Here is a 72,089-nt window from a genome sequence, read left to right as displayed (position 1 = left end):
GAATTTGAATGCACAATGCTAATGCCCATGTCTATCGCTGGTTAAAATGACTGTGTGTGTCAGTATAAAGGGTTAGAATAAATGTGTATGTGGGGGGTGTAACAGTTTAACTGTGTATGTGTCCCTGTACAGTATTAGACTGTGAGTGTCAGTGTTTGGTGTCTGAGTACATGAGGGGAGAATCAGTGCATAGTGTTACAATGAGTATGTATGTTAGTGTACAAAGCTAGACCTTGTGGGGTGTTAATATACCGTGTTAGAATGAGAGTGGGGAGTGTGGGGTGTGTGTCAGTGTACAGTTTATAAGTGTTTATGTTCTTGTTGGGTGCCTGTATACAGTGTTAGACTGGGTGTAGTGACCATGTATATGGTTAGCGTGTGTTAGTGTGCATTGTTTGAGCGTCAGTGTATAGTGTTAGAGTTAAAGTGTGCAGACAGGAAGGTTGTATGCAGAGTGTCATACAGGGAGCAGAGCACTGAACAGTGAAGTAGAGTAGGGGCCAGAGCAATTATTTCCTGTGCCTGGGTGTACCTGGCTAAGCTGCTATATAAAAAAGGGGGAAAGTTGTCCCAATGCGGAGCTTCCAAACAAATGAGGAAGAAGATGAAAAAATATTAAATGGAACAGAGGGAAATAATTTATACCTTCCATGCTTGTCACCTGATGCGTTTTGTCTAACCACTGGACTTAGTCATAGGTAAACTGCATACACCCATGATACCCAAAAACTGGAAATTCAAAAAAATACATAAAATTAAATATATGATAAGTTAAAAACAAACACATGATCAGGTTGATCAGTAAAAAAAATGTTGTATCCCCCCTCGACTAGATTTACTTATTAATTCAATGCCCTGACGTGAGAAGCCAAGACACCTTCTTTATGTGTCTGAAAATGTTTGCCCACTGGGAACAGTGTATGTGCATGACATATAGAGTTCAAGTATTCACTAATTCAATGGTTGACATGTGCATCCCACATATTGCTTCAAACAGCTGCGCCAGGTTATCAAATAAACACTAAAACTGTTACCGTTAATGTAATTATGAATATCATAAATCCTACAGGTAACATTAGATTAAAATTTTCAGCTACCATAACAGAGCAACACATATAGTATGACAACATTTATAGCTGCCTTTGATATTACCCATTAGGAATTTGTAGGTTTTGAGCCAAAATGACTAAGAGTTAACGTATTACTTAAATGTTTAGCTCTCCTGCTTGAAAATCTAATACCCTTTTCTACCAAAGGATTCAATATAGTATCTGAAAACAGGATAGGTAAACATTTACATACAACATTACAAATCCGTGAGAAATGATGACTATATGTACTGACAAAAGATACCTGATATGAAGACTGACACTTGACATGTGACTTTCGTGAAGCCATATTTTGTGCGGACGGAACTCCTCAGACAGGGCACACGTAGTCAGGCAGCCCTCAGGCAGGGCACACATAGTCAGGCAGGGCACACGTAGCCAGGCAAGCCGGGTCAATACCAGGAGATCACAGCAACAAAATCCAAATTGGAAGCCAAGAGCAGGGTCAAGACAAGCCAGGTCTAAACGAGTAGAATCCAACAGGGAACAGCATAGGACCAGGAAGCAGAGAAACAGCAGAACTGAATACACCACATTGCAAAGGCATCAACTGAGGTGCTGAGCAGGTATATAAAGGCAGGGCTTATGTCCAGATAACATGGCTCAGCTGTCCTTAATAATTAGAAAAGGGTGCTCCTGAGAGGGAAGGGAGGCTACTAGTGGCTGCAGGTTGGCAGGTGTATAATTATCACATAGTCCGGGCTGGCAGGGTGGAACCTGGAGAACTGTTTGCTCTCAGGTGAATAAGTTGTCTCATTGGTATACCTTTTTGTAAATGTTTGGAGTGACATGATGTAGTGTGTAATAAAGTGTTTCCTGAATTGGGCTTAATGTATCATCTTTTATGTTGTCTGTTAGCAGGAGATCCAAATAATGTTTAGTTGTCTTATAATAAGTAAATCTAAAGTTACAATTCATTACATTTTTTAAAAAAATCGAATTCAAAAATTAAATCTTCTTGTCCCTGCTAAATAATTATAAGTTCATCAATATAGGGATAATAAATAAAAATATTCTGGAAAGTTTACCACTAATTTAACTATAGGTTGGCATATGAGGTGCAAATTTAACCAGCATAGCTGTCCCACATTTTTGGAGATAAAACATTGAGTAACATGGAGATTTAAAATTTGAGTAACTAGAAAAATGTTTCAAAGTATACTTAAGTGACCACAAACTGAAATTGTGTGGAATGCATGAATGGAAAGGTACCACATCTATTATGAGCCAACAAAAATCTGATTTCTGAGAGAGTAATAAATAGTGTCTTTTAAGTACCCTGGCAAATTAACTGGAAATCAATGCATGTGGAAAGATTTTCCACTAACGACCCCACACTCAAGACAATTAGGCGACCCTGGGGATTGTGTAATAATATGTACTTAAGGCAAGCGATAAAAAGAGGAACCAGAGGATTGGCAGGGACAAGAGATTTACCATTGAAAAATCAAATATACCTAAATTCAAACCAGTGTCAACGAATTATCTTAATTGTTGGGTAAACGGTTCAGTGGGATTATAACACGATACCATGTGCTTCCAGCCGATAATTGTCTCTATTTTGAATCACCACCACACCCCCTTGCCTGATATTTAATAACTATGTCTGGATTATTTGAGAAAGAACGTAAGGTCTGTCTTCCTTTATTATTATTATTAATATTATTTTATTGTTTTATACAGCACCATAAAATTCTGTAGCACTGTACAATGGGTAGACAGGACATAACAAGTAACATAACAAACTGACTAACAGGTGAGGAGGGCCCTGCTGAAACGAGTTTACAATCTAGAGGGATTTAAGGTGTATTACACAATAGGTAAAAGGTAAAAGTGCCAGTGTAAGGGATGGACCAGCCAAACTAATAAAAGTATTGCAGGAGAGGGACTAGGACTGGGAGGGCATTAGTGTGCTATGTTGAAAGCGTCCTTAAAGAAGTGGGTCTTGAAGGATTTTTTGAAGGAATAAAGGCACGGAGAAAGACGGATAGAGCATTCCAGAGGATAGGGGCAGCCCTTGAGAAATGTTGTAAGCGTGCGTGAGAGCTAGAAATCAAAGGAGAGGATAGAAGGAGATCATTGGATGAGCGGAGAGACCGGTTTGGAGTGTATTAAGAGAAGAGTGAGGAGATGTAGGGAGGGGAACGGCTGTGAAGGGCTTTGAAAGTATTTGTTAAATTATCTTTAACCCCTTCGTGACAATGGCCAATTTTTTTTTTGTACCCTTCGTGACAATGGCTGTTTTAACATTTCTGAGGTGCTTGTGTTTAGTTGTAATTTTCTTCTTTCCCATTTGCCGAATCCACACTAGTTGTACCGTTTTGCTATTTCAAAACAATTTTTTCCAAATATGGTAATTCTGCCCCTATGTGCTAAACATCTTTGAAGCCAACCAATGCAATTTACCCAATCAAACCATATATTTTTGAAAACTAGACACCCCAGGGTATTTCATATGTTAGTATTTTAACTCTTTCCATGCACTAATTCTTCCACCAGTCTTTGTCAAAAATCCCAATATGTGTTCAGCAACATCTCCTGAGTACAGTGATACCACTCATACATAGGTTTGTCAGGAAGTTTGGGGGTAATAGGCCACCTTTGGGGCATGCGCAATTCCGTTTTTCAACTTGGAATTTCTGCCACATGTCCTATTTGGGGCATCTTTGAAGCTGGTCAATTCAATTTACCCCATTAAACCATATATGTTTGAAAACTAGACACCCCAGAGTATTTCAAATACTGGTATTTTAACAGTTTCCAGGCACTAATTACCAGAGTCAAAGTTTGTGGTAGTAGTTTTTTTGTGTTCCCCCACACATATTGTCAAACAAAATTCCAATATGGATTCAGCAACATCTCCTGAGAACAATGATAACCCTCATTTATCAGTTGTCAGTTTGAGTACTAAAAGGCCATATTTGTGAAGTGTGCATTTTTCAAATTTTGACATGTTGAAAATTCTGCCCACATATCCTATTTGAATATATACTTTGAAGCAGGTCAGTTCAATTTACCCCATCAAATCATATAGACACCCCAATGTATTTCAAATGCTGATATTGGGATGCGGATCCCACGCGCTGCTCCCTCACAGCGTCTCTTCTCTTGCTCTGCCCAGGAACACAGCGGAGTCACGTGATCTATGTAAAAGAATGGGGTGGGAATGCCAAAGAATATTCTTGCCTAATGTACCACCTAATCTAGGGCCAGTCCTGTTTATACGAATCTCCAAAAATGAGGTGGTACCCCAAGCAAAAAATAATGAGAAACCTCTGAATGTTCTTTATTGGAACCTGGCCCACATTTTGTTGGATGTCACCCAACGGTAAATTAATGCTTATTGTTATTTTTTATAGGCGTCATCTGGGAGTCAAAAATCTGGGCCAGGTTCCAATTGATTAAGTTAAGGAGAATAAATAAAATAATGCAGGTAAGGTCTAGAACTGGACCATAAAATTGCAAAGACAGAGATCACAAGTAGGACTAAACCTTCTGAAATTAAAGTACTGTAATGTTGCAGCTTTATTTCAATATGCTTTAGAGTGGGTCGCTTTTACTTCAATCCCCCAAAAAGATTGGTCTTTCCTGGTGGATGTGTCCCTTACTTCCATACCACACCTCCCATATACATAACTTCTTACGGAAGTTATTGATAACCCACTCCTACATTCTACTGTAAAGACATGGCTGCAGGTAAAGTGTTAGGATTGGGTTAGGAGCTGTAAGGCAGGAGGTGTAGACACACAATAGCAGTTAAAATCAATTACAATCAAACAAAAAAAAACAGGATGATCAAACCAGTGAATAAGCTGAAGAAAAAAGAGCTTATAAGCACTCAATGTGAAAATCATGTCTAAAACAACACTAGCAACTGAAAGAACATAATCTAAATATTCACCAAAGATTTCCAAGCACATAGTGTATAGACACTTCTATAACCCATAAACCCACATATAATGATCATGTGTGGAAGAGAAATAATACAAGTGAATATCAATGTGATTAATATAAAAATCTTACATATAAGTTCAGCAACATCTGAACAAATAAACTGAATGCAGACAAAAGTATTTGAACACCTGATGATTACACCAACATGGATTGTTATGACATTGCATACTAAATATGCTATTCCCTATTTTTTTCCTTTCTCTTTCCTCATATCAGACGCACTTTTCACATGACTTCCACTTTTTAATAGTCCTATATGACTATGATTATTGTTTTTTTACACTATTGTATTTTCCATTAAGCAGTAATTTTTTATATTTATATTACACAACAGTCTCACCTTTCTGAGAAACACATTATCTCACAGCTTTAATTTACAAGTGGAGACCAGTGGAACATTCTATAACATAAAATAATTTTAAATGACCTGCCAACTACCAAATCTCCTGGAGTGATAAGCGGTTACTAGACATGTGCAAATTTGCCAAACACTTGTTGTAAAAAAATTTTCCGGTCCGTTTTCGGTCAATTCATTTTTAGACAACAAATTCTGTTTCCTCCCTGTTTGTTTTGAGCGAAAAATTAGTGGCTTTTAGATTCAGGACCAACATTAGCTCTATCTCAGAATCTCGCTCTCTCATGCTCTCTGAATGTCCAACTGCCTTTTCTACCGACCACTTCCACTGTGTCACACGTCATCTTGTTTTGCATCTTCTTGTTCTCCTTTCTGCTCTCTTCTATCTTCTCTCTTCATCCACATCTCCACAGACGTAACACTCGACAAACTTCTGCCAAAACAGTGGAGCTTCAGGTGATGCCCTTTCCCCTGACCCTCAAAACTGGTGAGAGGATGTCACCAGAAGGTTCAGCATTTTGGTGGAAGTTTACACAAGGTTATCTTAGGGAAAAATGGCTTCCAGTGATGTCCTCTCACCCAACTCTCCTATTTGGTAGAGGGTGTTGTGACACCATGAGGTCCTGATGAAAGTCTGAAAATAAAAGACTAAAATGTTGACTTGTAACACAGAGTTTTGAGAGATTTATTGAAACCAAGTCCCAGGAGTGCTGGCAACTATTTTTTGGAATCTATATGCATTACTGCTTCAGTTACCAGGCACCGGGCAGAGTAATTAAGGTTGGTGTGCAATTGTGTACTTTGGATTAGATATATATATATATATATATATATATATGTATATATATATATATACTGTTACCGTCAGTGAGTATATTATATACACACACTATTTATATACACACACTACCATTTAAAGGTTGTGGGTAAAATAGCATTATAGACATTGTTAATGTTTTAAAATCCTATTATAGCTGGAAATGCATGATTTTTTCATAGGCGTACAGAGGCCCTTTATCAGCAACCATCACTTCTGTGTTCCAGTGGCACGTTCTGTTAATCCAAGTTAAAATTGAAAAAGGCTAATTGATCATTAAAAAAATCCCTTTTTTCAATCATGCTTGTTCAGCTACAAATGTACTTGTTTCAATGTATATATATATACATATATATATATATTACACCTGTGTATGGGCACAAAAAAAATCGGCGGTGCCCCCTGCAAGTCGAATGGTTGGGGCCCCAAAGCTCCTTCTAAACACACACAGTAACACACTTATACACACACTAACATCTTAACATATACACACAAAGTAACAATGTGTCCAAAGTAGGGGTGCAATGACATAGAGGTAAAGATAAAGGGGGTCCATGGTAATTATGGAACGTCTATATTATATCAATGAGGCACACCGTATTCTGGGGGATGGGGTAACTTACAAAAAATTAAAAACAGATCCAACAAAAATATTTCTATTAGAATTAAGATACCTCTTACAAAAAGGGAAGGAAAACAAAATACTTAATCTTAATGAGTTCAATTTTCTAAATAACAAATTCCCCAAGGTACCCATCTTCTATTTTCTACTAAAAATTCATTAGTGGTATTGACTCATTCACCAGGAACACTTCACTATATGTTGATTCCTTACTTCAGAAGTACGTTCCTCTAGCACCGTCATATGTAAGAGATACCAAGCTAATACATTTTAAAAGACATCAAGCGCTCTCCCCAATACATTTGGGCTACAATTGACGTAGCATCACTATATACTGTTATCCCTCATGATCAAGGAATTCATGCCATTCAAAAAGTCTTGCAGAAAGACAAATCTATGGACCCTCTACAAAATAAGTTTATTTTAACACACAATTATTTTTGGTTTAACAACATTTTTTATCTTCAACTGTGTGGTACCGCCATGGGGACTAGGTTTGCCCCCAGTTATGCCAATTTATATGTGGCAGTCTGGGAAGAAGAATCAATCTGGGCCAATAACACCTTCAGTGCAAACCTAGTCCTCTGGCGGAGATATATGGATGACGTTTTAAGTATCTGGGATGGAACCGTAGACAACCTGAATCATTTTATTTCCTATGTAAATCAGAATACACATAATTTACAGTTCACTTCATGTGTAGATCCGAAGGAAATCAACTTCTTGGATCTAACACTGTACACCCACGAAGAAAAAATATGCTCGAGAACTTTTTTTAAGCCAACAGATGGGAATGGCTTTATCGATTACTCGAGCTGTCACCATCCCAATTGGCTAAGAAACATTCCTAAAGGCCAAATAGCACGTATACGAAGGAACTGCACCTGAGAACAGGATTTTCTAAGTCAAATTTAAACCATATTATCCAAATTCACAGATAAAAATTATCCACAAGAACTATTACAAAATAGTTTAGAATCCATCCATAGTTTAGAAGTCCAAACAGGGAGATTTCCTGAAGAACAAAAAACCTCGAGAAAATAACAATTTTGATTTTTCTTTCTTAACTAAATATAACCACAGTGCCTTCGCAATCAAAAAAGCTATTAAGAAATGTTGGCCTATCCTCAAACAGGATAATATATTAAAACAGGGGCATACCTAGAGTATTTGGCACCCGGGGGGGATCCTGTATGTGGCACCCCCCCACACACACACACACTTTAAAACTACCTGGCCGAAACTGAATATGACCCCTCCCACACACCATAAAAAAATCTAACACTTTTATTTAAAGTAAGTAACACACCAAAATAGGACAAAACAATTAAATAACAATATATATATATATATATATATTTATATATATATAATTGTTAACAGCAATCACATTCCTATCATGCCCAGGCATACCCAGATTCCAGGAGGCACTCGCAGACTTGGCATGATAGGAGTATGATTGCCCTATCACCCCTTCTCGCTCCCTTCTGCCCTATCTACCCCTTCTCACTCCCTTCTCCCTATCTACCCCTCCTAACTATCTACCCTCTCCCTCTTTGAAGTTCACTTACCTTTCAGGAGTCCTGTGGTGGGGGTGCAAGGCCTCTGTCTCCCAGCTCTGCCACTGTATGGAACAGTATAGAGTGATGGGAGTTATGATGTACTTTAGAGCATAATTATATAATGAAAAATACATTGGAAATGATACAGCATAACACCCATCACTCTCACACACTTACCAATCCGCATTTACCAATCCACACTTACCAATCCACACACACATACCAATCCACACATACACCAATCCACACACATACCAATCCACATACATACCAATCCACACACACACCAATCCACACACATACACCAATCCACACACATACCAATCCACACACATACACCAATCCACACACATACACCAATCCACACACATACCAATCCACACACATACACCAATCCACACACATACACCAATCCACTCTCACTGTATGCTTTCCTACCTTTCCTCTTTTCTCCTTACAGCTCCTTTTCCTGCTCTTTGCTCCTCTTCTTCTTCAGTTCTTCTGTCTTCTTCCGAGGGCACGGGGTTCAGAGGGCACGGACAGCGGTGGGCGCGGCTTCAGTCTTGTGCGCCGGGATCTGACAACAAACAGCTGTTGCCGCGCGGATCGCAAGGGAGCGGTATCGGAGGTCTTTAACAGACCTCCGGCTCCCTTGAGTGATTTTAAGCCGGGTTCAAGGGAGATCCTTGAACCGGCTTAAAATCACGCAAGGGAGCCGGAGGTCTGTTAAAGACCTCCGATACCGCTCCCTTGCGAGCCTGCTCCTCCAGCGGCGGACATTACTGTCCGTCTCTAGAGGGGTGCCGGGTGCCGGCAAGTTGGCACCCCCCTGATGAGCGGCACCCCCCTGATGAGCGGCACCCGGTGCGGACCGCCCCCCCCCCCCCGCTAGGTACGCTACTGTATTAAAAGATCATCTACCCAGTCAACCCAAGATTATTTATAAGAAAATTGAAAACCTAAAATCCATTCTAGCTCCCAGTGCCCTCCCAAAAATTCAAAAAGAACAAGATCATCCTTTTTACCTGACAAAACCCCATGTAAATCATGTAGTTTATAGAAAAAGAAAATCACTAATTTCACATGCACAAATACTGGAAAGGTATATGAGATTAGGCACTTTATACATTGCAATACAACTAATGTTGTATATTTATTGGAATGTAAATGTGGAGCACAATATATAGGATGGACCTCCAGAAAATGTAAAGTTAGAGGTCTGGAACACTTGGGAGGTATAGGAAATAAAAATCCGAAACATAGCGTTCCCAAACACTGTAACAATTGTCCAACTTTCTCTTTCCCTGAATTCAAAATGATTGGAATAGATGTAATAAAACCACACTGGAGAGGAGGGAACATTCAACAACATCTAGCCCAAAAAGAAACAGAATGGATATACAAATTCAAAACACATAAAAAAGATGGTCTGAATACTGAGTTGGACATTCTAGCCTTTATGGACTAGACTAATAGTCATAACCATCCCATTCATCAGCATATATACAATACCGCTATCTACTGGCCAATTTAGGTTTTGCGCGAGAACACATTATATACAATTTGCTTTTTATTAATCCTTTTACTTGCCTTTTATTCACACCAGGATTTAAACATTTTTATAATCCCAGGGGTCACATTAGGCACCCTAGAATATCCTTCACAGACTTGGATAATAACTCATCTTCATAATGAGCTAATCTATAAGCACTCGTTTCCTTCTACACAAATAAAACACTTTTCACCATGATTTTTTCCATACATATTTAATGTAAAACAAATTGCATACATATCTATAATCAACATTTATTTATCTGCTTATTAATATACACAGACTTTTCTCCTGAGGAAGCCAAGCGGCAAAACGCGTTTTAAACTCCTTTTAATACTTACTTTTATACCGGACCAACAAGCGGACTCTGTGATGATCAAAAGTCTTTTGAATCTGTTCTACAGGGTTATTGCCTTTGTGCTTAACCAAAAATGTAAGTGCATTTCTTTATTGGGACTCCTATTGCAGAGGTACTATCACCATTGCGGTCTGTTTCACCATTTTTAGATTTTTCTGAAGAATAAAATAAGTTTTATAAAGAATCATCAGATGGGCCTGATATTTCTATCCAAAGTGTGAGTGGAACTTACACATTTTACACGTACAGTTACACATTTGACAATATCACACTATTTTGATTTTTCCCTTTTTCTATATGTCATTGCGCCCCTACTTTGGACACATTTTTACTATTACACTCTGAGAGTGGAATTCGGGAAGCAGCAGACTGTGGGAAGTATTATTAATATATTTTGCACTTTTATACACGAGTTGGTGGGGATTACACTTTTTTACATTACACACAATTTGGTGTGGTAACTGTAGTGAGCTCCTCCTTCATACCCTAACCATGGCCAACTCAGCTCTTTCAAGAGGAGCTCATTGCAGGGCTTTATAATTCATAATTAGGTTATGTCATTGAGTTGAAATACTTAGAGGCCAGAAACACATATAAAAGCTTGAGGTACAATTGAAGCGTTACATTTTTGTAACCTCTTCTAACACTGCTTCTCCTGCTGCTCTCTCCTATGGTGGCCTACACCTCACTCACACTCCCAGACCTGATGACAAGAAGGGTGGAGGGGTAGACTTCCTACTCTCCCCTACTTGTACTTTTCAACCTATTCCCTCTGCCCCATCACTCTCTTTCTCCTCATTTGAAGTCCATGCTATCCGACTATTTCATCCCATCTCCATACGCATTGCTGTTATATATCGCCGACCTGGCCCGGCTAACATCTTTCTTGATCAATTCTCCTCATGGCTCCCTCTCTTCCTCTCCTCTGATGTTCCTTCTGTTGTCCTTGGGGATTTCAACATCCCAGTTGACACCCCATTGAGTGCTATGGCTTCAAATTTTCTTTCCATCACCTCCTCTTATGATCTCCAACAACATATTAACTCCCCAACTCATGATGATGGTAACACCCTGGACGCGCACATAGCATTTTTAGAGAGCGCACACGTCCAAAAATTGTGCTCACAACAGTTTTTCCCCACTAAAATATATATATATATTATTTTTTTGATACTTTATGCGGTGAGGATATTGTGCGCACATAATTTTGGCTCTGGGAAAATAAATTTTTGCACAAGAGAATTTTTCTGCGCACACGACACCTAAGAAAAATTAGAGAGAACATTGCCCTGGACCTTATTTTTTCCAGCATTTGCTCTCTCACTAACCTTTCTAATTCCCCTTTTCCCCCTCTCTGACCACCACTTCCTTTCCTGCTCTCTAATCTTGCCTCATACTCGCCCCCTTGCACCCCAACCCAGCCTAACCAGAGACCTCAGCTCTATTAACCTTCAGGACTTCTCAATCAATTTACTCCCTCTCCTCTCTCCAATCTGAAACATGTCATGCCCTAACAACGCTACCTCTGTCTATAACTCCACTCTCACATCTGCTCTTGAGCATGTAGCACTAGTTACTACTCGCTCCTCACGGCGTTCACCTTTCCAACCCTGGCACACGACTGTAACCCGACACCTACGTCGATGTTCCAGCACTGCCGAATGTAGTTGGCGAAAGTCTAATTCCATGTCTGACTTTCTGCACTATAAATTTATGCTATGTCCCTACTACTACTTCACCTTGCTAAAGAAACCTACCGTATTTGCTCGATTATAAGACGAGGTTTTTTCAGAGCAAATACTCTGAAAAATACCCCTCGTCTTATAATCGAGGTCGTCTTCTAATTAGACCTGAAAAAAATGTCCGCTGGGGCCAGGCTGCTTACCGGTGCTTTGGTCCCGAGCAGCGTCTCTTCTATTAGCAGCAGGGAGCTAGCAGAGTGTCACATAATTCTGCCTCCCCCTCCTTCCTCTGGGGGCGGGGCCAGAGAAGTTGCTGGCACAGTCGGGCCCCTGCAGAAGTCTGCGAGTGGGAGATCTGCAGTTCAGGTAAGGGGGTGGGGGGTTTGAGCGTGTGTGTGTGTATGTGTGATTAATGGAATGAATGCCAGAAATGCCTTTTAACCCCCTATATGCCACTCTGGCATATAGGGGGTTAAAAGGCATATCATGGGGCAGAGTGGCATATAGGAGGGCATAAGACATTTCTGGAGGCAGAGTGGCATATAGAGGGTTAAAAGGCACATCATGGGGCAGAGTGGCAAATAAAGGGGGATTAAGGCATTTCTGGGGGCAGAGTGGCAACCTTGGGGGCAAATGTGCATAACTGGGGAGGGGCAGGTTGGCAAATAAAAGGAAATAAAAAAAAATATATATTTTTCTCAATCATAGCTTTTATTAACCCCTTAAGGACCGGGCTCATTTTTCGTTTTCTACCCTGTGGGACCGAGGCTGTTTTGACACTTTTGTGGTGCTTGTGTTCAGGTGTAATTTTCTCCTCACCCATTTAGTGTACCCACATAAGTTATATATTGTTTTTTTCAGGACAAGATGGGCTTTCTTCAGATACCATTATTTTGATCGTATCGTCTTATTTACTATAAAAAAAATAAAAAAAACATGGTGAAAAATTGAAAAAAAAGACATTTTATGACTTTTATTTGAAAAATCTTTTACTCACCTAAAAAAGCAAGTAAAAAAACTAGCTAAATAGATTCTACTACTTGTCCTGAGTTTAGAGATACCCAATGTTTTTATGTTTTTTTGCTGTTTTTTGTACGTTATAGGGCAATAAGTACAAGCAGCGTTTTATGATTTCCAAATCTTTTTTAACAAATCTGGTCAGTCTGCCTACATCTCCTCTTTGGAACATCTTTGAAGCCGGTTAACTCAATTTAACCCATTCAAACCATATATTTTTGAAAACTAGACACCCCAGGGTATCCCAAATGCCGTTATTTTAACCCTTTCCATGCACCAATTATACAACTACACTTTGTCAAACTTTGTAATAGTAATTTTTTTTATTTTTTTTCCACACAAATTGTACTTTAGTTATAGATATACAGGTTCTGGTATATGTCACTATCAAACAACACCCCAATGTGTGTTCAGGAACATCTCCTGAGTACAGCGATACCCCACATGCATGGGTTTGTCAGATTGTTTGGCTGGTAAAAGGCTACTTTTGGGGCATGCGTAATTCAGGTGGTCATTTGGTCATTCTGCCTCCATCTCCTCTTTGGAATATCTTTGAAGCCGGTTAACTCAATTTAACCCATTCAAACCATATATTTTGGAAAACTAGACACCCCAGGGTATTCCGAATGCTGTTATTTTAACCCTTTCCATGCACCAATTATAGAACTACACTTTGTCAAACTTTGTAATAGTAATTTTTTTCACACAAATTGTACTTTAGTTATAGATATACAGGTTCTGGTATATGTCACTGTCAAACAACCCCCCAATATGTGTTCAGGAACATCTCCTGAGTGCAGTGATACCCCACATGCATGGGTTTGTCGGGTTGTTTCAGATTTAAAATGCCACATTTGGGAAGTGCGCTTTTTTTCTCCATTTTGGTCAGTCTGTACCTATGCCCTATCTGTGAGCTAGGCCACTCCAATTTACCCCATCAGCCATTTTTATATATATTAGACACCCCTTGGGTATTTGAAGTGCTTTTATTTTAACTCTTTGAGATTTTTGAGAAATTTTAGCACTTGCTCAAAATAATAAACTTTATTTTTTTATTTTTTTATTTTTTTAATACTTTTTTTATATTTTTTTTACATGGTTCATCTAGTGACATCACTGCATAATTATTTTTAAATGTTAGCACATTTTTTTTTTCCATTATTTTTTTTTTTTTATTTTTTTTTGAATATTTTACTAATCACATAGTGATTAGAAAGCTGGGCTCCATTGACTTGCATGGTTGAATGCAGTACCTGTATTCAACCAGCAAGTGGAGCCAGTTCTCTAGAGGGTCTGGAGACCATCTAGCAAACTTTTTCTTGTTTGTTTTTTTTACAGAGCGGCGGCCATCTTACTTGATGGCGAAGATCACCGGCAGCTGCGGCTGTGACCGCTCTCCGGACCGGTCACAGCCCACCTAAAGGTAAGTGTTTGGTGTCGCTGGATGCCTCCTGATGCCTCCTAAACACCATTTAAGTTTAGGAGGCGATCGTTGATCGCCTCCTAAACGCTTTTAAAACGGGCGTCCGCCGCCATACAATGTATGGCGGCTGACGCCTGTTCTCTCTTTACACTTCCTCCCTTGACAAACTGATCTCATCCTTTTGCTTTCAATACCACCTGTATTGAAGGGGCCAGACATGGCCCCCGATGCTTTCGATACCACCTGTATTGAAGGGGCCAGACATGGCCCCCGATGCCGATCTCGGCCTTGCTGAATGCCTCGACATCGAGGCATTGCAGCAAGGCCGTTTAAGCGAAGAAAGTGAATTGCTTTCAATACCACCTGTATTGAAGGGGCCAGACATGGCCCCCGATGCTTTCAATACCACCTGTATTGAAGGGGCCAGACATGGCCCCCGATGCCAATCTCGGCCTTGCTGAATGCCTCGACATCGAGGCATTGCAGCAAGGCCGTTTAAGCGAAGAAAGTGATCCTTGATCACTTTCTAAGCTTATTTAACTTTTTGACGGTTCAGGACCGTCAAAGGTCATTTAGTGACCTTCTTGTCATGACGGTCCTGAACCGGCAAAGGTCGCGAAGGGGTTAAATATGAAAAAATTGTTTACATGAATTAATATTTACTAGTAAAACTTTTTTTCCTATAGGGTAGTCTTATATTCAGGCTTTTTTTGTTTTTTTCCTAAATTAATATTTAGATTTTGGGGGGTCGTCTTATAATCAGGGTCGTCTTATAATCGAGCAAATACGGTATTTCACCTCCCTCATCTCCTCCCTGTCCCACAACCCTAAACCGATCCCTACTACCCCTTCCACTAACCTTAATGCATCTGACTTTGCCACATTCTTCAATAACAAAATTCAGAGATTACATATCTGCACAGTCACCTCCCTCTGACTATGCACCCCCCTACCCACTAACCTCTTCTCCCCTCACTACACTAGCTCATTTCTCTGTTGTCACTGAAGAGCACCTCATCTCTTCCCATCTCACCCAGTCTCTTTCATCTACCCTTGTCCCTACTCTAACTCATATCTTCAACCTCTCCCTCACTACTGGATCTGTCCCATCATCCTTCAAGCATGCTACCATTACTCCTATCTTGAAAAAGTCCTCCTCGACCCAACTGGTCTCTCCAACTACCGTCCCATCTCTCTGCTTCCTTTCACCTCCAAGTTTCTTGAAAGAATTGTGTATATACAACTAAGTTCCTAGACTCCAACTGCTTGACCCTTTTCAATCTGGTTTTCGCCCTCAACACTCTACTGAGACGGCCCTTACTAATGACTAGTTACTAATGACTTACTCACTGCTAAATCGAAGGGCCACTACTCCATGCTAATCCTACTGGACCTTTCTGCTGCTTTTGACACTGTGGACCACCCTCTTCTCCTTCAAATGCTTTATCATCTTGACCTCCGTGATACTGCACTCTCATGGCTCACTTCCTACCTCTCTGATCGTACCTTCAGCGTCTCTGTCTCTAGTAACACCTCCCCTCCCCCTCTCAGTTGGGGTACCCCAAGGCTCAGTTTTAGGACCCCTTCTGTTCTCTCTTTACACTTCCTCCCTTGACAAACTGATCTCATCCTTTTGCTTTCAATACCACCTGTACGCTGATGACACCCAGATCTATCTATCCTCCCCTGATCTCTCTCCCTCTGTCTTAGATTGTGTAACTAACTGCCTTGCATCTGTCGCTACCTGGATGTCTGAACGTTTCTTGAAACTTAACCTCTCCAAAACTGAACTCCTCATCTTCCCTCCCTCCAATGCTAAGATTCCCCCATCTATCTCCCTCAATGTTAATGGTGCTATCATCTCCTCATCTACTCATCCATGCTGTCGTGGTGTCACCCTTGACTCTATCTCTGTCTCTAAAAACTGTCACCTCCATCTTAAAAACATTGCCCGCATCCGTCCCTTCCTAACACAGGGGATTCAACACAGGACACCCTCTACCGGGGATTCAAGACAGGACACCCCTCTACCAGGGATTCAAGACAGGACAGTGTGGTAACTTGTCTTGTCCCCATAAACAAAGGGAATAGGTTAAGGTGGGCGTTCTTAGAATCCTTCCCTCCCACAGTTCACTAAAGGAAGTGATGAAACAGGATGTGATGTCAAATGAAGGGTATATAATATAATACCACACATGGACTCCTTCAGTTCTTTTTCCTTTTCCTCCATGGTGGATGTGGTAATAGTCAGCTCCCAGCAGTGAGCTATTATCGGATCTGGAGGCTTAACATTGGGAGTTATATGTATAGAGAGAGAGAGATAAAAGGGGGTTGTTGTCCTGTGGGGTTTGGCTATGCGTGTGTATATGAGATAAATGTGTTTGCTGTGTTGTTACCATATAATAAATACCTTTTTAATGTAGACGAAACTTTGTGAGATATATTTTTATATTTGGTTTAAACACCACAGACAGGACACCCCACAGGTTACATACCAGATTGACACACATAAGTACAAGAACTAGCCTAGGACTATATGATAACTATTGGAGATTCTGTCACATCTTATGGCCATAGTATGCTTAGCCCAACACTACGCCAAAGTACTCCAACGACGGTGGGTCCTAATGCTAAACCCAGCATACAAAGGTACTAAAAAAAACAAACAAGAAATCCAAACACACATCAGAGAGACATACCTGTAGTCTGCAGACTGAGACAAACAGAACACACGGGTGGGGCACACCTTATAAAGGAAACAGAGCTGAAGCAAAGAACAAGACTGGAATCAAGGAATCAGAGGTTCAGGACAGAACATACAGAAATCCAGAAATGGACCACAGCAAGACAGGGAAACATAAGACATGCAGCCCCGCAGCCTGGGTAGAGCGTGACAGGTATATATGGGGTAATGTATTTTCTTCTATTAACAATTAGGGTTTACAGTTTGTCTACAAAAAGCTTGTTGTAGATTGTGAAGTCAATGAAGATTTTATAGCCATGTTTCTTACTCTACCCCTTGTGTAATTATTTATCTTTGGATAAAGGAAAGAAAGACTGGATACATTGATTAAGCCTAGACTATAAAATACAAGTTAGTATTATTAAGTGTACAAACAATCTTTCTACAGATTAAGCAACTGTTTCATAGTAAGTTTCTTAAAACCATTGTAATAATTTACTTTGACCTAACCTTGTTAGAAAAAAGTAGACGCTTTGGATTTTCGTATTGATTGTAAGATTGTAAAATGCAAGTTGGCATTTGTAAGTAAGAACAATACAGTTCTGTTATTTATTGGCAGTTGCTTTGATGGAGGACAGATAATCTTCCTCCTTGAATTAGAAGACAAGTTTGACTATGGGGATGATTTTATAAAAGTAATACAAGTGCATGATAGGTGCAATACATAAAAGTATGCTTCTGTCATGATAGATAGATAGATAGATAGATAGATAGATAGATAGATAGATAGATAGATAGATAGATAGATAGATAGATAGATAATGAGACTGGTGCATTTGGATTCGTACGTATAATTTGTGGATTATTTTTTTATTTTAGAAAACTGAGTTCACTTTTTTATTGTTGGATTTTTTTTTTATTTCGACTGTGGCATTCTATAAAATTATGTTATATTACTTGTATATTGGTGCATTTGCAAATAATTAATCTTCCCCCAAGCTTCTGGTACTTTTATAAATTAAACTGCAAGAGATGAGGCTTTGAGTATAGTGTTGTGTATACAAGAAGAATTTTATATAAATTATAATTCTATATGTCATGTATAAGACGTGCAAATTTTCCAGTTCATTTTTGGCCCTTTTCAGGCAATGAATTACATTTCCTTCCCATTCAGTTCAGCCAAACAAAAATTATAGGGCATTTCTAATTTGGGATTTCTAATTTGTTGCCCACATTCACTCTTACACTCTCATTCACTCTCTCTCACACGCTCGGCAGAAGTGGAGGTGGCCGGCAGAGAATCTAGGGAAACATTTAGAGAGTGTTAGAGTGTATGGGAATGAGAGTGTGAGTGAATATGGGCAACACATTTTGTGAACATTTTTTAAAGGGTCCACAAATTTCAGACGATAATTCTGAGCATTTTGCCTTTCCAGTTCAATAAACAAATTAAAAAATGAGAATGCAAATTGGTTTGCCAATAATCTCTTGGAATGTTTTTTGTTACTACAGTTTCAAGAAAAGAGAATAAATATCCCTTAGGCACAAAAATCTTCATATTGCAAAAATAATCATGCCCACCATACCAGTATTCCGTTGTATGGTGTACAGTATACCTTCTAATAATAAAAAAAAATTCAAAAATAGAAACAAACAAGAATTCTGGTTTGTAATTTAAACATTCAAACCTACCATAAGATTACTAAATCATGGTACTCAGATGAAAAGGAATTATCTTTTCAAATCTCTACATGATAGATCATTGTTACACTATAAGCAGTTGTGTGCATATATATATATGTAAATGAACACGTGTATGAGGCTGTATGGATGTCATATGTAGGTATGTATGTGTATGTGTGTATATATAGAGAGAGAGAGAGAGAGAGAAAGAGAGAGAGAGCATGGTTTCTGTTAATAATAGTTAAATCAACATGCATGGGAGGTGGCTAGGAATGAGAAATATTTGGGAAACCTTTTGTCTTAGTTTAGATAACACTGATATGCGTGATCAAGAGTGTGTGGAAGAAAGACAGGTTTTCCCATGAAATAGATTGTAAAAATACCTGACATGTCAATAATCAGGTCAGGAAATCTTTGGCTGTACTGCCCCATGATTGTAAAGACCCCAGGGTGTGGTGTTGGCCAAAGGGAATCACTTCAAAGGGTAACTGCGGCAACCACAGGGTCCAATCAGGGATCTCCCCATTAGACCTAATTGGGACCCTCTAGTATATCAAGGGACAGGTAGTGGAGAGAGAGAGAAGAGAGAAGAGAGAGAAAAGAGAAAGTAAAGAGAGAAAGGAACACCACTAACCTCTGGAGCTCTCAGGTAAGGTAATTATGAACATGAAATAGGAACTTATATATATATATATATATATATATATATATATATATATATATATATATTTGTTGTAAGTGTGTCAATTAATGTGGGGATTGTTGTTATTGTACTGTTATTTGTATTGTTTTATATTTGGAACCTTCTAGTAAAAGTTTGTCTTGTTATATCATAGATGCATTGTGGATTCTTTGATATCCAAAATATTCTGTTGCATTCTGGAAGAAGCGAAAGTTTTCAGTTCAAACCCTAATAGTTGGAAGAGATAGAACAGGGATTGTTTTACTTAATAAGCCAGTGGGTGGGTTTATCGGTGCATATTTCATAAGTGTATCCATATACCTGGATAAGTGTAGTTATTGTAGCTAGAATAAATATTGTGATTTCATTGATATGTGTTTGGATGTATCTGTTGTTGAATCAGTTGTAATCTTAAACACATAACACATTCATAATCTTTTTAGATGGTATGCTGTAGATAAAGCATTAATCCATCTGATTGATATTTTAATAACGCAATTCCCTAGTTCCCTCAAAAGAAAACTTAACATCATACTGGCTCTATATAGATTTGTACAAATGGACCCAAAATTTGTATGAATTGTTCGTTTTTAGTTTCATGTTCGGACAACGAATATGTAGGAAGGATGTAATTACACTCCTATCATCCCCAGGTTCCAGCATGTACTGGCTGCCTTGGCTTGATAGGAGTGTGATTGCTGTTAGCAATTTCTGGGGGCAGACCTCAAAAAAATGTCCGCTGGGGCCAGGCTGCTTACCAGTACTTTGGTCGCAAGCAGCATCTCTTGTACTAGCTGCAGGAGAACAGGAAGCCAGCAGAGTCGTCATATGACTCTGCCCCCCTCCTTCCTCTGGTGGCGGGGCCAGAGAAGTTGCAAAGGGAAGCAGCTGGGCCTCTGCAGAAGTCTGCGAGTGAGAGATCTGCAGTTCAGGTAAGGGGGTGGGGGAGGGTTTATGAGCAAGTATGTGTGATCAATGGAATGAGTATTTAAATGTTTGTGAATGAGTGTGTGTGTGATGTGTAATGGGGTGGTAGCATGGCATAGGGAGGCTGTGATGACACTCCTATCATCCCCAGGTTCCAGCATGTACTGGCTGCCTTGGCTTGATAGGAGTGTGCAACTTCTCTGGGCCCGCCACCAGAGGAAGGAGGGGGGCAGAGTCATATGACGATTCTGCTGGCTTCCTGTTCTCCTGCAGCTAGTACAAGAGATGCTGCTCGCGACCAAAGCACTGGTAAGCAGCCTGGCCCCAGCGGACATTTTTTTGAGGTCTGCCCCCAGAAATTGCTAACAGCAATCACACTCCTATCAAGCCAAGGCAGCCAGTACATGCTGGAACCTGGGGATGATAGGAGTGTAATTACATCCTTCCTTGGGGAAGATGTGCATAACTGGGGTGGCAGGTTGGCAAATAAAAGGAAATAAAAACAAAAAAATATTTTTCTCAATATAGCTTTTATTAAATATGAAAAAATAGTTTACATGAATTAATATTTACTAGTAAAACTTTTTTTTCCTATAGGGTCGTCTTATATTCTGGCTTTTTCTTTTTTTCCTAAATTAATATTTAGATTTTGGGGGGTCGTCTTATAATCGAGCAAATACGGTCATTTCCTGCACTCTTGGTTTGGATAACAAATTGGAGAGCGTTTTTCATTTGGAAACTAAATTCATTGTCACTCACTTTCTCATGCTCTTATACTCACATTCTCTCTCACCTGCTTCAGTTGCTTCATATCTTCAACCTCCTATAGCATATGCACCAAAGGAGCAACTATGGACAGCAACAATCATTCCAGTGTAAAGGACATTGCATGAAATTAAACTTTTTCCTTATTTTTCTATAATAAAGGTAGAGTCTTACATTACTGCTTGCCACAGATGAAATCATGGCTTTTCAGAACTAAGTACACTCTTTTGTCTGATACATCACAAACACTTTATGGAGAGAATCCATCCATACGGTATATGTAAGAGACTATCTCCTGCAATTACTGCCTCTTCTGTGCAAGCACTGAAACATAGTGGAGGATTATTCTCTGGAGCATGGATGGGTGACAGAATTATACATAGGGTCTCCTAATGTTACCCTGAAAAAAATGGTATGATATGCTTGGTGATAAACAGAGTTGTAGAGATTTGCATTTTACCATGGTGGAAGCAAGAAAACAAGAAAAAAGAAAAAACACCACAAAAGTTTGAAAGTTATCTTAACATATACGGTATATTTTCATGTATCTTATCAAAATAAGATAGTTGTGAAGCCCCTTTAAATGTTCATCCTCTTGCTGAACTTTGATTGCCCTCTGAAAGGATCAGGACAGCATCTTAGAACACAAACCCTATTTCTGGGCGTACAGATGCTGTTTATTGAATCAGAGGACCCAGTGTGTGGGTCATATCTGATTATGACCCACATATATATCTCATAACTAAAGAGATACAATCTATACCCTGCTACCTAAGAAAAAGGGGGAGGGAGGAAAATATTCACTTCCTGTCTTTCTTAAAATTCCAATTATTTGGTCCCAAGGCTAGAAAAATTGTCAAATTTAAGGCAAGACAGGAGGCTCATATTTGCATTTTTAACACTGCAAAACTAACGTCAAAGCTGCTAAAGATAATGGTCTTAAATAAAAGGTGCGAAAAGTAGATGCTCAAGATCAGCCGCTCAGAGAATGTCAGAGGCTCCCAACGCTGAAGCCCCTCTGACTGAGTGAGCACCAAAGCACCATCTATTCCAGCAGAGGTAAGTAACCAGTGAACCCACTATCAAATATAGATGAGGAAACCATTCTGAAATGTTTCATGTAAGTCTTTGGGACGTTGAACATGACCGAGAAGAAGATGTGACAGAGACATAAGAATGTAGGCATCTGGCTACAAAAAGTTTAGGGTCATCTGAAAAAATAAGGATAAGAAACTGTTGATGAAAGGTTTTTGTCCTTTGATGAATGGTGAAAACAAATCCCTCTTGAGAAAAAGATATGGCATTAACCTCAAACGCCCGAACAATTGATGCAGGGATGAATTATCATTACCTGGACAGGCACGTGGAAGGTTGAGGACCACGACGACATCCCAAATGTTTACCAATAACTCCTTTTGTTGATCGAACATGTCAACTGGATATGGCAGACTGAAAGATATTAATGGAGTGATAAGAGAAAAGTTCAAACAAAAATGTAATACGTACCTCACATGGGCCGTACAAGGACTCACTTGTTGTCCCAAATACTAAGTCGCCCAGCATCTACATGTGGTGAGATAAGACTTAAGTCTAGATTGAGGTCCCCCAAGATCATCCAAGGAACGATAGTCGATCGTCTAGAATCAGTGGATTTGTGTTGTGTGTCTTGACCCACCAGGAGAGAGGGGAACACTAGAAGAGCCAGAGGGTCTCGCAGAAAACCAAGGTTGTGCACATAATGGCTTCACCAGGACCAAACTCATGTCAGAGCTGTTGGAGGCGATAAATTACTTTTGGAATAAATGTGAACAGAGGAAGTGCATCTCCTCCCTGTGTTGGCCACTTCTGAAGAAAAGTATCTGTCGCTACAGCTTCTGGGTCCAGTCGCCAGCTGAAGAACTTTTTGGTCTGGGACAGGACGCAAAAAGATCTAGAATTAGAGGACCTTTTTGATGATGGAGCTGCAGAAAAGCCTGTCTGTGAAACCTCCAGTCGCTGACATCCTGTCAATGTCTGGAGAACCAATCCGCCGATTGATTCTCTACTCTTTGAACCTATTCTGCAAGCAAAGAGATGTTGTGGTTGAAACAGAATTGATAAGTTTGTTTCGTCAGTTCCGTAAGGGTTGATATATTGAACCGCCAAAATATTGTCTATCCTTAGAAGAAGACCACAAATCCATGCAATCTTTTTCTAAACTCCTGATAGCAAATGATCCTGCTATCAGTTCTAGGCAATTGATGTGTAACTGATGCTCCTCTGAAGACCAAATACTTCCTGTAGCTTCTGTAGAGAAAACTGCTCCCCAGCCTAAGAATCCGGTTAAGCCCCGCAAATTGCCTGGCCGTTCCAAGCCTCCATGTGAAGAAGCCACCAGTGGAGCTCCTGACAAACCTCCTTCGAAAGAGCACAGGTTGATTGCAGGAAGGTATCTGTCTGAGATGATAGCCTGAATGGAAGAAGAGAGAAGGCCTAGAACCCAATTCAAGAGAAGCAAAGAACGAATGCCCTTCTTGATTGCTGAGATCTTTGAAGCTGGCAGGCAAAGAAGATCCCACAGGGGATCTACCTGTAAAGCACCAAGGGGCTAAACTGAGTCAGAAATGATTTAAACTGCCAAGTTGACAACCCCAGTGGAACTGCAGATCCTTTTGATGGTCTGAATTAATGGGTACTGCCAGGTAAGCATCCTTTAAATGGGTAAACCAATTGCCTTACATCAAAAGATCCCTGGGAAGATGGATGCCATCCATCTTGAAATGGTAATATGCTACGAAAGCATTGAGGGCTGAGAACTGAGGAAAAAAGGCGAACCTTGGGCACTTTCTCGTTGAGTAATGTTAGCTTGGCCTCCAGTTCTTTGTCTATTTGTGATCTCTTGAATGAAACAATTGAAACCTGCGGCGAAATCTATTTGCTAGCCCCTTAAAGTCTGAAGGACTTAAGGGTCAGAGGTAATCTACTCCCAGTTCTGGAAAAAAACAAGATATCCTGCATGGCACCTGAGGAAGAGGGGAATAAAGACAAAACTTACCCAAGTTGGAGTGTCCTCTAGAGAATCCAGTAGAACCTCTTCCTCTAGCACCACCTCTGGAGGTGCATGGTCTAAAGCAGCTGGAACCTCGAAACGATGTTACATTCTGGAAATATCTGGAGCCTTGAAGAGAAAATGGCTGGAGACTAATCAGTACCGTCAGTCAGCTCTTCCTGTGGCTGTGACAACTTGGCCATGAAAGACTCCATAGAGCTAGAGAATTTTGATTCCAACCGTGATGAAACGATTTCTTGAGAGTGAGTAGCCTCTTCAGTCATAATGCAAATAGTGACACTCTGGGGAAAACAAAAAGTTTTTTTTTGTAGAACACAAGACCTCAAAACTAAATAAGTAGATAAATAGCAGGGGCTCACCCTGACAATAAAAAATAGCTAGGGGATCACCCTGGCCAATATATATATATATATATAGCTAAATAATAATATAAACCCATGAGCTCACCCTGCCAAGAGTGTGGCTATAAAAATATCAGAGGCTTATTGATGTTCCCATTGAGACACATGATGAGAACATCAGTTGCCCCAACGAGAGAGAAAAAGAATAACCACGTCAGACGTGAACACTAACACTACTATGAAGAATAGTTGCCATGCAGTAACACCAGACCATCAAAATAGGTCCAGAATCGGTAATGGAAGAGGAGAAGAAGGAAAACGAGGAGAGGGAAAAGAAGAAGCTTTGATAAAAGGCCCAACAGAAACCACAATAGTCTGGCAAACACATGATCAAGAAATTGGTTTTATAGGCACAGAGCAGATACAGCTGAGGAGAATTGGCAATAATATGCAGGCTTGTAGTGGCATGGTTACCCAGAGTTGAGGCTAAGCTATGGAAAATAGGCTGGTGAACTGGTGAGGATGAGGGTTTGAAGGTAGGCGGCCTCTGGATGCAATTAGCTGTGATTTCCTTCGGAAATGTTTAAAAATATCATTTTAAATATATCAGAGACATCAAGCTCTTTGTCTTCTTTCCTGACTGAGAGTGAGCCTGAAAAAGCATGCATGGGAAGTCATTCCGGCCTGTGGTGGGCTGAAAAACATTCACATGTGTCTTTTCACAGACCAATTGGACTTTTCTAAGTTTAGAGAGTGCCTAATGAGCCGTGGCCTCTGGGCATGGAAAGGAAACATTAACTATATAAAAAGCCAATCCCGGTTATAAAGCAAGTACCAGACACTTGTAATCCTAGTGATATATACAGTATATATATAGAATGTCTAGTATTGCCTGTGTTCAACTATTGGACTGTCCAGCAGACTTGCATATTCAGATTCGAATGAATTGAAAATGTATTACATTTTGGTAAATCGGGTGATTTGTACAAAGCCACATAAAGGAGGCCAGAACCACCAAAAATCAGACAAAAATGAAGCAAAAAAACTTCATGAGCCCACATTCAATCAAGCTCTCACTTACTCACTCTCTCACACTTTTTAAATGCTTCCCTACTTCTGCCAACCACTTATCTCATTAAAGAGCTTCAATGTGTCCTGGCAAAACCGCTAGCAGACCCCCTTTAACCAGTCACCAATGAGAGGAGTGGTTTCAGAAGACTAGAAGTTAGCAGCTGTAGTACCACTGCACAAAAAAGTAGTAGGGAAAACTTGGTTAACTATAGACCAATAAGCCTTACTTCGGTAGTTGGCAAATTAATTGAAAGCATGCTATCCGAAACAGCATGGGTTTACTACAGGAAGATCCTCTCAAACTAACTGAATGTATTTTTGACTGGGTAAGTAAGTTAATAGGGTGGAGCAATTGAAATAGCCTATCTAGATTTCAGTAAGACATTCAACACTGTCCCCCACAGAAGACTTGAAAAGTTGAATGGATAAGGCAATGGTAAAATAATAGGAGGCAGAAGGTGGGGTACTATACTTTTTAATATTAAGGTCTTGATGGTAAGGTTTGTCTTTTTGCATATGATACAAAGGTCTGCAACAGGTAGGCACTTGAACACAACTTGAACTCAGGGCAATATAGCGGCACTTTTGGTGATGTCCTCTCCCAATTGGAAGAAGATTGAAAATTAAAGACAGCAGATTGAAGAAAGAAGAGAGAAGGGAGAAGATAAAATATGGAAATGATTGGCAGAAGCGGAAGTGGTCGGCAGAGAAGATAGAGAAACATTTAGAGAGCGTAAGAGAGAGAGTGAAAGAGAATGAGCGCGTGAGAGAGTGAGAATGTAAAAAAAAGGACAGTGAGCGTGGGCACCCGGCAATGCATATCTTTTAGAATTAAGAATTGCCCCAGTTTCAGCTGAACCGAATGGACAGGGAACATTTAAATCATTTTAGGCCCATTTGCACATGTCTACTGCCTATCCCAAAATATAAAACATTGCAATCTTATCCTTTATTGTAACCATAATTGTTGACTAATAAGACTGGCAAAACAGCTATATTATTCCTGGGTAATTGCAAAGGCTTGTGTATTGACAGGTCTGGGTGCCCTAACTGAAGAAAAGTGTTGTTTACACTCTCTGTCCTTTATGGCATCTTGCTACAATATTTCACAATTGTGTCCTTGTCTACTAATTAAAATAAATTATAATGATACGGCCGCCACTTTGGCACTGTTCCATTTTCTATAAGATTCTTCACAAGGTCTTCTGATTGTTAATATGTGGTTATATTTTTCTTTCTTTTAAATTCTTGAGAAGGGATTATAGCGTATCTGGAAGAAGTCTGCTTGTAAGTTCTGGCTGACACGGTTTCAACATAATTTCTTCTTTTGGGATCACCTTGTTTATTTCTTTACCTTGGAATCTAGATTAAACAAAATAACGTTGGAGTGAAATAATGGTAGATTATTAGAATTTATATTATACAGTAAAATGGCACATGAGGTAAAACAAACTGAAATTGAAAGAAAAACTAATATGTAAAGAAAGACCTGCTTGTAAACATAAAATTAAATATAAAAATATAGAATTTGAACGCTTTATGCCTTTCCAATGCTTGTTAAGGTTCCCTTCCTGTATAATGCTAGCTCCTTCTTCTCTACAAGTTTTAGTTTACCAGATAATTTCTTTAAGTCCCACTTACACGTTAGATAGAAATATCAGGCCCGTCTGATGGTTCTTTATAAAACTTCTTTTATTCTTCACAAAATTCTAAAAATGGTGAAACAGACCTGCCAATCACTCAGCCCCTTTCCTGTTATGCTCTGGCTATTTAACTGCAGAGGCTCAGTTACTCTCTGTCCCTGTGTGGTCTCTGATTTCACCAAGTACCCACTTTGGCTTCTGGCCCCTGGCTGTGTATTTTTACCAAGTCCCTTGATTCTACTAGTATTTTTTATTATCATTAATGGTGTGATTAAACTGCACTGTTGTCTCCATCTGGTTTTGTGGTTCCTGACAGTCACAACCATTACCAGTACCTCTCTGATTAACCTTGAAGCTGAGAAGAGACATGATACAGCTTGAAATCGGCAGACCTGAAACCCCTTGAGAAGTTGGCATTGCCATCGTTCTGATGATCCAAATGAAATGTCCTATCTAGGACAAGAATGCTCCTGGGTGGACCAGATTTTTCTCAATTTTTAGTTTCATGTTGAGAAGAAGAATGTTGACAAACAAAAAGTCCGCAACCAGGCAGATGTTTTTTGTAGCTTTGGAAACAAGAAACACACAGGAATATGTTCCTTCTCAATGTTTCTGAGATGAAACTGATCAGAGACACCAACACCTTTCTGTGAAAAGGGTTCCTTGGAGGACACACAGAAAATTGTGGGATGGCCTTACAAGAAACTCTATCCTTTAGACTCACTGATCAGGCATCCAGAAAAACCCTCAGAACACCCCCCGACTGGCAGAACATAACGTCATATGCAATTGAAGGAAGACAACTGCTCTCCCCCTGCCACATGTTGAATAGCCTTGTTTCTACTTGGTCTGGAACTAGAATGCTCTTCTTGCCATTGAAACCCCCAAAAGGAAATGCCTTTTCGAATGACCGGATTAGGGCTTAGAAAAGACTTCCTCTTGGGAAGCAAGTCTTTTGGTTCTTTCTAGAGAGGCCAAAAAGTTTCCTCATAAAAGACATTGCATACAACTTCCCCATAAAGGTACTGTTGGTTTGACCAGACCCTAAGGCCATCTGAACCATCACCAACAAAGTAGAAGCCATGGCTGTTGTTCCAATGTTTTAAATGATGGTATAACAGAGAAAATCCACTCCATAGTTGAGTCTCTTACTGAAGCAGCGTTTGCAACATTATCATCATTATCATCAACCTGGTGAAGCCAAAATTTTCATGGATCAGGCTACTGAGGCAGAAACTAGAAGAAATAGCCTCAAAAGTCTTACATCTTACATACTTTCTTGCCTATCAGACTTCTAGCATCTTCCACCTGGAAAACTGTCTTTTTGAAGTCACCACAGTATTAACCTTCGGTAGTTTCTGTAATGTCTCATAGTCATCCACAAAGGGAATAAGTTTACTGGCTCTTTTTGACACATTCAGCTTCCACACTGGAGGCTTCAACTTTATGATAGAGGCCAATGAATGATGGACTGGAAAAGTACATGTATGAAATGCATTTTTAGATTTTTCAACTTTAAGCAATTTCAAAGCCATATGGGTTGCTAACATGTACTGGTTAGTTTTAAACTGTGTTTTTCACTTGCTTGGTCAGAAATGCTTTTGACTTGATAAAGGGAGGACTCCCGAAAGCTTGTCTATTATTTTAAATACTGTTAGTTCAATAAAAAAGGTATTACAAGATTCTGCAACATTCTGGGTTTTTTTGCACCACTTAAGGTAAATATGTTATCTTTTAACATGACTACATCAACCCTTAGGCATCATGCTGTCCTGATCTAAGATCCACCTACATTCACTCCCACTACATTCACTCCCCCGAGTCCAATTTTGACCTGTAGTAGTCCTCATGCTTTTAATCCTGAGTATTTGAAGCTATGATGCTCCTTAAAATGCCTCACCACTGAACCCTGCTATTCTCTACTATTGATGTCCCACATTTTTTCCATCACTCAATCTTTAAGACTTTGAAGAGGGACACATCAGAGTATGAGTTATGGCTTTAATTTTAAATGGCCAGTGAAGATCTGTTTTTTTGGTAATCATTGATCTACATGCCTTGCAGTTTTTACAGGGAAAACATCCTGCACTGATACCTACCTGTTGTTGCCAATTTGGCTTTACATTCTTAGTGGGGCTAACATTACTCCACACAACTATGTATTTTAGGTTAAGGGCTCAGCATGCTGTTAACAGTGGTCTATCACCCAAATAGACTCTCACAAGAGGAATATCTCCCAGTTTCATAAAGGCTTTTCTGAGTAGGTCCCACTGTTCACTGAAGGTTACTGAAGGGTGCTTTTACTTCCCCACCACTGCATGCACAGTACCTGGCCTCTATTTCCTCCACAGTATCTGGCAGCTGTCTATTGTGAGTTTCAGTCAGGAATATGGCTGCAGTTCCAGATATCATGGCAGCAACTCCATAAATAGCAGGGGGGAGGATGGGTGATACCTCCCATAGCATCAGAACCAAAGGAGCAACCATGGAACCTAGCCGGGCATTCATAGCAACAAATCCCATTCCAGTCTGCCTGTATGGGAAAAAGAAAGGTGATATTGCTGAATTTGTTTTTTGCTTTGCTTATACTTCATATAGATAAGATCATGTGATGCTATCCTTGGGAATGCCAAACACAATGTAAATGGAATTATTTAAACACAGCTTTCCTAGTCACACGTTCATCACCTGCTTGTGCCTGCCTTCAGTTCAGCAATGGCTCCCACACACAATTTTTTTGGAATAGCAAGCTGTAAACGCACCTGACCACTGTGGGAAATAGTTCTCCGGAGAACAAATAAGCACAAGCGAAAGATCCTCCCAGGCAACCTTTCCCAATCACGGCCAGAATGATACGCAGAATTCTCATGTCTAAATGTGGACCCCAAAAGAAAGCACAATATGCTTGGTGATAAAAGTAATTACATAATCATATGTTTTCACTAATCTATGACAGACGTAGCAAATGCATTAGACAGAAACTGCACACAGAAAAAAATAGACGTTACATTATCTTAAGTTACCTTAGAAAAATAAGTAATTCTGGTCTACTTTCATTTCAGTGTTATTTACAAACATTATGCAGAGACAGTGATGTTCATAGCAAGATTCTTGGACAGAAGAAAAAACTAATGTTAAAATGCTATTTCACAGACATTCAAAAACTCACCTTGTGGTACAAATGCATTTGACAATAACATCAACCCAGCCACCATCAGTGTTGCACATTGTGTCATTCTTCGACCAAGGGAGCTCATTAAAAGAGCAGCCACCAGTTTTGCAGGTATATCAATGGCTCCAAAGACTAACTGGAGCAGGAAAATGCTCATATCAAATTTTTGCAGGTCCATACCAACTCCATAAAATGCAAGACTTGTAGAAAACCTGAGAATTCACAATATACATACATTATAATCCCTACTAGATGTCTGCAATACTATGTAGCATATACACGTCTGAACCTATAAATGTAGCTTATTGACTTACTAATACATTTATTTTCCCACAAAAGATTTCATTTTGTTTATATGGTAATGTTTTCCAATGCTTTAAAGTTTCAGCAAACTTTAAATACAAAGTTGGCAGCTTAAACAGACAGTGATTCTGTTTCTAATAGTCACTCACTGCTCCTGCGATTCATTCCCAGAAGAAGCATGAGGAGTCTTACACTGGAGAGACGTCTGGATAGAATAAAGCGGGTAAGGCTGTTGATATTTGAACATTGTCCCCCGGTAGGAAGATCTTCTGACAGGAGGTATCCAGGACCAATCCCAGAAAGGAAATTGTTCTGGTGGAAAGCAGACAGGATTCTTGAAAATTGGTAATCTATCCCAAAACCTGAAGCAGGCAAACAGTCCTGTGAATCTGCTGAGTTAGAAGATCTGGAGAGCTTGCTGCCAGAATCCAGTTATCTAAATGAAATTCTCGGTGCAGAAGCGAGACCAAAAGGAAGGGCTTGAAACTGGAAGTGAAGAATCCCTTTTGAAGAAAGGATGGCTACCTGAATGACTCTTGCCTGATGGGAACATGAAGATAGAAATCTTTAAGATCGGTAGTGGCCAGAAAAAAGCTCTATGGTGGATCTGATTGACTCCATCCTGATGATTTGGGAAAAATGAAGATGTGGGAGTAAATGCCCGAAGGCACAGGAATCAACACTTGTTTCCTCACAAATATTGAATAAGACCCAGAAGTGCCATCCTCCTGAAAGGATCTGAAGGGGTGTAGACATCATCAACCGCTCTGGAGGAGTGCTGACAAACTGCAGAAAAGATTTCCAGAGTCCAAGTGTCAAAGATATTAGAGGCCATTGATGGAGAAATGCCTTCAGTCTGTCCCCAACTGCAATGCTTCTGGCGTCATGCCTCTGTTTAGAGGAGTAAGGTCTGCCCCTTCTTCAGAAAGGCCAAAACCTGGAACCATAGGGTCTATCTCGAAATCGGGACTGGGGTCTGGAATCTCGACTTCTGGATGATTTAAATGGGCTGGGACAAAAACGAGGCAGAGGTGACTGTTAGTCACCAGTAGCTTTCTCAACAGAACTTCTAGTTCCTTTCCAAACAAATCTCTCCCAGAGAAGGGGATGCCACACAAATGGTGCTTGGAAACTGAGTCTGTTGCCAGGATTTGAGCCATAGAGCTCTCCTAGAGACCACAGATATGGCAGAGCCCCTATCAGACATACGGACAGATACCATAGCTGAATCGCACAAAAAAAAAAATCAGCTGCACTCTTCATATGCAAAATGCCACGGAAAATATCTACTTTTTCATTAGTGATATTGCAGATGGTGTTGATGGAAAGGTATGTTTATTTGCCGACGACACAAAAATTTGCAACAGGGTTGATGTTCCTGGAGGAAGAAGCCAAATGGCAAACGATCTAGGTAAGCTGGAAAAATGGTCAGAGCTGTGGCAATTGGCATTTAACGTGGATAAATGCAAAGTAATGCACCTGGGGCATAAAAACCCAAGGGCAGAGTATAGACTATTTGGTACTGTCCTAACCTCAACGTGTGAGGAAAGGGATTTAGGGGTAATTATTTCTGAGGATTTAAAGGTAGGTAGACAATGCAGTAGAGCAGCAGGTAATGCTAGCAGAATGCTTGGTTGTATAGGGAGAGGTATTAGCAGTAGGAAGAGGGAAGTGCTCATGCCGCTGTACAGATCACTGGTGAGACCTCACTTGGAGTATTGTGTACAGTACTGGAGACCATATCTCCAGAAGGATATAGATATGTTGGAGAAAGTGCAGAGAAGGGCTACTAAAATGGTTTATGGATTACAAAATAAACCTTACCAGGACAGGTTAAAGGATCTTAACCTATATAGCCTGGAAAAAAGACGGGACAGGGGGGATATGATAGAAACATTTAAATACTTAAAGGGAATCAACAAAGTAAAGGAAGAAAGTTTATTTAAAAGAAGAAATAAAACCGCAACAAGAGGACACAAGCATAAACTAGAGGGGCAAAGGTTTAATGGTAACATCAGAAAATATTACTTTACGGAAAGGGTAGTGGACGCATGGAATAGCCTCCCAGTGGAAGTGGTAGATGTTAATACAGTAAAGTAATTTAAGCAAGCATGGGATAGGCATAATGCCAAGCTAGATATAGGATAAGGGCAAGTACTAAAGGAGAGTACTCAGAGGTTGGGCAGACTGGATGGGCCTTCTGGCTCTTATCTGCCGTCACTTGTTTCTGTTTCTATGTTTACTTCTCCTACACCACCCAGGATGTCATCCTCAATATGTATAAATGCCTAGCTCTGGCCACCGAGGCTGACGCAATGCCTCGTTTAAAGATAGCTGCTGAGGCCTCAAAGAATCTCTTAGCTGCCCCTTCTGCCTTCTTGTGCATGGGCTCTGGAAAATGAGAGGTCAGAGAAAACCTCTGGGAAAGGAAACAATCTGGAAACTCTTCTGGAGACAGTTAGCTTTCTCTCTGGAGCCTTCCACTGAACAGTAATAATAGATTATAAGGACTCATGGACTGGAAAAACCTTAGGCTTCTCAAAAGAACCTTGAAAAAAAACGGACTGTTACCCCTTTCGGCTGTTCCTCTTTTCAGGTCTAGAGCAGCCCTTACTGCTGTAACCAGCTTGTTCACCTCTTCTACTGGAACGAAAAAGGTCTCTTCAGAGAGAGGTGCCATTCTCTTTCTGAGCCTGAAGAACCAGGATCCTGAGCAGAAGACCAAAACCTAGGTAGAGCATCAGAACACGATGTCTTAGGTTGGGGAAAAGAATTCAAAACAGATGATCGGATCTGCTGAAAAGTGAACTGGAGCTCAGCCTTCATCCATTCCTTGAAATCTGAAATGGATTCCTCCCTGGCTTTCAAGCAGGCCGAGCAAAACCTTGAGGCGTCAGACATAGTAGCCTTGCCATTTTTACAGGCAAAACGCTATTGCTTTAGACACAGCCTTCTTAGGAGTTGGAGTCTCTTCAGGGAGGTCTGGCTTATCTAACAACATTCCTGATAACAAAGGACAGGAGACGGTTAAAATCTGAAGCAGAGAACTCCCATGGACTCATAACCTACTTGGGCTAAGTGGCAGAAAAAACACCAAGACAGAAAAAAACAGGATGCCAAGACCAAACAGCAGCACAGCAGCACAATCAAATACATAGAAAAACCCTACAGAAAATGCGAAAAAATTGGTCCAAACCCGCCAAAAACCTCTGACCTGAGAGATTCTTCCTGCTGCTGAGAGACGCTGGCCTCTGGCCCCCCCATGGCAGCCTGTGACGTGTTTCCGGTTCCCGGCTGCAATCGCCGGCAGAGGCAGTGGAGTCCTGGCGTCCGGAAGTAAGCTAGCCTGCCCAAGGGCTGCCAAGGTAAGCAAGCTGGGGTCTCTGCAAGAAAATAACCTTTTCCCCGCTCTGGCAAAGCGATCCTCCTATGAGAAGTGAACTGGAGCGGGGAGAAGTAAAGTGCTTCCCAAAGCGGGATGCTAGAGCACGGGAAACAAGCTCTCCCATGAGCTTAGAACAAACAAACGGGGGATTACTGCACCTACCCGGAATAAGGCAGGAAAGAAACTGAGGGAAAAGGGGAGGTTTTGGGGTTTTTATTCTTTCCTGCCCTATTCAGATAGGCGGAGCCATCTCACATGCTACCTGGAGTGACAGGGGAAATTGTTTAAAGGTTAATAGTGTTCAACAGACATGTGCAAATGGGCCAAATTTGTTTTTGGCCCAATCAAATTTTGTTGCCCATTGCCCACATTCACTCTTACACACTCTCTCACATTCTAACCATCTTAAACTCTTGCTCACTCTCTCGTGTTCTCTTAATATTTTCCTACCCTTCATCTTATCTTCTTATCTTCTCTCTTCTCATCTATCTGCTTTCTTCTATCTTCGTCTGAATCTCCGCAGATAAAAACTGATGGAAACTCTCCAAAATGGCAGCGCTTGAGGTGATTTCCTCTCCCCGATCCTCCAATCGGGGAGAGGACATCACCGCAAGCACTGTAAGTCAAGCACGAGTTGATGAATTGAGAAGTTTGTGTCTTCTACAGCACAGACCTCTCTCATCACTAGCTCAGCTGCTGCCAGAGTAGCAGTGCCATGATAACACATCATAGTACCCCATGAAGTACCCATCATACAACATACAGTGAAATATGTCCATGGCCCTTGCAGCAGAAATCTCAGCGTTGAGTTTCCATGCTCCATGCCTAAAACATTGGACAAAAACACGAAGGTTAAAGAAAACCATCACAGAACAAAAGTATATTGTAAAGTAAGTATATTGCAATACATGCAGTTGCTGCAGGTCATGCAAGGTCAATGGAGCCCAGCTTACTAATCAGTGTGATTAGTAAAAAGAAAAAGAAAACATTTAAATAAAAATATGGTAACATGTACAAATAATTCCCCACTGTCACCAAAAAAGTGCAAATTTATATACCGTATTTGCTCGATTATAAGACGAGGTTTTTTTCAGAGCAAATGCTCTGAAAAATACCCCTCGTCTTATAATCGGGGTCGTCTTATAATCAGACCTCAAAGTCTGACTATGAGATGACTAAGATCCAGATCCCCCGCATCTGCAGGGGATCTGGATCCTCCTGTCTCAACCCCCCGCCCCACTTACCGGTACTTCAGAGTCCCCGGTGTGTAGCTGGGGCAGCGTGTAGATGTCTACGCAATTCGTGTAGACAACTTCCGCTGCAGCCGGAAGGAGGTGTGGCTAGCAGCGGGGGTTGTCTGCGTGCATCGCGCAGACCTTACCCGCCTGTCAAAGATCAGAGTTCCCCGCACCGGTGCGGCACCGGCGCCGGCGCGGGGAACTCTGATCTCTGACAGCCGGGGACTGTCTGCGCGATGCACGCAGACAAACCCCGCTGCTAGCCACGCCTCCTTCCGGCTGCAGCGTGAGTCTACACGCTGCCCCAGCTACATGACAGGAGACTCAGAAGTACCGGTAAGTGGGGCGCGGGGGGGGTGTTAAATGGGGGGCATAAGGCATTTCTGGAGGCAGGGTGCTCTGTGAAATGCCTTTTAACCCCCTTAATGCCACTGTGCCTCCAGAAATGCCTTTTTAACCCTCTATACACCACTCTGCCTCCTGAAATGCCTTAAACCTCCCTATATGCCACTCTTCCCCATAATATGCCTTTTAACCCTCTAAGTGCCAGAGTGGCATATATAGTTAAAAGGCATGTCATGGGGCACAGTGGCATATAGGGTTAAAAGGCATATCATGGGGCACAGTGGCATTTAGAGGGTTAAAAGGCATATCATGGGGCACAGTGGCACATAGGGGGTATAAGCACTGTTCCCTCTAAGCTGTGCGCCTGTGCGCGCGCACATAACTTTTCGAGGGAGCGCACACGTTCTAACATTGTGCGCACAGTACCTAACGGGGAGCTGGGGGGGGCGGGCAGTCCGTCCAGGGTGACGCTGGCACTCCTCCAGAGACGGACATTAATGTCCGCCGCTGGAGGAGCAAGCTCGCTTGGGGAGATAAAAAATCTCACCCCAACCGGCTTAAAATCAATCAAGGGAGCGGGAGGTATGTTAATACAGACCTCCGATCCTGCTCCCTTGCTATGCGTGCGGCAACTGATGCTGTGCGTCGGGATTTGATGTCAGATCCCGGCACACAGCACTGAAGCCACGCCCACCTTCTTTACTGCACCGGAAGGACAGGACACAGAAGACGAAGAAGAATCAAGAGGAAGAACGAAGAGGAGGAGGAAAAGTAACAGAGGAAAGGTAGGAAAACATTAAGTGAGAGTGGATTAGTAAGTGTGTGAGAGTGATGGGATAGGGAGGCTGTAATCACATTAATATGATGCCCAGGTTCCAGCATGTACTGGCTGCCTGGGCATGATAGGAGTGTGATTGCTGTTAGCAATTATATATATATATATATATGTATGTGTGTATATATATATGTATGTGTGTGTATATATATATGTATGTGTGTGTATATTTATGTATATATGTGTAGATATATGTATATATGTATATATGTGTATATATATGTATATGTATATATGTATATATGTGTATATATATATATATATATATATATATATATATATATGTATATGTATATATGTATATATGTGTATATATATATATATATATATATATGTGTGTATATATATGTATGTGTATATATTGTGACAAAAATAGAAGAAGGCTCCAGGCACGCAGGGGTTCCATCAGACAGATTTATTGTAGGAAACAGACAACAACGTTTCGACCTCACAATGAGGTCTTTATCAAGTACTTGATAAAGACCTCATTGTGAGGTCGAAACGTTGTTGTCTGTTTCCTACAATAAATCTGTCTGATGGAACCCCTGCGTGCCTGGAGCCTTCTTCTATTTTTGATTTACTGGGGAGCTGGCCCTTCCTGGCACAGCTAAGCACCTGAGTTCCTGTGGGGAGTGAGTGCAGATTCCTAATTCTGGTGACTTATATATTGTGACAGTCATGTAGGATTGGTGGTGGAAGGGAGGTATGTTTCTCCTAGATTCCTTTCCTATGTGGAGTAACACCTGAGACTTCCACCTGCTAGGTGATTAAGTGAATTAGAGGGTGGATATAAAAGGGAAGCCAGGAGGGCAGGTAGCTCTCTCTGACTGAGGACACAGAAAGCCTGTCTGTGGAAGAGACCTGTGAGTAAAGGTTGCTGGACATATTATGTTATGTTAAGTTGGCAGAGAGAAGCTCTCCAGCTGGTAGTGAGGGACATCCTATGTATAGTAAGTGCCGGACAGGCAAGGTATTTCTTTTGTTACTGTTATATTTCTTTTGTCCCTGCAACCTTTCTAATAAACCTGACCCTGTGTCAAATTGCACGAATTTACTGCTGTGTGCCTGGATTGAATGAAGACAGCGCTTGTCCCTTGACCTCAGCGAGGGGAGATCCCAGACCTACCTCACAATTGGTGGAGAATGCGGGCACGTCACTAGACGCAACCGGTGGCTGTTAAGATTGCGGAGCAATACCGTGGAGACGTTGCCGGGGTGACGCAACACATTTAAGTGTCATAAAATGGATGACGTGGTGACTGCCTTGGTGCGATCGGCTTCTGCTCAGCTGGAGGCTACCAGAGAGCAACGGCGCACAAATGCAGCTCAGCAGGAGGCAAATATACACTTGCAGGAAGCAAACCGCCTGTTGGCAGCCCAGCTGGTTGCATTAACCGAGGCCACAAACAAGGATCGCCAGACGCTGCAGGAGGTGGTGCAGGGCCTGGCAAATCTGCCAAACACGCAACCAGAATCCCCCCACAGGGTTATCCCTGTGGGCCACTATTTGCAAAAGATGACCCCAGCGGATGATGTGGAGGCGTTCATCGCAACGTTTGAAAGGATAGCTATGCAAGAAGTGTGGCCCAGGGCACGTTGGCCAGGCTTGGTGGCCCCATTCCTTGTAGGGGAAGCACAAAAGGCTTATATTGATCTTGACCCGGAGGCAGCCAAAGACTTTGATAAACTCAAAGCAGAGATCCTTGCTCGTTTGGGTGTCACTTTAGCTATCAGAGGTCAGAGAGCAAATCTGCCAAACACGCAACCAGAATCCCCGCACAGGGTTATCCCTGTGGGCCACTATTTGCAAAAGATGACCCCAGCGGATGATGTGGAGGCGTTCATCGCAACGTTTGAAAGGATAGCTATGCAAGAAGTGTGGCCCAGGGCACGTTGGCCAGGCTTGGTGGCCCCATTCCTTGTAGGGGAAGCACAAAAGGCTTATATTGATCTTGACCCGGAGGCAGCCAAAGACTTTGATAAACTCAAAGCAGAGATCCTTGCTCGTTTGGGTGTCACTTTAGCTATCAGAGGTCAGAGAGTACACCAGTGGGCATACAATATGGAGAAGCCGCCGCGTTCCCAGATGTTTGACCTCGTCCATCTGACCAGGAAGTGGCTACAACCAGATGTTTTATCAGGGCTCTACCCCCAGGCATTAAGAAAGTGGGTAAGCCATGGAGATCCTAAAACAGCAGACCAGCTTGTCGATCTTATGGAACGGTATTCTGCTGCTGGCGAGCTGTTGTGTGGCACCCAGCGCTCAACCGTCCGGATGGCAAGAGTTCCTGGTAAGACTGTACTGGGGTTTATGGGAGCTGGGAAGAATGTAAAGACTTTCCGTGATAAGGATGAGACTATGGGCTCAGGAAAACCTAACCTGCAGGATTATGGACAAAGCAGAGATATCATAAGATGTTTTCGTTGCCATGATTTGGGTCATATTGCTGTGAACTGTCCTGGGACTGTTCAACCTATGCAGTGTGATGCAGCCTTTTTGAAGAAACGTATGTCTATGTTTGCTCAAGTAGTGTGTACTGCTACCAGCTCAGAAGGTTCTAACAGACACCTGTGTGAGCTGACAGTGGATGATAAAAAGGTGGTGGCTTTGTTAGACTCCGGGAGTGTAGTAAGTCTAATAAAGGCCAGCCTCATAGGTTCTTCTAACAGGCAACCCGACACTTTCACAGTAACTTGTGTACATGGGGATACTTGTGAGTACCAAACTGCTGTAGCTTGTATTTCAACTCCCTATGGTTCCGTGTGTCACAAGGTGGGGGTAGTCCCCGCCTTAATGCATGAAGTTATTCTTGGATTATAAAGAATTATAAAGTACACCAACCAGGTAAAAGAAAACCTGAGCAGATATACCATGTGAATCTGCTCAAGGCTTGGAAAGACAGGCCAGCTCTGGCTACGACAGGTGTTTTTTCAGCGTGTAATGGCGCCGTAATACCAAATGTTAATATAGCTGAGTCTCTGTCTGACAGACAGAAGAAAGAGGCTAGACAATTGGTGTTTCGTAATAAAAGTTTCTTTTCTGAACAACCAGGGCAGACCCCCCTCATAAAGCATGACATCATAACGGATCCTGGAGTAAAGGTACATGTAAGGCCCTATAGAATCCCTGAGGCTAGACGAGAGGCAGTATCTAAGGAGGTAAAGGAGATGCTGGAATTGGGGGTAATCGAAGAGTCCCATAGTGAGTGGTCCAGCCCAATTGTGTTAATTCCGAAACCGGACGGTACTATAAGATTCTGTAACGACTTTAGGAAGTTAAACTCGGTGTCTAAGTTTGATGCATATCCTATGCCACGGGTGGATGAGCTCATAGACCGACTGGGAACAGCTCGCTACATCACAACATTAGATCTGACAAAAGGTTATTGGCAGATTCCCCTGACGGACACTGCCAAAGAAAAGACAGCATTTTCCACACCTGACGGCTTGTTTCAATATGTAAATATGCCCTTTGGCCTACATGGGGCCCCTGCCACCTTCCAAAGGTTAATGGATAGAGTGTTAAGACCGCATAGGCAATATGCCTCTGCCTATCTGGATGATATAGTGATACATAGCCCTGACTGGGAGACACACCTATTGAACGTACAGGCAGTCATTGACGGTTTACGGGAAGGAGGTCTGACAGCAAACCCAAAAAAATGTTGCATTGGGTTAGAAGAAGCAAATTATTTGGGTTACATAATAGGAAGAGGTATAATCAAGCCCCAGGTTGACAAACTTGAGGCAATCCTACGTTGGCCCCAACCGGTGAATAAAAAACAGGTGAGGGCATTCCTAGGTATTGCCGGTTATTATAGACAGTTCATACCCCATTTTGCGGCCATGGCGGGTCCCCTGACTGATCTCACCAAGGGAAAAGACTCAGTAATGATAAGGTGGAACCCTGAAGCTGAAAAAGCGTTCCAAACTCTGAAATTGGCCCTTTGTTCCCAACCGATCTTGATCACGCCTGATTTTAAAAAAGAATTTGTGGTACAGACAGATGCCTCTGAGACAGGAATAGGGGCTGTCTTGTCACAAATCAGGAATGGAGAGGAACATCCTGTGCTTTATTTAAGCAGGCAGTTGAATAAGAATGAGAGAAGGTATGCAATTGTGGAGAGGGAATGTCTGGCTATTAAATGGGCCCTTGAGTCCCTCAGGTATTATTTGTTGGGAAGGAAGTTTAGGTTAGTCACTGACCATGCCCCTCTGAAATGGATGTACCTTAATAAGGAGAAAAATAGCAGAGTGACTAGATGGTTTCTAGCTCTGCAGGCCTACAATTTTACAGTGGAGCACAGGTCTGGTCGGCTGCAGGGAAATGTGTGCACTTGCGGTTCCTGATGCTCATTCCCGGGGGCCTGAGCTGAGGGGGGGGATATGTGACAGTCATGTAGGATTGGTGGTGGAAGGGAGGTATGTTTCTCCTAGATTCCTTTCCTATGTGGAGTAACACCTGAGACTTCCACCTGCTAGGTGATTAATTAAGTGAATTAGAGGGTGGATATAAAAGGGAAGCCAGGAGGGCAGGTAGCTCTCTCTGACTGAGGACACAGAAAGCCTGTCTGTGGAAGAGACCTGTCAGTAAAGGTTGCTGGACATATTATGTTATGTTAAGTTGGCAGAGAGAAGCTCTCCAGCTGGTAGTGAGGGACATCCTATGTATAGTAAGTGCCGGACAGGCAAGGTATTTCTTTTGTTACTGTTATATTTCTTTTGTCCCTGCAACCTTTCTAATAAACCTGACCCTGTGTCAGATTGCACGAATTTACTGCTGTGTGCCTGGATTGAGTGAAGACAGCGCTTGTCCCTTGACCTCAGCGAGGGGAGATCCCAGACCTACCTCACAATATATATGTGTATATATATGTGTATATATATATATGTGTGTATATATATATATATGTGTGTGTGTATATATATATATATATATGTGTGTATATATGTGTATATATATATATATATATATATATATATGTATGTGTGTATATATATGTATATATAGATGTGTGTGTATGTATATGTATATATGTGTATATATATATATATGTGTGTATATATGTGTGTATATGTATATATATATATGTGTATATATATGTGTATATATATATATGTGTGTATATATATATATATATATATATATATATATATATATATATATGTGTGTGTGTGTGTATGTATATATGTATATATGTGTGTGTGTATGTATATATATAATTATAAAGTGGGGGGGTTTAAAGGGGGGGTCATTTTCAGTTTCGGTCAAGAGATTGCTGAATTTTCGGTCCAGAATTTTCATTTCGGTGCATCCCTATATACTAAGCCAGACACTGAAGCAGTAGGCCTACACCACATCAATGTTTGGCTTAGTAGATAGTGATAGGGGTTATGCTACATTATTGGCAATGTCTGGCTCAATGTATAGTGATAGGTGTTGTGCTGTGCCTCAGTATATAGTGATAGGTGTTATGCTGTACCAACGTCAATGTCTGCCTCAGTATATAGTGATAGGTGTTATGCTGTACCCCAGTCAATGTGTGCCTCAGTATATAGTGATAGGTGTTATGCTGTACCACCGTCAATGTCTGCCTCAGTATATAGTGATAGGTGTTATGCTGTACCCCAGTCAATGTGTGCCTCAGTATATAGTGATAGGTGTTATGCTGTACCCCTGTCAATGGTATGCAGTTTTTCCCAATAAAAAAAAAAATATATATATATATATATATTGATCCTTTATGCAGCCCGGAGCCTCCGCTCATGATTCGCTCATAATTAATTTTTGCGGTGAGAATTTCACCTTTAGAATGGAGTCAAAAGGGTTGGAAATATATAGCTCCACTCCCTTGCAATGTGATTTTTTTTTTCAGCTCCACCAACTTTATATGGCCTGTAGAAGCATATTGTGCGCACACAATTTTGGCTCTGGGAAAAATTTTGCACAACAGAAATTTTCTGCGCACATCACCCAAGAAAAATTAGAGGGAACATTGGGTATAAGGCATTTCTGGGGCAGATGTGCATAACTGGGGGGCAGGTTGGAAAATAGAAGGAAATAAAACCAAAATATTTTTCTCAATCATAGCTTTTATTAAAAAAATAGTTTAAATGAATTAACATTTACTGGTAAAACTTTTTTCCTAAAGGGTCGTCTTATATTCAGGCTGTCTTAATTAAGATTTGGGGAGTCGTCTTATAATCAGGGTCGTCTTATAATCGAGCAAATACGGTATATATATATATATATATATATATATATATATATATATATATATGTGTGTGTTTTTTATGAGCAAGTCCTACAATTAGCGCTATATCTTCACAAAAATTCTCGAATGGAAAGAGTTAAAATATTGGCATTATAAATGCCCATGGGGTGCCTAGCTTTAAAAAATGTATGATTTGATGGGGTAAATTGAATTGGCTAGTTTCAGGGACATATACCAGGAGCGGTAAATTCATACATGAAGTACAATGTGTGTGAAAAAAATACAAAAAAGATTTACTACCATAAAGTTTGACAATGGCTGGTGGTAGAATTAGTGCATGGAAAGGGTTGAAATACCAGCATTTGAAATACCTTGGGGTGTCTAGGTTTCAAAAATATAAAAAATATATGGTTTGATGGTAAATTGCATTGGTGGCTTCAAAGATACCTGAAATAGCACATGGTGCAGAATGACCAGATTTGGGGAAAAAATTGTTTTGAAATAGCAAACGCTACTGGTACTTATTGCCCCATAACGTGCAGAAAAAAAGCAAAAAAAACATAAAAACGTTGGGTATTTCTAAACTCAGGACAAATAGTAGAATCTATTTAGCAGATTTCTTATTGGTTTTTGCAGATGAGTAAAAGATTTTTCAAAAAAAGGGAGAAAAAGTCATTTAACAAAAAATCACCATATTTCATCATTTGTTTTAGTAAATTAGATGATATGGTAAAAATAATGGTATCTAAAGAAAGCCTTGTTTGTCCTGAAAAAAAAACAATAAATAATGTGTGTTGGTGCACAAAATGAGAAAGAAGAAAATTACAGCTAAACAAACACTGAAAAATGTTAAAAAAGTCTTTTGTCCCAATATGTACTACAAGCATATGTTTCTCTGTCTCTGTATTTCAGTTGTGTTGTTTGACAGTCAGCTATGGTTAGATGAAACATTTAATCTCACATTTTTAAATTCACTTTATGCACTGCCAGCAAAGCACTTTAATAAGGTAAGATAACATATTTTATCTCATGATAGTTTACTTAATTTCTCTTGTATTGATTAATGTCTGACAGCCTCTCACTCATCTCTTAAATCAATTTAGTGAAAGCTAACTGTACCTTCTGTAAATTACTGCTTGTGGAAATGTTTAAATATTTGTTTTACTTAATGGCCTTAATCTAGCTCTAAGCCTAGATTATATATAAATGAACAAATGTGTGTTTTTGTGGTTCCCATTGTTTTTTTATGTATCTTACCATACGAGCATGAGACAGATAGTTACTCTACGCATGCCTGGTGTGCAAAAAAGATCCACTGGTGAATGGAAACCTTTAACTTGCTTCATCTCAGACTGCATGTGAGACATTAGAACCTAAACAGAAATTTATACCTTCATTTAGACATTTTCGGTGTGTTAGACAGAAGTTGATTCTTATGTAAGAAAAAAAAAGTAGAAATTTACATTCCTTGCATATAGTACATAAAAAAAGAAATTTTATGAAATCTTACCTTCTCGGTTAATTTGTCTCCCTCTTCCTTCTTGCCATTTATTCTTGCTACTCTCTGTAGGTCCTTCAGAGCCTGATGTGTCCGGCCCTTGAGTATCAACCAACGAGCAGATTCTGGTACAAACCTGATTGAGATCAGTTTTCATATTTAACTAATCACATCATACAGATTGTCCATATAGTAGGTTAGGCACTTACTTAGAGAGGTACTATGGGGAGATATGTCTTAACAATATCTTGTCCACTTTCTACTTGATTATTGGCTACACCCTAAATCCTTTAAAGAAGTAATGGACATGTATATTTTAAAAGTCTTTTCTTGACCTTTATTAGAAGTAGAGAATTGATATCCTTCTTACCATGAGCACAGAAAGAAGAGATAATATGGGACAGACACTGTGAACTGCAGCCATCTCCAGTCTCGGATTGCAAATGCCAGTCCTGCTAGCAGCAATTGCCCTGTAGTAAAGCTGTATGCAAAGAGTGTCCCCATCACAGTTCGCCCGTTGGGCGGGGTCCATTCTAAAACTACAGGAAAAATGCAAGCAAGCTAAAACTTCACCACAGACAAGGGTAAAATGTCTATGTTTGAGAAAGAACAAAAACGAATTGATATTAGACATTTATGTAGCAACACTTTAAATATGAATCTAGAAATCCATGGGCATGTGTGGCATCAATAAATAGACCATGTTTTAGAAATGATGCTACCGTGAAGGAGTGTTACATTTGATAGTAGGCAGGTACTAAACAGGGGTTAGCCAGAGGTATGTGGAGAACAGCCTTACTGTACCTGATTGTAACAGTATCACAAGATACAAAGGCCTACATTTCTGAACTCTTAAGAATAAGCACCAGGAATGCTCCTTATGGAATCTTGTGTTGACAATAGAATGCTGGTGATACAATGTGGAGCAAAAAGGAAAATATTGGGTAACTGACATACTCAGGGAGATGGTATTCAGAACAATTCCAGAGAAAGCTATTCCACAGAGGCATCGGAAGACACAATAATTCACAAAGCTGGGAAGGAAGGCAACACAGGTACCCGACACAGCCATCAGTAGATAAGAACCAATCAGGAGGGCCTTTCTTCCAAACCTGTTCAAATGTAAACCAATAACCATTACTTTCAAGGATGTGACCATCATGCCATCTGTTTTGTTTCATCAGTTTTGCTCTCTACAGTTGCACTATACATAAGGGGAATTTGTTCCACTGATCAGCATTCTCAGTTGTGGTAATTTAGTTTGTAAAAAAAACATTTTTTGTGAGGATTTCTCGGCATCTTATTTTGCATGTTCTATTTTGTAGGCATTCAATACCTGTCAGACAAAGACCCGAGCAGTACAGCTCCAACCAAGACTCCAGCCATATATATTGACTGAGCTATCTGCCTCATTTTGCGAAAGTTACAGACCAGGTTCCACTGCAACATTAGAAAAAAAAGTTCGGTTGGCATTTATGAAAATTTCCATTGATTAAAAGAAACAGGAGTAGAAGAAATAATAATAATAATATTATACTTTATTTATAAAGCGCCGACAGATGGAATATTAACTAACAATAAAAGAAAAGAGTCAAATAAGGTTGTGGATGGAAGTAAGGGAAAGGAAATAGACCCATACCCTCTCAAGTCATCTCTGCCATTAATGAGTCTAATTCATCACTGATTTTTTAGACATTTCTTATTGAAACAATGCTTGTTTAGATTACTGTTGGCTACTGCCCATCTCCTGGCATATAGCACTGCTGGGTCAGTTGCACAAACTTTCATTGCCACACACGTGAGCAATCAGAATGTTTTTCTCTGTTGAGCATTTTAACATGCCATCAACCTGGAATATCTAGAGCTAAGCACTACATCTATTTTACATTTAAATAAATTGCAGAGCAAAAGGTGTTGTTAGATGAAATGACATGAAGTACAACCAGGCTTGATTGGGTGACCTTTGGTTCCGCTTGTACTCCTCCCTTCACAACATTGGCTTGATCAGCTATAGGTAAAATAAATAAAAAAATCTGTTGTACACATCTCCTGAAAACTAAGGATGTCAAGGAAAGGGGTAAATGCATATGTGTTTTTTTTTCCACAGGACTACTTGGAACTGTATAGAGACAACTCAGGTATGATATCCACTGAAATGCATTTAATGATTGGAGTATCAGTTTAAGACTATCCTGAACATTATTATTTTTATTGTTACATTTTTTATAAGACACCAGCAGATTAAGTACTGGTATTAAAGATGGTGAGGATACAAAACTAACAAACATTAAAATTAACAATATACAATGGCAAAAAAATAATAACTTAATACAACTTAAACATAGGAAAAGGTGGCACTGACCCTACCATCTTACGGTCTATAAGGTTTGAGGGTCTCAAGATCGTAAGATTGCGAGCAGGGCCCTCTCCAATGTATCGGTTTGTCTTAGTCTGTCAATTCTAGTCTTGTCATACCCCTTGAATATATGTATTGTATTTATTGCTGCATAATTGTTGGTTCTATATAAATAAAAGATAATAATAAGCTAAACGGTTATCAACCAATGATTTCCCAATTTCTAGAATTAACATTCCACATGATGCCACTGTGTTATGTTTTTACTTAGTTTATAGAGCTATTACTTCACTGTAGCCTTTGAAAATAGAGTGGCAAACCTGCATAATATTATTTTGAAGATGTAAGTTTGACAACCTACAATAAATGTCTTGTACATTACCTCTGTGACAATGGTAGAAGAGAAGACGCTATTATCATAGACCCATCCATCTACACAAGGTTCTGTGTTGTTGTAGGTTGTAGTGTTTGACCAGACATCAAACTGGACTTCTTTATAACGCAGACAGCTCTTGGGCTTCTGATGCTCATCCGTTGGTATGAAGATCATTATGTCATATTCCATTGTAGCATTGTCCAGTAGAGGAAGCTTGCAACGGTGGGTTGGAATGGCAGCAGTAAAATTTTGAAGAAAGTTGTGGCACGCCATCAATAGCATGGGAAGCAGCAGCATCACAGTATTGAGTATTTGAAAACGATTCACTCCTCCAATATTTACCAAAAGATCATTGAAACTCATTTTGGGTACAGTTTAAATCAGCAGGATTGTTCCTCTATACCCAGAACAAGACTTACCTTGCTTTGTACAAATATTCACAGTGTATGAATAAATGGGGATTAATGTATGACTGCCTGAGTGGTACAAGTGCTGTGTATAAGTAATATCCTTGGAAATGTGTAAACAGCACTTCAACTGTTACTTTTCTATCTATAAATGGACCCAATTTTATGTGCATGGAACGGAAGCTGGTTTAAAAGGTCCAGTAGGCAGGACTAGTCATGTGCTAACTCCACTTTTGTTTGTTCACTTTTTCTCTAATCTATAATTTTGGGTCTGGTTAAAACATCACCGTTTGGCATAATACAGGACGGTTGCAAATACAGGCAAAGGGCCAAAAGTTTTGCAAATCACATCATATGAAACCAGTTAGCCTTAAACTAAACAAGAGAAAACACTCAGGGCAACAAGTGTACAGGCATTTCTTTTCATGCTGACATTACAATTTAATAATTTTGCACTTCACCAGAATGACAGTAGGGGAGGTGCAGATATATTTGCTCGGACACATCTCCTGCTTGCCAAAGTACACGTGATCTATAATAGTCACCTCAAGCCAGACTGGCTCGCTCCAGGGTTCCTGCATGTCTAAAGAGACCCCACACACACTCACATGCACAGAAAGCACTCCTATTCACTTCAACTGGACCACTTTTCTGGGACTGGAGCAGCCAACATTAGAACCAAAACTGAATGGGTGATATGTTGTAGCTTTCCTAAAAGTAAGACATTTTACTTTACAAGCTGAATAATTCATGTTAGAGTATTCACAAAAATACAATTGTTCTCCAGCCTGCTACCTTGCAACAACCAATGGGAGACGACAAGCCTCCCAGACACATTAGTGGGTGTGCATGCAGTGTGCACATGTCATGTGTTGTTGCATATCTCTGCAAGTTTCATCAGTGCTAAATTAGAGGACAGTTGTTTTGCGGACTCTCTAGTTTTCACACCAGAGAGACATAAATTTCCCCTACAGAAAGAAAGATTGCCTTTCTCTTCTTCAGAAAAGGAATTTACAGTAAAGAACATTTTTTTTCTGCCAGGGACGCATCCTCTTCTTTTTCTTATCCTCCAGGATCAAAAAATAAAAATAATAGTAGATTCCCAGGTATCATGTGCTTACATAGATCAAACAACTTTACTCCTGGGGTTAGGTTTCCTCCCCATTTGGAGGCTTTACATCACAAAGAACAAAAGGAGATTGGCCATTGACTGTTCCCCCAGTCATTTGACATTTGAGCAGTGGTTCAATTGAGCCATGCACTACCCACAGAGTTGGTGCAAAAAATCCCTGGCCTAGGTTGGTTGACTGGGAGTCCAGGCATGTTTCCCATGATAGTCCTCAAGAGACATTGGAAAAAGAAGCCAAAAGTAAATGATGGGTGCTGGCTAATAATGCTTAAGTTAATAACTTCCTCAGATTACCATTTAGTTAGCCCCTGGTCAAGGAGAACGACTTAGTGCTAAGGTCTCATGTAGGTATACCAAACATGGAGGCATTTTGTAGTCCTGAAATAGATGGTGCTCTTTTCTGCAATTCATCTGTAGCCTCAGATGTTTTTCACCACTGCCTCCACAATGTTCAATACAAAGTAGCAAACTCTGTGGGCCCCTTAGCCTTAATGTTAGATACGGCTGAGAGACAGGGCAATCAGATTGATTGCGCGCTTAGAATAGTCTTTGACAGCATCTAAAGTCTTAACTAAAGCCATAAGTAGAGTGACCCTTTTATTAGGGCAGACCTTCTACTACAGTTTGTGTCCATTCTAACAAGGTCACAAGGTTTGTAGGATCATCTAAAATGTGAACTGAGGGCAATATGACGGGGGTTCCAGTGACATCCTCTACCCCAATTGGAGGATTGGGAGAGGATGTCACTGCAAGCATCCTCATATTGCCCTCAGTTTGCGTTTTCAGTGACATCATCTTCTCCAACTGGAGGATTAGGGGAGGATGTCACCGCAAGCACTGCCATTTTGGGGAAATTCCACAAGGTTATGTCCTCAGAAATGCGTATGAAAAAAGAAGATAGCAGATTGAAGATAGAATAGAAGAGAGAAGGGGAAGAAGATACGGAAGCTGAAGTGGCAGGCAGAAGTGAAAGTTCTGCTCACCCAGAATGAACTGAGGTGAACTAATGTTTATATCTGTATTCACAGCTGCACTTGATGCACATGTCACTACCTGTCAGACCAATATGTCTTGCACTCCTCAAGATTACATCATTTCTACAGAGCAGTCAGTACAGTCAATTCATGGAAGTATGTAAAGGACATAGTACGATCTGTTTAGGGATACTTGGGGTATCCATTTTCCAGGCACTAATATCCAGGGCCGGCCCGACAATGGAGCCGAGTGGGGCAACCGCTCCAGGCGGTACTTGTGAAGAGGCGGCACTTTGCAGCCCCAAGCCCTTTTTTTTTTTAAAGCGAAAGAGAGAGAAAGGGGCGCCGAGTGGTTTTCGCTTACTAAGCTGTCAGTACCCGCTCGGCGCCCCTCTCTCCTCTGCGGCGAGTCTCCCTGTTCGGTCTCGGTGCCGGCTTGTAATGCTGAGTGCCAGAAGATTACCTCATTTCCGGTGCTCAGCATTACAAGCCGGCACCGAGACCGAACAGGGAGACTCGCCGCAGGCAGGACTGCTGAAAGGTAAGTACAAGGGGGGGGTAAGGGTAGATAATAGGGAGGGAGGGAGAGGAAGGGTAGATAATGGGGGGGCGGCGGGGGGGGAAGGGTAGATAAGGGGGGGCGGCATTTTAAAATTCGCCCCATAAGGCATTTTGCCTTGTGCCGGCCCTGCTAATACCCCCATATGGAGTGAACGGTTTATGGTTTACAGTAAGTGGGTGTAGAGTAGAGAAGTCGTAATCTTTGTGTGTGTAGCCGGGTTACAAAATTGATCAATTTTGTCTCCTCTTAAGTAATGTCTAATTAAGGTAAGAATGGTCTTAGGATACATTTTTGCTTAGCGGTAGATCCAAACATGGCCACTCAGGAGCTGGTAGTTGGTTTGAAGTATAAGAAAAGGGATTACTCTACAGAGTGAGCTCAATGTCTTTGCCTTCCCATAGGGAAAATCTGAGGTCTGCTTCTCCATGTTGAAAATCTGTATTGTTAGTAAACGGAAGAAACAATGACCTACGTTTATCTATTTCCCTGCATTGTTGCATGATTTGCCAGGCCCAGAGCCGGCCTTAGGTGTTCCGGCGCCCTGTGCGAACTACTCCTCTGGCGCCCCCCCTCACTACCCCCCCTCTGCCCCTTCAAACTACCCCCCCCTGCCCCTTCAAACTACCCCCCCTCTGCCCCTTCAAACTACCCCCCCTCTGCCCCTTCAAACTACCCCCCCTCTGCCCCTTCAAACTACCCCCCCCTCTGCCCCTTCAAACTACCCCCCCTCTGCCCCTTCAAACCGCACAGGGCGCCACACTCCAGGGGGCGCCGCCGCCGCCGCCGCCGCCGCCGCCGGGTCCTCCCCCGCCGCCACGGGGTCCTCCGCCGCCGCCACGGGGTCCTCCGCCGCCGCCGCCGCGGGGTCCTCCTCCGCTGCCGCCGCCGCGGGGTCCTCCTTCTCCGCCGCCCCCTCTGCACCTAAATGAAAACGTTGTTTTTTTTGTTGTTGGTTTTTTTAACTTTATTTAACATCGTCCATGTTAAATAAAGTTAAAAAAACCAACAACAAAAAAAACAACGTTTTCATTTAGGTGCAGAGGGGGCGGCGGAGGGGGCGGCGGAGGAGGAGGACCCCGCGGCGGCGGCAGCGGAGGAGGACCCCGCGGCGGCGGCGGCGGAGGACCCCGTGGCGGCGGCGGACCCCGTGGCGGCGGCAGCGGCGGCGGACCCGGCGGCGGCGGCGCCCCCTGGAGTGTGGCGCCCTGTGCGGTCGCACAGGTCGCACACGCCAAAGGCCGGCCCTGGCCAGGCCCTAACAGGGTTAATCAGTAATGGGTTCGAAGCACAGTGTTCTGGGATGTGTGACCTTTTGGCCTGTGGTAGGTCATTTAGAATAATGTACCGAATTAAATTCTGGTCTCTGACCTAGTCTTTTTATTCTATCGCCTGCAATACGCAATTAACTAGCTATGTTATACCATTTCAGGCTAGGTAGCTTAAAGCTCCCGTTTGTTTTTGGTTGCATTAATTTTTTAGAGATTATTTTTCCATATGAATTTTGTTAAGTTTCTTTCATACTGTTGAATTATTCTTTTTTAGAATATGTAAGGGTAGCATTTAAATGTTTTATAGCAACTGGGGAAAATATATAATTTTTATCAAATTGATTCTACCGATAATAGATAAGGGTAAATGTGAACAGGTTTCAAAGCTGTTTTGTATTTTTTGAAATACAATTGTAAAGGTAAGATCATCTAATTTAGACAGCTGTTTTGGTATCATAATACCAAGGTACATAAGCGATAAACCAGACAATTTAAAAATGCTTGGGAGTCCGCGTTTATAATGTTCTATCGCGTTCAACAATAGGGCGTCTGATTTTAAAAGATTTATTTTAAGATATTTCCAGATACTCTGGAATTGAGTGGTATGGTTCAATTCGTTGAGAACAATCATCAAATGCTCAGGGTCTGTCATAAATCATCTGAAAAAGCCACACTTCTAATCTCAACACCATGGATTTTTATTCCTTTAAAAGGCTAAGATAAAAAGGTGACAAAGGGCCAACCCTACCTGGTTGCCTGGTACCTTTTTGAAGTTGGAACAATGGGGAGTTAACATTTTTCGCTGATAGGAATGCATTCGGAGAAACACATTTCCACACTTGAATTTTTGGAATGTCTTTAAAAGAAAAGACCACGCTACTTGGTCAAACGTTTTATTGGCATCTTTGGAGAGGATAATTATTCTAGCAAGTGTAAAATCTGGAGGTAGGTCTTGACCTGGAAACAAGGTGTTACTTCACTTTGTTAATGGTAATATTATTTGGTCTCTCTGGATTTTGTAAAACTCAGAAGGGATTTATTAGCTGTAATGGTTAAAAATACAGACCATGTTCTTATAACAAGCAATACTAGCTTCTAAGTATTGGAACTCTCTGATCTAAGCTAAGCTAAGATTTAAGGTCTGAGCTAAACGATCAAAAAAGTATCTAGACCCAGTAATAAATTGTGAGGCAGCTAAATGAACTATATCATGGCAAAGCCCTCAAAATTTAAAGGGCTATTAGCCACATCTTTTGATTACACTAATTGGGTAAGTTTCCTTAGCCACAACACCTTTTTTTCATGGATTGATGTTTTTCAAGATGTTTAAATGACTATTGGCCACAGCTCATGCTTATTCTAATTGGGTGTTTCCATAGCCACAACCCCTTTGGTTTTGGATTAGATTTGTGTTTTTTCAAGACATACAAAGTAGCACACCTGCTGTATAATTGATGTATCAAGCATTGTAGCTGGCTACAATGTATTATTTCCTCTGTTCCCGATTTATATTCACATTTTGCCTAGTGATCTTAATGTTAGTTCTCGATCATGTTATCAGTGACTTCATGTAACATTAATAAAGTACTGTATATGTTTGATCCATAAGCGTCTCCATTTATTTATTTCCTTACAGGTACATACGAATATAAGCATAGTCTCCATTTATTTACCTTATTGAGGGAATAATCTAAGTAACACGGGGCTCCATAACATACCTCACATGTATTGTAACCCTTCGTGGTCTGTTATATTTATCTGAACATCCAATTAACCCAGTCCAGTGATATAAGTTTCTATATTCTTAATATTTAATTTAATTATGTCAACTACACAATATATACGGCCGTATATACAAGGTATACGGCCACATGATTGTGTATTTCATATTTGAAACATAGTGGTGTTATTAGATGGGTGCAAAGTCCACAGTTGGTACAGCTAGGAGGAAGGCTTGCTTATTTTTGAGTTAGAAATTTGTGCATCTTTTTTGAGCTCTGGTGAGTGATCTGCTAAGGAGGGTTATTTTAGGTTGGCTCTGTTTTTGGCTACGTATGAAATAATGTGGCCTATGAGGACAGCTTTGGCAGTGTAAGGACTTACCAGGAGTTGGAGCCCAGTTGCAGGAGATGGCGCACACACTTGCAAAATAACACTGCTGAGAGCGACAGGATGGAGGAATCACTTGAGCCGAAGTGTGTGCCGATAACCGTGGCTTCAGGTGAGGGAGAAGGGGTTCAGTCCATAGAGGAACTAGGTGACCACACAGCAACAATCAAAGATGTATAGAACTCCAGTGGACCACAGGTTAGAGAGCCTGACTGGATTGCTGGAGTCGTGAGCTCAAGTCCATCCAGGTCTCTTAAACGGGCAGCCACGCCTTGCTGTCTGCAGTACCCTGGGTGATGCCTGAACAAAACTGGTTGCTCTCCGTGTTGTTCATCATGTGAAACATATTCCAACAAAGCTCCTTGTAGGGTATCTTTAAAATCTGATGAGGAATAGAGGTACTGGGGCATATGTTAGTTAAAAGATACAAGTGAGGGAGGTTTAAATAAAATGGAAAGAGTTATAGGAGGATATGACTTTAATTCCAGTCTTATGAGTAGTCTTGTGTAGTAATGATGGTAAAATGACCATATATTCAGGCTGGTAAATGAATCATGTGGGTCTGAGTAGAATGTATACTCCTTCTCTGAATGTGTCCTCCAACAAACCACTAATTTCATGGTAAAACATATTAGGATTGGTGGAGCGTAACTACACAAAGGTGTATGAAGCGATTCTCTATTGAGCAACTACCCTAATAGTTTGTGCTGAACATAATATGTTAGGGTCTTATTTAGTAGAATGGCTATCCTTCTGCTTTTTTTTTTTTAAATGAAAGAGGTGGCTATACATTCCACCACCCAGTCTGGTTGTAACTTATAAGGTTTGTCTCCTGCAAGCATGCTATATGGGTTTAGCTGGATTATGTATGTCCTTAATGTTCCATGAGACCATAATCAGGTAATGCTGGAGTCCGCAGGGGGTGGTTGATCCATACCTTTAATGTGGAAAGAAACCTCTCCAAGCAAGGTGGCCACCTGCCAATTGACTAGTATAGTCAATACCGATGTTAGGTGGAGAAGGTGTGGCAGCCGTCGCTCGTGTCACAAGTCTGGAGAGACAACGAAAAGAGTAACAAATAGAATTTCTTAAAATCCAAAATAAACTATTAAAACCAAAGGACATGGAATGTACTATGAAATCACTTATTTTAAACAAAGTAACTAGTAAATCCAATGATTGGAGCTTTAACCCCCTTAAAGACCAGGCTGTTTTTTATTTTTTGCACCCTTCGTGACGAAGGCTGTTTTAACACTTTTGTGGTGCTCGTGTTTAGCGTTAATTTTCTCCTCTTTTATTTAGTGTACCCACACAAGTTATACATTTTTTTTTTCAGGACAAGAAGGGCTTTCTTCATATACCAATTTTTTGATCATATCATCTAATTTCCATTCTGCCCCATGTGCTATTTGGTACATATTTGAAGCCGGTCAATGCAATTTACCCCATCAAACCATATAATTATTTAAACTAGACACCCCAAGGTATTTCAAATGGTGATATTTTAGCCCTTTCCATGCACTGTTACCACCAGCCTTTGTCAGAACTTGTGGTATTTTATTTTGTGTTTTTATCACACAAATTCTACTTCACGTGTGAATTAACACCTCCTGGTATATGTCACTGTCAAAAAAACACCCCAATATGTGTTCGCTAACATCTCCCGAGTACAGTGATACCATGCATGGGTTTGTCTGGGGCTAAAAAGCTACATTTGGGAACTGTGCTTTGAACCTGGCCACTCCAACTTACCCCATCAAACCATTCATTTTCTTAAGTAGACACCCTTTGGGTATTTGAAATGCTAGTATTTTAACTCTTTTCATGTCAGGATTTATGGGAAGATACAGCGCTAATTTTAGCACTTGCTCAAAACCTTTATTTATTTATTTTATATTTTTGGACCTTTTTTTACATTTTTGTTGGAACTGGATGGTTCTCCTGGTGGTCTGTCTGGGTCTGACACCATCCTTATTAGGAGTTCGATGCACTCCGTGTGCCCTTTCAATTATTGGTTTCCAATCTGGTTCATCTGGGACCAAAAGATGTGGTAAGGTATTCTGGAGAAAATCCCAGAGTTGTCCTCCTGAAATTGTTTCGTGACCTATCATTTGTAAATTATTCCTTCCACTCTTGTTTTCAAAATTTCCAAGCATGTTCTCTGTCCCTTTTTGCTATTTGGTGATAGTTTGCTAAGTGAATATCTGTTTCGTAGCTGAATATACGAGTTTTTTCTTCTTGTATTCAGTCAGCTTGTAATTTGAATTCTTCCAACAAGGAATCTACAGATTTTTGGACCTTGGCCAACTTAAAGTCCATAATTGCTATTAGATGTTCCATAACTTTTTAGGCAAAGGTGTCCAGAGCCGAGTGAGATCTGTCTCCCGAGTTGTTGCTTTGTCCTTCTTAAGGGGGTGTTCACTCTGCAGTTTTACAGACATTGTTGATTGTGTTTTGGAGCAATATTTTTCCATATGCTTCAATAGTTAGTGAGAAGCAATATACATGCAGAGAAATTGTGCCTTGTTGTAGATTTTACTGGAGGGTAGGCCAGTCAATCATGTCACTATGGGTGTTTAGCTATCACCCACATCTTGACCAATGTGTCTAGGCTGTAGGCTCAGGAACATGCAAAAGATGAATGTTACCCCTGCTGTCGTGGCTCCATTGAGTGAGACAACAAACTAAAGGGGGTGAGATGTCAAATTAGGTGGCTCCTTATTTTGCTGCTCACAGTGGTTGTAATGGGATGCCTAATGGAATAGTCACCCCAAAATAATTGGTAGCTTTAACAGTCATCAAGCTTTACTATAGTGACAGGTTGTGTGACCATGCCACAATCCTTCTAGGTATGTATGAGTTTTTAATTTAGTCTTACTTGACTAATTCAATAGTGATGTGTCTAGTGGTGACAGAAATCAGTATTTAACACTGATTCCCAGAGTGATTCCCAGCCTGAACATATAGGCAGAAGAAGTGTTTTGTGCGGATGTATGTCTCTGTGTGTCTATATTCTAGCATGTTAACGTTCGGGCCATACTGTTACAAAGTGTGTCTACGTGCATGTGTACGTCAAGCAGCAATGGGGGGAAATCGTATCCTAGGCTTTGGATCTTTCTGGCATGGGTTGGGTGTTCCTTCTTTGCCCCTCTCCTTTGCTATGCAGCCCAAACATCCAGGTATTACACCTGTTCCGATGCGTTCAGCTATTTGCACCAGGAGTGCTTTGAGTCCTACTCTGATCCTGTCTTCCTCTCTTCTAACAGGGACTTTACCCTGTAACCCATCGAAGAATGGCTCGCCGATGAAGTGGAGTAATCGGGGTTGGGATCAAGTTGGTGGCGTTTTCCCTTCTGTCTTGGACAGATGTAAGGTCTCCAGGTGCTCTTTAGGTTTAGGACAGACACCCAGGAAAATCGTTCAGTCTTTTCTTTATTTCTGGGTTGATATTCCCTGCTTTGTGTTCACAGTTTGGGAATCTGACTCTCATTTCGCTATTCACATGTGTTCCAGAGTAATAGTTTAGCTCTCTCTTGTAGCTGTCTAGCACAGCATTTTTCTTACTCAAATTGGCCAGTCTTTGTTCTTTTGTTACCTACTTCTGTTAATAAGAAAACTGTATTTGGTGCATGAGTTTTTAATGTCTACTCTTTTCTATGCACCCTCTTGTTAGACAGTCTATATATATAGAAAACTCTTTGAATTCTATGGTTTTAGATATCAGGACATAAAAACAACGATCTGTTCCTTAGCAGGTCTAAAAATTAGGTAAACACAATTTTATATGAACAAAAACACATGACATATTACACTGTGTCATGATTTATTTAAAAAAATCCAAAATGTGGAAGCCATTTGTGTCATGCCACAGCATGAGTAACTGGGGCTTGGCACTGAATGGGTTAAGGGATTTAACTGAGGCTAAGTCACCTTAGATAGGAAGGGATTCCTGTGGAAGAGTGAAGGGCCAGACATCCTGTCTCCACACCCCAGGGAGATTTGTGAAAAACTAAGTACACCCTTACTGCTTCCATAGGAATAGAGATCCTAAGTAGCAGAGAGGTGCTGCTAATCAAGTGTAATTAGCTGAAGCTGAAGTTTTAGGGGTTTGCTGGTCTGGAGCATTCAGGTGTGTGTCAACACAATTCCAAGAAGAAAGACATTAGCATTAGAAGGGTTATAAAGTAATTCCCAAACAATTTAGCTTCTTAATTTTACAGTGAGAAAGATTATTCAAAAGTGGTAAACAAACAGTTGACAGTTATCCCAGGAGTGGACATCCCAGCAAATCCACCCCAAGGTCAGACTATGCAATGCTCAGAGAAAAAAAACCTAAGAGTTACATCTCAGACACTAAAGGCCTCAGTTAGCATGTTAAATGTTAAAGTTCATGAGAGTACCATTAGAAAACTACTGAACAAATACGTTTTTGGAAGGGTTGCCAGTAAAAAGCCTCTTCTCTCTAAAATGAATATGGCAGAACGGTTCAGGTTTGCAAAGTTGCATCTGAACAAGCCACAAGACTTCTAGAACAATGTCCTTTGGACAGATGAGACCTAGGTGGTCATAATGCACATCAAAATCCCCAGCATACTGGCACAAACACCTCATACCAACTGTCAAGCATAGTGGTGAAGGGGTGATGATTTGGGCTTGTTTTGCAGCCACAAATGGGAAGCTTGCAATAATTGAGTAGACTATGAACTCCACTGTATAACAAAGTATTCTAGAGTCAAATGTGATGCCATCTCTCTCCAACAGCTAAAGCTTTGCCTAAATTGGGTCTTGCAACAGGACAATGATCCCAAGCATATCAGCAAATCTACAACATGGCTGAAATGGCTGAAAAGAAAATAATCAAGGTGCTGCAATGCCCTGGTCAAAGTCCAGACCTCAACCTGATTGAAATACTGTGACCTTAAAAGAGCTGTGCATAAACAAATGCCTGCAAACCTCAATGAACTGAAGAGTAGACCATAATTCCTCCACAACTATGTGAGAGACTGATAAAGTCATACAGAAAACTATTACTTGAAGTTATTGCTGCTAAAGTTGGTTCTACAAGCTACTGAATCATAAGGTGTACTTATTTTTTCCATTTTTCACACATGGCGTCTTCATTTTGGCTTTATTCTTGTTGAATAAATCATGTACACAGAGTGCAAAGTACAGGAGAGAGATAGCATCACATTTGACTCTAGAATACTTTGTGTTATTGTTCATCTGAAGTTGTATTTACCACATTTTTAGACCTGCCAAAGAACAGATGATTGCTATGTCCTGAAATGTAAAACTTTCTTTTTCACACAACATTAACCCCTTAAGGACCGGGCTCATTTTTCGTTTTGTACCCTGTGGGACCGAGGCTGTTTTGACACTTTTGTGGTGCTTGTGTTCAGCTGTAATTTTCTCCTCACCCATTTAGTGTACCCACATAAGTTATATATTGTTTTTTTATTTTGATCGTATCATCTTATTTACTAAAAAAAAAAATAAAAAAACATGGTGAAAAATTGAAAAAAAACACATTTTATGACTTTTATTTGAAAAATCTTTTACTCACCTAAAAAAGCAAGTAAAAAAACTAGCTAAATAGATTCTACTACTTCTCCTGAGTTTAGAAATACCCAATGTTTTTATGTTTTTTTGCTGTTTTTTGTAAGTTATAGGGCAATAAGTACAATCTGCGTTTTATGATTTCCAAATCTTTTTTAACAAATCTGGTCAGTCTGCCTCCATCTCCTCTTTGGAACATCTTTGAAGCCGGTTAACTCAATTTAACCCATTCAAACCATATATTTTTGAAAACTAGACACCCCAGGGTATTCCAAATGCTGTTATTTTAACCCTTTCCATGCACCAATTATAGAATTACACTTTGTCAAACTTTGTAATAGTAATTTTTTTTAATTTTTTTTTTCACACAAATTGTACTTTAGTTATAGATATACAGGTCCTGGTATATGTCACTGTCAAACAACCCCCCAATATGTGTTCAGGAACATCTCCTGAGTACAGCGATACCCCACATGCATGGGTTTGTCAGATTGTTTGGCTGGTAAAAGGCTACTTTTGGGGCATGCGTAATCCAGGTGGTCATTTGGTCATTCTGCCACCATCTCCTCTTTGGAATATCTTTGAAGCGGGTTAACTCAATTTAACCCATTCAAACCATATATTTTTGAAAACTAGACACCCCAGGGTATTCCAAATGCTGTTATTTTAACCCTTTCCATGCACCAATTATAGAACTACACTTTGTCAAACTTTGTATACAAGTTCTGGTATATGTCACTGTCAAACAACACCCCAATATGTGTTCAGGAACATCTCCTGAGTGGGTTTGTCGGGTTGTTTGAGATTTAAAATGCCACATTTGGGAAGTGCGCTTTTTTTCTCCATTTTGGTCAGTCTGTACCTATGCCCTATCTTTGAGCTTGGCCACTCCAATTTACCCCATCAGCCATTTTTTATATATATTAGACACCCCTTGGGTAGTTGAAGTGCTTTTATTTTAACTCTTTGTTGAGATTTTTGAGAAATTTTAGCACTTGCTCAAAATAATAAACTTTATTTTTTATTTTATTTTATTTTTTTAATACTTTTTTTATTTTTTTTTACACATTTTGCTGGTACTGGATGGTTCATCTAGTGACATCACTGCATAATTATTTTTAAATGTTAGCACATTTTTTTTTATTTTTTTTTTCCATTTTTTATTTTTTTTATTTTTTTTTTGAATATTTTACTAATCACATTGTGATTTGAAAGTCTGGAGACCGTCTAGCGAACTCTTTCTTCTTTATTGTTTTTTTTCCCGGGCCGCCGCCATCTTGCTGATGGCAAAGAACACCGGCAGCTGCGGCTGTGAACGCTCTCCGGAGCGGTCACAGCCCATCCAAAGGTAAGTGTTTGGTGTCGCTGGATGCCTCCTGATCGACACCATTTAAGTTTAGGAGGCGATCGTCGATCGCCTCCTAAACGCTTTTAAAACGGGCGTCCGGGTGTTCCCCGGGGAGGGGCCGATCTCAGCGTTACTGAATGCCTCGACATCGAGGCATTACAGTAACGCCGTTTAAGCGAAGAAAGTGATCGTTGATCACTTTCTAAGCTTATTTAATTTTTTGACGGTTCAGGACCGTCAAAGGTCATTTAGTGACCTTCTTGTCATGACGGTCCTGAACCGTCGCAAAGGGGTTATATATATATATATATACCGTATTGGCTCGAATATAGGCCGCACTTTTTTCGGGGTCTAGCGCCCGACGCCCGGGACATGCAGTCCCGGGCGCCGGGCAGGCAGCGGGGTTAGGATACAGATGCCCCGCAGCGGTGCAGGGGACCTGCATCCTACTCCCCAATACGCTCAGACAGCCTCCCCTGCCAGCACTTCCCCCGGGTACCGTCCGCACGATGCGTTTTACCTCTGCCCCCCCCCCGGACTTACCGGAGCAGACTCCCGGGTGTCTTGCGGGGCCGGCGGGGGACATCTACGCAATATGCGTATACAACTTCCAGTGCCGGGACCGGAAGTTGTATTGCGTAGATGTCCCCTGCCGGCCCCGCAAGACACCAAGGAGTCAGCATGTTTTTTGGTGCTTTTTTAAAGAAAAAAACTTTTTCTTTAAAAAAGCACCAAACTTTTAGGGTGCGGCCTATATACGGGGGCGGCCTATATCCGAGCCAATACGGTATATATTTCAAGGGATCCATGTATAAAGTGGATATAGAGGCAAAAGGTGATAATTGTTGACCTTATTTGCATGCGCCTACCCAGAATCCCTTGTGGTTGTGGCAGCACCATGAGATTTTTGAGGGAACAACAAGCCTTCTGGGTTATCTGGTGTCTGTAGATGAGTGTTTAATAATGCGTCTATATACCCCTAAATTTTAGTGGAAGGGTTTTCTATCACCTTTACCCAAAATATCTTATGTAATGGTATTTCTTGGTTACCCCAAGCCTCAAGTATTAAGACAGTATCACAACCTCATGCCGATAAGTCCCATTAAGGATGAAACAGCTGTCCATGAGTGGTGATCTGGCTATTGCACCTCTTCCCGAGTTTTGTCTAAAGCCTGTCCTGTACAGCAGGCAATTACTTTCAAGAGATCCATGTATAAAGTGGATATAGAGGCAAACGGTGATAATTGTTGACCTTATTTGCATATGCCTACCCAGAATCCCTTGTGGTTGTGGCAGCATCATGAGATTTCTGAGGGAACAACAAGCCTTGTTTTTTAATATAACTCTTGAACTAGCTTTCCGATCTGGGTGCAGGGTAAGTCCCGTGGATGCAATCTGGGCAAATCCAAGGAAAGGAAAAATGTATATAGGGGATATTGCAAGAGAACCACAAAGGATTGCAAGCCAGCAAGAGGTGGGAACTAAACTAGCGCATTCCTATTCGTACAAATCCGTTTTCGGGACAAATTTTACCATTTTGGCTATTTGTCGGAGAAACAAACTAATGCAACATTGGACAAAAGAAACAAAAAACAAATGTGCGCTATACGAAAATCTTAATTAGTTCATCACCATTTTAATTCAACTTCTTCTACGTGTTTATTTCTTTTTCTCCATGACAACCGGATGGACAAATGAGATTTCTGAAAACGTTGGACAAATAACGTCCGAACAGAAGACGGAGACGAATTTTGTAGAATACAAAGAAATCCATCCCCACCCACGAAAATTACCTTTCCGCTGGCGCCCATGTCTAGTGGAAACAAAGCTTGTTTTGACTCATGGAAGTGGCATAAGATTAAGGCCAAGTCCCAGCTGCCAGAATTCCCTGGAACTCTTTCCAGCACAACTGAACATTATACAAAAAAAGGGAGGCACACACAAGACTATAAATACAATGTCCAACATAAATATACAACACAACAAGTAATCAGCATTCATAAGTGCTATTTAAAAGTGAAAAGTGAAGGCAATAACTCTCTGTCAGGAGAGGTTGCACCTCAGCCAGTGGTGTAACTACAGGGGTTGCAGCAGCTGCAACTGTGACGGGCCAATCTCTCTAGGGGGCCTGGGCAACCACGATAATGAGGCATTCAGCAACACCGAAGACCCACCCCAGGACGCACTGTAACTGCTCCATACATGTACTGCATTCAACCATGCAAGTCAATAGAGCTTATTATGGAGTTCATTATTATGAGCAATATGGAGGCAGTAGGACCAGATGTCAAACATCCAAGGTAAAAACGCGAACTTCCCGATAGCGTTGTGCTATTTCAAAACCAATTTTGTTTTGGTCACTCTGCCCATGTGCTCTTTCGGGTATCTTTGAAGATGAACAATGCCATTAACCGCATAAAACCATATAGTTTTGAAAATTAGACACCTTAAGGTATTTCAAATGCTGGTATTTTAACCCTTTCCATGCAATAATTCTACTACCACCCATTTGTAGTAATTTATTTTGTGTTTTTTTATCACTAAAATTGTGCTTCAGGTATGGATTTACACCTCCTATTATATGTCTCTTTCAAACAAGACCCCAATATGTGTTCAGCAATATCTCCCGAGTACAGTGATACCCCCATGTATGGGTTTGTCGGGTTGTTTGGGAGGTAAAACGCCACATTGAGGAAGCGTGCATTTTTTAACTTGGAACTTTTACATCTGGTCCTACTGACCCACGTCCTAATAGGGCCATCTTTGAAGCCGGCTAATTCAATTTACCCCATCAAACCATATATTTTTGAAAACTAGACACCCCAAGGTATTTCAAATGCTAGTATTTTAACCTTTTCCTTGCATAAGATTCTACCACCAGCCTTTGCCAAAGTTTATGGTAGTAATTTTTGTGTATTTTTTTCACACAAATTATACTTCAGGTATAAATCTATAGCTCCAGGTATACGTCAATATCAAACAACATCAAATGTTCAGCATCATCTCCCAAGTACAGTGTTTGGGGGTTAAAAGGCCACATTTGGGAAGTGCACCCCCCCCCTCCCATTTTGGTCGGTCTGTGCCTATGCCCTATCTTTGAGCCCGGCCTCTTCAATTTACCTCATCAAACTGTTCATTTTTTTTTATTAGACACCCCTTCAGTATTTGAAATGCTTTTACTTTAACTCTTTCCATGTCAAGATTGTTGGGAAGATACAGTGCTAATTTTAGCACTTGCTCATAATAATAATGGGGTGAGTGTTCGGTGTCGCTGAATGCTTCGCGACCGAGACATTTCAGCGACACCATTGAAGTTTAGGAGGCGATCACTGATCGCCTCCTAAACTCTTTTAAAATAGGTGTCCGCTCCCATTCAGTGTATGGCGGATGTTGACACCCCGGGGAGGGGCCACACATGGCCCCGATGCCGATCTCAGTGCTGCTGAATGCCTCAACATCGAGGCATCCTAGATCACTTTCTAAGCTTGTGTAATGAAATGACATGTCAGGCACGTCATAGGTCGTCACCTGACCAGCATCTGAAATACCTTGGGGTGTCTAGTTTTCAAAAATATATGGTATGATGGGGTAAACTGCATTGCTGGCTTTAAATAAGTTATTTTATTAGCTTTTTTGAATGAGTAAAAGATTTTTCAAATAAAAGTAAAAAAGGGTTTTATTTTCAATGTATCATTATTATTATTTATTGTTTTATAGGAAATCAAATGATGAAAGCTCTTCTTGTCCTGAAAAAAACAATATATAACTTGCGTGGATATACTAAATAGGTGAGGAGAAAATTACAGCTAACCATGCGCACGGCAAAAGTGTTAAAACAGCCTTGGTCACAAATGGTACAAAAATTTAAATAAACAGCCTAGTCCTTCAGGGGTTAATCGCGTGTGATGTGTATGTGTAAGTAGTCTGAGTGTGTGTGAGAGTGAATATGTGTGTGTTAGCATGTATTTACATATGTGTGCCAGAGTGTATGTTGGAGGGGGTGGGACAACGATGACAGAGACAGGCTGTTTGGGGCATTCACAAGCTGGCTGAAAGATGGTACATGCAGACTGTTTGAGGGCAACAGAGGTACTCGCAAGTTGTTTGGAGGCAAAAGAGGCACATGTTGCTTGGTGAAGTTGGGGGCTCTGTGGTAGTTTTCCACACTGGAGCCTTGTGGTTTCTAGTTATGCCCTTGATCTCAGCCCACTGAAGCCAGACACAGGCCTGCCTAGTCTTAACCCCTCCACACTGACTCACTTCCATTATAATATTCTAGCAAATAACTAGAAATACAAGGACTGCGTAAAAACATAACACATCCTAAAACTGTCACTACCTACCTAAAATATAAAGGGTTATATGTCAGCATTACTAATGTTACACACACATACCCTCGTGGCCTCGTTGACTGAGACAACTATTTAGCTACCAAATTAAACGCATTAAATTGGGGCTTGGGGTTTTAATCCAGCTCAGTTCTATCTCAGAAGCGATCTATAGACATCGCAATGACTTGCATAAGGCTTTAGCCCCGTCTTTATTTCAGTTAGTATTCGCACTGCGCAATGAAATCCCAATTTCGGGAGACAGTACTTTGTAATAATAGTGTATTAACTAGCGAGAGCTATCGCTCTGTATCTGTGCCCCACAACAAATACTATACTATTTGCATTACAGCGCAAGGTTAACCACGCATTCTTAGCTCACAAACTCCCCGCTCCTTCTGGCGCCATCGCTAACCACTTTGGACACACCCACAGCTTCCTTAGTAACGGATCACTGATTGGATGTACATCAGGAAGCTACGTCTGTTGGGCGTAAGCCCTGCAGTTTTGCATATGGTGTATTCGTTAGCGCGGGAAGTTCTAGTCGCACGGAACTGAACTCATGTTGTCACCATATAACATGATATATTAGCGCAGTTTCATAGATACCGCTTTTGGTTAGTTCTGTGAATTAGTTTCGGGATCTTACTGGTCTTTGGAATTGCTGCCGTCACCTCCTCTTCGTTTCGGTTCTGTTCTATGCTTTGGAAGCGGAAATCATCTGAATCGGTCAGTGTGAATTAATTAGGTGTTTATACCAAGTTTTATATATCTATATATATCTATATATATAGATTCTCTGACTTAGTCTTCAGCTCTCTGTCGGGTACCGACTTACAATTAACAAGTTATGGTGTTTTTTTGTTTCTAAATAGATTTTGTTGGGCCAGTCGTGGTGTTACAATGCCTGTATCGTTAAAGAGCATTGAAGAAGAGCTGAAAGTCTTTGATGTCCAATTTGAAGATGATGACGTCCCTGAGAAATGTAAGGAAGGGGTGTAACTTAATGAAATGTCTCTGTTGAGGGTAGTCGATAAATGGAACTGTCTCCCAACATTAATAGAGGCTGGGGCATTAAGGGAATTAAAACACACATAAGATATGCATAAATATAGGGCTGCAACTAACGAGTGTTTTCATAATCGATTAGTTGACCAATTTTTTTTTCTATTAATCGGATACCAAAATAAATGTACACTTTTCGTTTAATTAAAATAATGTAAAGAACAAACTGGGTGTTAAAAACAGCAGAATAAAAAAACTCTAAAAAATGCATTTTCTTGTTTTTATTTCCCAACCTGCCCCCCCCTTTATCCACATTTGAGCCCAGGCTTGCCACACTGCCTCCCAGATATGCCATAATGCCCTCTGATATGCCACCCCCTGATATGCCCCATTACACCTCAGACATGTGTAACATCAGCACATTGCAGCTTTTGGGATAAAATCAAGTGAGCATCTGTGAGAGAGGGAAAACTTGGTCCTCAACCCTATAACAACAATTGAGGTGCCTGGCACATCATGGGTTTAAATGAGCTTTGAAAGTGATGAACAATCGGTGCATGTTGGGTTTTTTCTAATTCAGGACAATTACATTAATATATTGTGTGGTATTTGGTCATAGTAAAATATTAGGTATTTTTTAGAATGTATTATTCGTACTAAATATTGGACTATACATCTAAAAATGTTATTTAAAAAAAAAAAAAAAAAGCTCCACCGAAATATATTCGTTGTGTGGGTGCAAAAAATATTATTAAAAAGGAGAGAATCGTGGTTAAGGAAACATCATAAAATGCTAAAGTCTCAGGTGTTTGGGCACAATGACATTCTGACTAATTAAAGTCTTTGTAGGAAGACACTCTGTAAGAGAAATATCCTTATTGCTTGTTATAGCTCTGTGACACTTACTCATGTCCAGTATTTTAGCTGAATCCCTTTGGCAACCCTAGCAGTTGACTAAGGCAGGTCAAAAGGTTGTTTTTTTTATAGAAACTCATGGTGAGGACTTTTACTTTACAGTGGTGGAACTCTGCTCAGTTCACCGTCTGAGTGAAGAAAACATGGTCAACGAATGGATGGCTTTCAGCACTACCCGTAGTTTACGGCTCACAGTTGGCAACCTCAGCCTTCTGGAACATGAGGTAAACATTGCAATTGGAAAAATAGGTAACTCTGTAAGAGGAACTATTTGGATCCTTGAGATAAAGTTATTATGTCAGAAATTTAGGGGCTTCATTGATGTTTATTAAAATTAAATGATAGATGTAATAATCAATCCACGCCCCGAATATATAAATGATCTAAAGCTGAGTCTGCAATTGATCCAAAGAGTTGTAATTGTTGGTGCAATGGATGTAGAAGCTATTTTAACTAGAATGGCCTAGGTAGCTTTTATAGGGTCAAAGGTGAACTATGAATAGAACTAATTTGTATTTTATTACTGAGTTACAGTATGCTCTAATTAATTTCCTGACGGGAATATAGTAGTGCCTGGCTACAGAATGTTAAATACATAAATAACATGACAACTGAAATAAACTGCACCATGCAACAGCATGGGCAATTATGGAAACTAAGAAAAAACTGTTCTGGGGAAACTAGGTAGTGTTTTTAGTAGAAGAGTTAATCAAATGAGCATGAATTGGGATCTTTCCTGGGTTTATACCCAAATCCCTCTTTCTTACAGCCACGCATTGATCTCCCTAAGTTCCCACTGTCTCCCTGATGTAGCTTGTGGTACCGGTAATATTCCAGAGAATGTTACCTTGGATGTCTTTTGCCTACGTTTCTGACCTTGTGCCCTATAATCATTTTTAAGGATCCCCCCCAACTGCCCTTAACTTTTGTCGTTTGTACCAACGTGTGCTATGGCCGCTGGATCATCTCCAACCCCTCCCAACAATCTGTCTACCCGGTCCGCAATATTTCAAACCCGAGCACCTTGGAGACAGCATACTGTTCAGCATTCAGGGTCCTGGCAACAGATTACCCTATCAACCTTCCTTATAATTGAATCCCCTACCACCAGCACCTGTCTAGCCACTCAGCGGAGAAGGCTACTCACCTGGCTGCTAGGTGAATCAGCCTGTCCCAGAAATGCCTCCTCTGAGCCGATCTCCCCACCATCCTCTGGCAAACATATGGGGGTGGGGTGCCTAGATGAAAACAAGCCTGCTTAGCTCTGTGGTCATTACTACCCTTTGCACAACTAACCCCATTTCCACCTCCTCTAGCAGTAGGCTCTTCTCCATGTCGCCTATATCCTTCAGTTGCCTCTTTAGATCTATAATGTTGCATTTCAACGCCGAACCTGCTCACATTTGCAACTGTGCTATGGTCCCTGGGGAACTTACTCCAAGAGCGCATACCTTTTGCAAGAAATCCAGAGTTGCATATCCTGCATGCTGATAAGTGTAAATCCCACAGTATATAATATACAAAAAAATGATGCTCTCTATTTTGCCTTTTAACACTTCTTTGTTTGAAAAGTCCTTCACTTAGGAGTTCTCCCTTGAGTTCATCCCAGCTCAGGTTTAGTCTGCTTTACATTCAGAAACGTAAATTGCCATTATTGTGGTAAACAGAGTCATATGAAACATGTTTGTAGAACTTTAAAGGGTAAGGGCACTAACAAAATCAGTTGCTAGGAAGGAAACATACAAAATGGATTTTCAACGTGATTCATAGAATTTAGACTAGGATGATACACTGATACATCTTTTACATATGCACAATAAGCAGAAGTACATCATGGATCAATATTGCATTGCTAATTGACAGAAATATAGGTATAGACACTGGAGCGGCAATATTGTTTATTAATAAAGATCAATGGCATGCTCCTGAAGTTGAATTGTAGATTGATACCAATAAAACTAGAGACTCCCAAACCACAGCCATAATCAAAATGTTACTAAAGTGTTACAACTATACAGTATATGATAGGGTGGGCCCCCACTGGTCACAATTTTGGATGCATTTCCCTAAAAAGAAAAGGATTGCAATAGGTTTAATACCTTTTTAAAAAAAGTCTGCTTTTCATGGTTCTTCTGTGAAGCTTAAAGACACAGCATTTAAATTGCAGCTGAAACATGGTGCTAGAGCCCTGCGCAGGACGGCTTTTTTAATCCCGCTCCCACTGATTTTTTTTTTGCTCGCTCCCGCAATGTGGGTGTTCCGCTCCCGCCACATTTGTGGCCAATTACGCCCACCTCCTTACCTGAACTGCGAAGTTCCCGCGCAGTCCCGCAAGGCTGCCTTCTCGCTGCTCCCTCACAGTGACTCCGTTTTGTTCCTGGCCGATGCAGGAGAGGAGACACCGTAAGGGAGCAGCGAGAAGGCAGCCTTGCGGGACTGCGCCGGATTACCGGTGTAGAGAAGTAGCTGAGCATCGCCAATTGTTCCAGTCGAGAAAAAGTCAGGTCATTTGTGAGGACTGCTGCATGGGATGTTACTGACCAAAGGACCTTATCAGCTATTTTTAACACTACACAAGAAATTTCACCAACAACCTCGCAAAAGACTGCAGAGAGATGGTTTTTTTTTTAGAGGTGCATTGTGACTGGAACGACCTGTACCTCGATTGGGTACACCCGCCAGGCGATCCTTCCTTCTCCCCATGACCACTGGGAACACAAAACTTCAACCGCCAGGCAAGGCTAGCGGAGACATCAGGAATCATAGCTCTTCGGGAACCTCGGTGGCACTGTAGTATACACAAGCAAAGCAATACAGTGCTTTACCGCCCTGACAAGGGCAGCACCAAGGCTTATCCCAATAACAGGACTCTGTATTGAGGTAAAACAGGAACTAACTTTATTATACATAAATCCAAGCAAAGTGATGAGATATTGCACTGCAATTAGTGTCCACCGTCTATAATTGGAAATACAGCCTCCAGGCGCCGCCCAAGTCACTGAAGCTTCTGACATGCATACTTTTAGGACATCAAATATAGGCAACATAACGACAAAACAAATGCTGATGTCATGTCCAGGCCTCCAATGGCAAAAACAGTTAATATATTAGTGCAAACTTGTCATCATACCGGTTCAACACCATTAATTTCAAAAGTAATGGCTGAAGAAACGGCCCATTATGTATGAAGCAGCAGGCCAGGGGGTATGTATGATTTTGCTCGTAGCGGATGCAGGTTCAACGTGCTCACAAGCTTGTACAATGTCTGCAACAACTACTTCTGCAACTATATCAGTTTTACAAAAGGTTTTGTCAACTTTTGGATTAGCAGTGGAGTTGGTCTCAGACATTAGATCACAATTTACTTCAAAGGAGTTTGCAACTTTTCATTAAATCAAAAGGTATCACTCATGAACTTGTGCACTGTATCATCAGACAACCAATTATCAGATGAAGCTTTTTGTGGCCACATTTAAGAAAGCTGTGTACAGGCTTATAAAGTAATCATTAACAACATTTGGGAAAATTGTGAATGATTTCCTATTTTGGTACCAAACACCACCTCAGGCAACTACAGGGAAGATACCTGCCAAGTTGATGTTTGAGAGATCAATACTCAGACCAAACCCAGACATAGGCCTTCCACAATGGCTGAAAGAGCACCTGTTTAATGAAGGAGATAAACGCTATCTGTCCTATTTTGGTGTGTTACTTTCAATAAAAGTGTGGTTAACACACCAATACTAACAGCAATCACTCCTATCATGCCCAGGCAACCAGTGCTAGAATCTGGGCATGAAAGGATTGTTATTGCTATTGGCAATCTTACTCATATCATGCTAAGTCAGCTAGTACATGCTAGAATCCGGGTATGCCTGGGCATGGATGCCAACATGCACTATGTACTGAAGCAGAGCATGATCCCCCTCCCTTCGGAGACTGGGCCGCAGGGCAGTATTCCAACATAACACACCTCCAAGACGACCACTGCCTTGCTAAAGAAGCTGAGGGTAAAGGTGATGGACTGGCCAAGCATGTCTCCAGACATAAACCCTATTGAGCATCTGTGGGGCATCCTCAAACGGAAGGTGGGGGAGTGTAAGGTCTCTCACATCTACCAGCTCCATGATGTCATCATGGAGGAGTGGAAGAGGACTCTAGCGTCAACCTGTGAAGCTCTGGTTTACTCCATGTCCAAGATGGTTAAGGCAGTGCTGAAAAATAATGGTGGCCACACAAAATATTGACACGTTGGGCCCAATTTGGACATTTCCACTTAGGGGTGTATTCAATTTTGTTCCCAAGTTTAAGACGTTAATGGCTGTGTGTTGTGTTTTACAGTGTTATACAGGCTGTACACGCACTACTTTACATTGTGGCAGAGTGCCATTTCTTCAATGTTGTCACATGAAAAGATATAATATATTTAGAAAAATGTGAGGGGTGTAATCACCTTTGTGAGATAGTGTGTGTGTATATATATATATATATATATATATATATATATATATATATATATATATATATATATATATATATAACAATTTTGTCCAGTTTTGGTGTGTTAATAAAAGTGTGGGATTTTTTTTAAAAGGTGGGGGTGTCATTTTTGGTTTCGGCTAAGTGAATGCTGAATTCTCGGTTTCGGTCCAGAAATTTTCATTTCGGTGCATCCCTATACTAAGCCAGGTGCTGAAGTGTTAGGCCTACACCACATCAATGTTTGGCTTAGCATATAGCGATAGGGGTTATGCTGCATTATTGTCAATGTCTGGCTCAATGTATAGTGATAGGTGTTATTCTGTACCACTGTCAATGTGTGCCTCAGTATATAGTGATAGGTGTTATGCTGTACCACCATCAATTGTTTAAGTGGGTGGGGGGCACATAAAGGATCCGCCCCAGGATTGTTATTTTATAAGTTGATATATTTATTTTATTATGCAATTCTTATGGAAAAGGAGGCTTGCTTTTTGGGATGACAATTAGTTTTTAGCTTTGAGTCACAAAGGAGTATTCGCTTGGCATGTGTGATATCAAGTGAGAGGAGTTTAAGTTCCTTGCTGTTAAATATGTTAGGATGCTACTTTAGAGAACAAAATGTGTGTGCAGAGAGGTCCAGATTCAGAGGTAGGCATTTTGGATAAAATTCCACAGAATATCCTATCTAGAAACATTGGAGTCTTCATTCTAGATGTATATTCAACCTTGATTAGTGACTTCTGAGCTTGTTGGCAACATAGCATTTCTATTTGAAGTGAATAATTGAGATGGACAAAAAGTGAACTGTTTAATCAATAATCTATGCATTGTACTGATTATATTGTAACAGCAGATTCTTTCAAATATATTTTGTTAAAGTTAGCAATATAAAACACAGATAAAAAGGGGGAGGTCTTCAGACATAAGCATTAATGATAACATAATAGTCATTAAATGTAATAGTAACAGCAGATGTAGATGAGAAAAT

At 40.8% G+C, this 72,089-nt stretch overlaps 2 protein-coding genes across 2 annotated transcripts in view; one reads left to right on the top strand and one right to left on the bottom strand.

Moving 5' to 3' along the window:
- Positions 1-26,818: 26,818 nt before the first annotated feature.
- On the bottom strand, positions 26,819-47,491 carry LOC128467784 (solute carrier family 22 member 20-like). Its single transcript, XM_053449504.1, has 10 exons — positions 47,025-47,491; positions 45,623-45,726; positions 45,244-45,398; positions 44,657-44,825; positions 44,299-44,422; positions 44,046-44,161; positions 30,465-30,679; positions 30,058-30,166; positions 29,625-29,828; positions 26,819-27,014 (listed from the first exon to the last, which is right to left on the bottom strand). The coding sequence occupies exons 1-10, from the start codon at positions 47,379-47,381 to the stop codon at positions 26,912-26,914; spliced, it is 1,656 nt and encodes a 551-aa protein (XP_053305479.1). The 5' UTR covers positions 47,382-47,491; the 3' UTR covers positions 26,819-26,911.
- Positions 47,492-65,201: 17,710 nt separating this feature from the next.
- Positions 65,202-72,089, top strand: part of POLA2 (DNA polymerase alpha 2, accessory subunit) — a 61,648-nt gene continuing 54,760 nt past the window's right edge. The window contains exons 1-3 of the mRNA XM_053448705.1: positions 65,202-65,428; positions 65,575-65,684; positions 66,722-66,843. Of these exons, the coding sequence (XP_053304680.1) occupies positions 65,603-65,684; positions 66,722-66,843 (204 nt within the window). The 5' untranslated portion in view covers positions 65,202-65,428; positions 65,575-65,602. The remainder of the gene's footprint in view (positions 65,429-65,574; positions 65,685-66,721; positions 66,844-72,089) is intronic.

This window comes from Spea bombifrons, chromosome 10 (assembly GCF_027358695.1).
Source record: "Spea bombifrons isolate aSpeBom1 chromosome 10, aSpeBom1.2.pri, whole genome shotgun sequence".
Taxonomy (NCBI): domain Eukaryota; kingdom Metazoa; phylum Chordata; class Amphibia; order Anura; family Pelobatidae; genus Spea; species Spea bombifrons.
The sequence above is the reverse complement of the archived record's forward strand: the minus strand, read 5'-3'. Positions and strand labels throughout refer to the sequence as shown.

What these genes read in the sequence shown, in the direction of transcription:
- LOC128467784 (XM_053449504.1), bottom strand. Translation starts at nt 47,381, where the DNA reads ATGAGTTTCAATGATCTTTTGGTAAATATTGGAGGAGTGAATCGTTTT. An exon ending in CTTCTACCATTGTCACAGAG is followed by an intron (nt 45,727 to 47,024) that starts GTAATGTACAAG and finishes CTAATGTTGCAG; the next exon opens with TGGAACCTGGTCTGTAACTT. An exon ending in GAGACAAATTAACCGAGAAG is followed by an intron (nt 44,162 to 44,298) that starts GTAAGATTTCAT and finishes ATTTCTGTTTAG; the next exon opens with GTTCTAATGTCTCACATGCA.